The 66,460-nt window shown below is 48.2% G+C and overlaps 3 protein-coding genes across 8 annotated transcripts; 2 read left to right on the top strand and 1 right to left on the bottom strand.

Annotated features, from left to right (window-relative positions):
* Positions 1 to 7,039: 7,039 nt before the first annotated feature.
* On the top strand, positions 7,040 to 33,013 carry ZNF692 (zinc finger protein 692). 4 transcript variants are annotated; one of them, XM_090030011.1, is made up of 12 exons: positions 7,040 to 7,109; positions 8,242 to 8,455; positions 9,362 to 9,393; positions 9,675 to 10,238; positions 15,513 to 15,561; positions 15,956 to 16,102; positions 17,555 to 17,683; positions 25,084 to 25,146; positions 26,300 to 26,378; positions 27,487 to 27,601; positions 28,148 to 28,247; positions 30,240 to 33,013. In XM_090030011.1, exons 2-12 carry the CDS (start codon positions 8,268 to 8,270, stop codon positions 30,649 to 30,651), a joined length of 1,878 nt encoding a protein of 625 aa, XP_089886137.1. In that variant the 5' UTR covers positions 7,040 to 7,109; positions 8,242 to 8,267; the 3' UTR covers positions 30,652 to 33,013. The 4 variants fall into 4 exon arrangements, with proteins under 4 accessions (XP_089886137.1, XP_089886138.1, XP_089886139.1 ...); XM_090030012.1 differs by lacking the exon at positions 7,040 to 7,109 and adding an exon at positions 7,183 to 7,325; XM_090030013.1 differs by lacking the exon at positions 7,040 to 7,109 and adding an exon at positions 7,517 to 7,879.
* Positions 33,014 to 34,999: 1,986 nt separating this feature from the next.
* LOC149852573 (uncharacterized) lies at positions 35,000 to 41,895 on the top strand. 2 transcript variants are annotated; one of them, XM_090029993.1, is made up of 6 exons: positions 35,000 to 35,169; positions 36,041 to 36,715; positions 37,920 to 38,046; positions 38,743 to 38,979; positions 39,571 to 39,687; positions 40,403 to 41,895. In XM_090029993.1, exons 2-6 carry the CDS (start codon positions 36,071 to 36,073, stop codon positions 41,617 to 41,619), a joined length of 2,343 nt encoding a protein of 780 aa, XP_089886119.1. In that variant the 5' UTR covers positions 35,000 to 35,169; positions 36,041 to 36,070; the 3' UTR covers positions 41,620 to 41,895. The 2 variants fall into 2 exon arrangements, with proteins under 2 accessions (XP_089886119.1, XP_089886120.1); XM_090029994.1 differs by having other exon boundaries at positions 35,000 to 36,715; positions 38,770 to 38,979.
* Positions 41,896 to 44,478: 2,583 nt separating this feature from the next.
* On the bottom strand, positions 44,479 to 58,378 carry LOC149852572 (E3 ubiquitin-protein ligase TRIM7-like). Of its 2 annotated transcripts, none has more exons than XM_090030046.1 (7): positions 57,787 to 58,378; positions 54,665 to 54,751; positions 54,352 to 54,579; positions 53,364 to 53,386; positions 48,016 to 48,128; positions 47,037 to 47,069; positions 44,479 to 46,374 (listed from the first exon to the last, which is right to left on the bottom strand). In XM_090030046.1, exons 1-7 carry the CDS (start codon positions 58,327 to 58,329, stop codon positions 45,848 to 45,850), a joined length of 1,554 nt encoding a protein of 517 aa, XP_089886172.1. In that variant the 5' UTR covers positions 58,330 to 58,378; the 3' UTR covers positions 44,479 to 45,847. The 2 variants fall into 2 exon arrangements, with proteins under 2 accessions (XP_089886172.1, XP_089886171.1); XM_090030045.1 differs by having other exon boundaries at positions 48,016 to 48,131; positions 57,787 to 58,376.
* Between the last annotated feature and the right edge of the window lie 8,082 nt (positions 58,379 to 66,460).

The following is a 66,460-nucleotide window of genomic DNA, read 5'->3' as shown; positions in this document are numbered from 1 at the left end:
GCCTGTCCCTCGTGCTGGCCAAATAAAGGAGCTGGCATGCAAATGAGGAGCTTGCTATGTGCCTGCTGATTGGGCAGCTGGGCTGTCACTCCAGGCAGCTGCATCTTGACCAGGGTCCCCATTGTGACACCATATGTGACTGTGGCCAGTTCCTTGTGTCATGCAAATGAGGGGAATAGCAAAAACTTGGGTGTCCATTGGCTATGGGTTGGATATTTAGTCCATTAGGTTTATTCTGGGTATTTAGAAAATTATATTTAAAACTACAATTAACCTATACAATTCTGAGGACATTACTGACATTCCCCTGTTCATATATTTTTATTTTTATGTACAATATTTGTTTTACTGGTCTCATTCCGATTCTCAGCAACGTATTGGTAGTATTTATTTGCTTAATGTTTTGATATACAGTATGTTATTACCAACATCTTTACTTTTTTATGGGCTGAAATATTCTCTCTCCTTTGTTGTCAGTCCAATATTTGCTCCTCTTGCCTTAGCAAATCCTTTATAACTCTGTTATATTTCAGGCCATGTAAATCCATTTTTGTGATGCATACAATATTCCCATTCTGCTATACCCAAGAAAGTATAAACAAACTAACAAATATATAATACTAGTCTTAGGAAGTCTCCCTCTCCGGAATAAAAGCAATTAAATGGCATTCTGAGAAAGGAGTTAATGATTTAGAAAAAAAACCTCCATGACAATATACTGAATGCATCTTTCTGTTTTAATTATATTCAATCGTGTTAGTACCTAGTTCTTCAAACACATTGTCTTCAAACTGCTACCAAAGCTGCCGACAACCATGAATCAAGTCAGAGCCTATTAACCTCTTGGGTTAGCATGGTTAAGATGTAGAGACACAGCTGCATTAGTCTGAAGCCAAGTAAAAGGGAGGGTAGATTTGCACCCTATAGACTAACCAAAGAGGAAACAGAGAAATACACACACACACACACACACACACACACACACATATATCTCACAAGCTTTCAAAGCTCATTTTAACAGATGCTGTGAAAGGAGGTGCAGAAAGCAAAGTGTAAGAAGGAAAAAGAAATTAGAATATAAAAGACAAGGGAGGGAAAGAGCAGTGCTGGGAGAAACAAGCAAACAAGCAGTAAAACCATAGGAACATGTCACAAAAGCCAATCTGGGTAACGAGATAAGAATCCACAGTCCGTTTAAACCATAGTTAACAGAATCCAGTTAACATAATGGTTAAGTTATGCCAGTTTCTATAGCCATTTGCACACCAGGGAATAACAATATCTAGCCACTCTTGACTCCTGAACATGAATGAACAGAAACCCATGTATAGCTGGGTCAGTCTTTGGCACAAATCAAGAGCAAGGCTCGCAGTCCTGCCTCTAGGACCTATCTTGGCCACTCTGCCACCACACCTCAGTTACAATCACGAATCCCAAATTAATCATGGGATTGCCTGTACAATCATGAGCTTTTCTGTGTGTACCACTAGCATTAGTAGGGTTGAAATATTTTTGGTCCAGATCTGGTCCAGGAAATGAGTGAGAGGCAAGGATTTTCTGGTGATATCCTTTATTGGATCAACTGTATACTTGGGAGAGATGTCACTTTATAGCAAGAAATATGATTCTGGCCACCCCATCATGGATATTATATCACCTTCACACCCCATCAACCCATTACTTTCAGGCCTCTCAAACCCAAGCCCATACATACAGCCATGAAGCAAGCTGACAGCTTCTGTTGGTCCCCAGCTCCAAACCTGCTTCTTGCCCTGAATGCAACTGTGTTGTAGCTGAAGCTCTTTGCTCATGCAGCTCTGCCTTCTTGTAGCCCTAGTGGAAGAGTGTCTTCAAGGGATCTTCAGGTGCCTTGAAGACATGGTTAACTGAAGGGGACCTCCCAAGCCTGTAGGATCTGTCTCCTCTTCCTCTTTCCATGCCTGGTGTTGATGTATTTAGCAGGGAAAAAAGAAGGCAGACTGCCTCATTTCTCACATCAGAGGAAAGAACAGAATCACTCTCTTCCCTCCCCTCTCTGCCTTTCCAGAGTGCCGTCAGCTGCTTGGACCCGATTACCCAATAAAGAAGGTGGTATTTTGCAGTCTACCTTGTATGCATCTTTCACAAATGCATGGGTGCTCGCCCCGTGGATCCTGACCACTCTGCAAAGAGAAACATTCTCTTGCTTTTATTTTATAACTACTTGTGGAGGGATCCCTCTTATTTTTTCACGTAACAGGGATTCAAAATATAGAAATGGTTTAAAAGTATTCAAGTGATGTAAGTGGCTGCTTAGGGTGAAAGTGAAATGATCTAGTTTCTCAGCAGCTGGATAAAATATGGAACACACAACCCACCCCTATGCCAGGCAAACCTGGGCTAGCACTGATAGAGAAGGGTATAACCACCCTACTTCAACTGTTGAAATCCCTGAGAGATATTAGTGACCTTTATCATCTTCTATCATCCTTGGATAGATTTTTTTTTAAATCTCTGACTAGGACAAGAGAATTGATAGAAAGGTTCGTAACATACCATACAGTAAAGCACAATTTACACCCTCCTCCCCGCTCCATCATTACTATACAAAATAAAGGAAACACTATTACAGTGAAAATGTTGCTTAAAATCTTGCTTTATTCAAGATGACAATTCTTCTCTCGGGCAAGCATTGCACAAGCAATGCTTTCATTCCTTTTGATAGCAAATCCTCATACTCAGTGTGTATTGTGTATTGTCTGCAAACTAGAGTAGTGGAAGGTCTTTATCTCATTCAGCCCTCCACATGATATCATCTTCCCTCCAAAGAAGAAGGATTTGTCACTGGTTCACTTTGCAACAGGAGGATCTTTTCTTTCCCAGGAGAAACAGAGTTCTTGCACTGATCTGACGCAAAGCTTATAATCTCATTAAAAATCTTTCTTTTATTCACGCAAGCTGCAAGATACTGGGTTGTCCTTGTCAGTGACAGATTCTTATCTCACTCATGTTTTTCCGTGGCTGAGTTTTTTGCCTGAAGAATCAATGCATGTGAGGTTGTTCTCTCCATAAGGAACAGTGGGCAGGTTTTCTTGGCATTTTGAAAGCAATTTCAATTCTTTACTTAGGGGGTGTTAAGATCTTCCTCTGGCTGGTATTTGCTGGTCTCCCTCCTCCCTTCTCTTCCAGCAACCCAGAGGGAAGAAGAGGCAGATGTTTCTTTAAGAATAGCTGGTTAAAGGAATTTCCAGCTGTCTGCCCATCTTCCTTGGTACCACGCGATGCAGGGCAGATTGTAGCTGTTTGGAGCCAATAACACAGTGGCTTGTGTTCTTTCTGTGGCACTCAGCTGCTGAGGATACCTTCTTGTAGATCCTCCTCACGTAGGAGATCATGACTCCCTTGGCTTTAGCAGAAATGGGCACTTTGTCGTGATGCAGCTGTTGCAGTAGCTTGGACACATACAAGTCATGGGGGCGTTTCAAACCTCGACCTCTTCTCACACGTCTCACTGCAGGTTTCTGCCTCTCCTTCCTCCCTCTTGTGACCTGCAGCTTCTTCCTTCTTAGCTGGGGCTTTCGAATCTTGGTCTTTCTTTGTGGGGGAGTTTGCCGCCTCCTTTTCCTCCTTGTCTGAGTAGCAGGCATTTTTCTTCCGTGCCCTGTTCCTCTCATCTACACTCTACCTCCACACATGCAAAATGCCACTGCTCTCCTTTCATTGTCACCTTTATATAACTGCAGGCATTCAAATGAGGAGGTCATCTCCAAGCCCAGTGATTGGCTGCTGGGACAATGCCCAGCTAGTCACCATGGCTAGGGACAGATGTTACACATAAACTGGTTTAAGTGATCAGAAACTGATTTAAACCTGTAACAGAACGGAAGTTCAGTGCACATAAACCAGTTTCAAAATGGGTGAAACTAGTTTTAAGATAAACTTGGTTGAATGTAGTACCAGGCTTAACTGATTTAGGTCAAACTAGTTTAGGAAACTTCTGTCCCAGACCAAAGTAATAGCATCTTCACAGTCTCCAGATCTTCATAGTATTCAGGAGGGTATTCCTTCCAGTGTGAAAATGAAGGGGATTGTAACACCCTAACCAGACCATTGATCACTGCCAGTACAAAGGGAAAAACTAGAATGCCACAGTGATTTTATAGGGTTACAACTGAACTCTGCTCTCCTTTATCAAATGATTAACTACATGTGGTGGCACGATTTAAAATTAAGCATTTCAGTGTATTCATGCATAATTTGTTTGACCTTAATTATTTTTTTCCATTGGCTCCAATTGTCTTAAACCAGGGGTTTTCAACCTTTTTTGGTCAGTGTACCCCTGGTGGCCAGTCAAGAAGTGGGGAGTCCCCCCCGATCAATGACAGGGTGGGGAGAGGGAGAGGGGGGGTGTCCCCTGCATAGCATGCAGCAGCAAAACTGGACATGCCAGCAGCATGTGGCGGCAAAAACAGAAGTGCAGATGGCACAGAGGTGGAAGCACCTGCAGCATGCAGTGCTGGCAAAAACTAAAGCCCCCTGATTCTCTGCACCGCTGAAGGCACCAGTATCCCCAGGGGTATGCGTACTCCCAGTTGACAACCCCTATCGTAAACCACCAAAGGACTCCATGAGCTTCTTAGGCTTCTTCTTAATTTTGTTGGATACTGTCAACGTGTTTTGGTCATTTCCCGTCAGATTGAGAGTGAATTTTCCCTTTGCCCCAAAGGCGTTAGTCTGAAGAATAGATTGGGACAGACTGCAAGGGTAACTTGAGAGTGGGGAAGACCACTGAGTCCCAGAGAATGAAGACTACATAAATACATACATGATGAATAATACGGAGCGCTCTCTTTGCATACAGGCATGCTTTTTGAAAGCAAAGAATATTTAAATTTTTAGACTTTGTGTTATTTGGGATTGCAGTGTGTGTGCTGAAAAGGCTTTGTTCAAATCCAGAACTTTATTTTCTCCATCTGGCCCTTTCAGAGTAACCCAGGAGTCAGGTACACAGATCGCACTGATTTTCTATGGGAACTTGGCACCTAATGCATTCATATAGATGCAGCTTCTAGTAACAAGACAGGATTATCATTAGAAACGCATTAGTAGTAGCAGTAATAGTACTTTGAGTATCGTTAGCATTATTATTGCAATATACAGCAGTCCCAACAAGGATCAGATCTTTTTAAGAATTATCTATTTCAAACTTCCTGTATAAAATTGTCCAATGTTTATGTCAAAGTCCCATATATGTAATAATGTTACAAGACCCAGCTCTGGTCTCATTATATGGGTAAGAATCAGTAACAACTCCAGTAAAAAAAATTGAGTTTCACCAAATTTTAGATGAGAAAGAAAAATTTCAAAATTTAAAAAGCACTGGAGAAGCAATATGAACACCAAAAGGTAGGGTGGCCACTCTAAGGCACTTGTGCTACAAGGTGCATGAGCAGCCTGTGTGTGTGGCAGACTGGGGGGAGTGGGGACAGGGGGAGGGAATGACAGGCAGCAGACCAGCAGATTTTTTAAAAAATATTTTTCATATCCCAGGTCAAATTAGTTCCAAATCCTATTGACTGAGGAAAAACTCAATTGTTCAAACACTACTTGGCACAACAACCGGCAAGTATCCGGGCTTCAGATACTCCCAAGTCCATTGGCAGGCATCCTAAGTGCAAGCTCAAGCCCGGAGGTCTTGGGGTTTAGATGCCTCCGAGTTTCACTTGCCCTTAGCCAACAGGCACAGAAGCAAGCTAGGGAGCAGTCCCCCATTTCCATAGTTGGCTTGTAGCTGAGATCCTCCCACTGGAAGGCTATATTAGACTCTTATAAGGTGTCCTATCCACAGTGCATTGGACAGGTCTGCACCCATTACCACACAATGCGTATTACTACACAATAAGGTGATCTCGGCTGGGGCAACAGACCAGTGCAGCAACATAGCCCACGAGTGGCCAAGCAGATTTTTTTTTGTTCGAAAATTTCTTGTATTCCAGGTCAAATTAACCAAATCAGTTCTGAATCCTCTCAATTCAGTAAGACTTAATTGTTCAAACACCGTATGTGGTGCTACAACCAGCAACTGTCCTCCACCCCACACTTTTCAGCCTGGGGCTTCAGATACTTCAGATACAAATCCATTGGCAGGCATCCTACATGCAGGCCCAAGGCTAGAGGCCTTGGAGTTCAGATGCCCCTGAGTCTCGCTTGCCCTTAGCCAACAGCCGCAGGAGCAAGCTAGGGAGGAGCCTGCCATTTCCATAAAGTGGGCTTCAGATACTTCCAAATCCGTTGGCGAGCAACCTATGTGCGGGCCAAGCCTGGAGGCCTGGGGTTCAGATGCCCCTGAGTTTCGCTTCCCTCAGCACAGGAGCAAGCTAGGCAGGAGTCTCACAAATCCAGAAAGATGGTGCGTAGCCGAGATCTTCCCGCTGGAAGCTGGCCAGCAGGAGGCTAACCAGGAGAATCTTGGAGGGAGTCCTGTCTGCAAGCAGACACAAATGCAACCCTCCACTGCACAGTACCATATTAATTGCATTAGCTCAGTCAGGGTATTTCCCCTGCCACCATCGTCATTAGGGTATTTCCCCAAAAGAGGCCAAGCACATTGGGCAGGAAGCAGAAGCAGGACATCAGAAGAAACAGGATGCACAGGTCAGGAAGGAGGTAGCAGAGGTGGGGGGAGTACAGGTAGGGATGTACAGTCCTTCCAGCTCACTGCCTGGCCCGCGTCTCCGCGGCCTACGTGTCAGGCCACGGGCGCTGGAGGGGAGCAGGCAGCACAGGCTGGGGCTGGGGAGGGTCCAGCCCCCCAGGCCCACAAGCTGGGGCGCACACCCTCGCACACAGGAACAGAGGAAGAGAAGTGCAGCTCCCGTCATGCACCTGGGGGAGGCAGGGACAGGGCTGCCTCTCCCTGGGCGCAGAACTACCGCTCCCATAAGGCACCAGGAGATAACTCCCCCCGCGGGGAAGTGAAACTACAGATCCCATCGTGCCCTGCACACCGGACTCCACTTCCCACAAGGCGCGGAGACCCCGCCTCCCTGTGGCAGGGAAACGGGGGCGCCGCGCATGCGCCTGTTCCGCGCGCCCGAGGGGTGACGCCATCTTGTCCCGAGCTCGGCGGTGTGAGCGCGGGGAGGGGCGGGGGTCCTCTCTTAAAGGGGACACGGCGCGGGTGGGGCCCCCGGCAGGGGCCTGGCCGGGGCAGCGGGGCTCGGGCTGGGCCGCCCGGGGCCCTGAGCGCGGGGCCGCCTCAGCCGGGCCCGCTTTAAGGCGTCGGGCAAAGCCAGGGAGCCCGAGGGGGCCAGAGGCACAGGGGCCCGGGGGGAGCGTCGCCGCTCGTGAGGGGCGGGGCTATGGCTGGGGGCGGGGTCATACCGTGGGCAGGGGGCTGGGGCGGGGCTAAAAAGTGATGAGGGGCATTAGGGGCGGGGCCTTTGGGCGACAGGGAGGGGCTTAATGGGAGGATTTGGGGGCTGAGACATAGTGGGTTGGGGGCGGGGTGATGGGGCTGAGGGGGCAGGTGGGGGGTTAGGGGGTGGTCCAGGGTCCCCTTCAGAGCGTGTTGCCTGAGGGACCCCCGGGTGCTGCTGGGGAGGGCAGGGCTGAGGTTCCGTAGGGACAGCGCCCTACTTGCCCAGCTTGTGGGAGCTTGGCTTGTAGCCTGTGGCCAGCAAAGGCTGGGCTTGGCGGGGGATGGGCATGGAGCCAGATGGGGGTCTTGGCCCAGTGGGGAGGGCAAGAAACCCAGGCTTTCGCCAGGATGCCCAGGTAGAAAGTTGCCAATGGCCACTAGGCAAACACGGGAGGTAGCAGCCAGTACTGGGATGTCAGTTGCTGGCCCTTTCAGGAGCTGGAGAGACTGGCAGTGTTTGGTCCTGGGGTGCGGGTGCAGGTGTGCCCTGGGAGCGGGGCACATGGGTTGGGTGGGGGCAGGACTGAGCAGAGGCCGTGCTCACTGTTCTGTGCTGGTGCAGGGAGAGGCGGCGCATTGCTGAAATGTGGCTGACTTGGAGACTGCAAATTCGCTCCCCTCTTGTGGGAGAGGAAAAAGGCCTGTGGGAATTTTCCAGGAAGGCCGCTTTCCACTCCCCTCATCCACTGGCAGCCTTCCCCTGGGAGATGATCTCTGTTCCCTTCTACCTCTTCTCTCCCTGCTCTGGCCTCTCTCTTCTTTTTTTTAGTCATGGCTTCATAGCCCAGTTTCTCCCCTTTCACTCATGGTGTGGTGTTTTTTTTTCCTCTCCCCACTGCCAGGTAGCTTTGGACCCCTTGGCAGGAGGATGGAGCAGGGGCGCCAGGGACGCCAGCGGGTTCCTGAGTGTGTCCGCAAACAGAAGCGCAAGGAGTTGGATGCTCGACGTAGCAAATGCCGCATCCGTATTGGGGGCCACTTGGAGCAGTGGTGCCGACTCAAGGAACAGCTGGGTTTCTCTTTGCATTCCCAGCTAGCCAAGTACCTTCTCGACAGGTAAAGATTGGAGGTTGGAAAAAAGGAGAGATGCGAGGTATTGCTAAAGAGCCCTAGACATGGAGGTTGGGCCCAAGGGAGATGGTGAAATGGGGAAAGGAAACCTGTTGAATGGGAAGGGAGGCAGGAGAAAAGGAGAAGCATCCTGATGGGGTCTGTGGAACGGTAGTAGGATAAACTTATTTCCATCACAGCCCACCCATGTATGTACGTTACCATATAGGCCTTGTCCTGTCACTCCTGTTTGCCCTGACAGTCCCCCTCCCTGCACATTCTTCCTTGTTCTTCTCATTGGCTTTCTCTTGCCCCATATATGCCCCCTTCCCAATTTTTCTCACTGGTAGCCATGCTTGATTGGGGGCCTTTGTTTCAGCCCAATATTAGGTAAGAAAGTCTTGATGGGGACTGTGGAGTGGGTCATGGAATATAGGCCAGGAGGCTGGGGCTTCCGTGGTCATTGAATTCAGTCTCCTACATTCCCAAGCAACCAGGATTCAAAGGCTGCACAAGATCATCCATTCTGACCTCTGTTACACACTGCACTCAACCAATGTGAAAAGTCTATCATACACCAAAGAAAGAAGAAGGGGAGAGAAGGGTGCTGCCAGTGCTTTGCTGCTGCAATGTCAGGGAATTTGTTAGATTAATATATGATCATTGGAAGATGCTCCCCTGCCCTTCCTGCACTTGGTTTGACCTTGAATATACATAAGGAAGATCTAGTCAGGTACCTGAGAAGTTTCAAAGTGCCAGTAGGAGCACCAGCACATGGAGCATTTGCCCTCCCACTCCCCTGACCCCAACTTTCTCCAAGGGGGACCAGTTCAGTCACCCACCCTCTTCCCAGCCCCAGTCTCTCCATTCAGTTTCTCACTTGGTTCTGACCACCCTTGTTTTTTTTTGCAGATACAGTTCTCAGGGCTGTGGGCTGAGTGCAGGTAGGTACCACCTGTTCCCCATGCCTCTCCTGGTAGGAAGTGCTTTGACGTCAGAAGTCCCCTGGTCCCTGTTCAGGGACTGGTTTATCAAAAGTAAAGGATTGTGGAGGGTTGACTGTCCTGGAACTTGTGTGGAGGGTGGCAGGGGAATGCAGCTGTTGTCTCCAGAAGTTCTGGGTTACATTGCAAGATGATGCAGCTGTTTCTGGAAGTAGTCGGCATTAAGGAGGTAGGGGCTACCTGTCTCCCACATGTCTTCTTCCTCCTTCTCTTCCCCTCAGGACAGAGTGAGTCTGAACACAGCCTGCTGCACGCAGATGCCCTTCAGCGCCTGGTTGTCCTGTCCCATGATCATAGTCAGGAGTGCCGCTTTATCCCAGATGTGAAGCCCCTGCCCACTGGCCTCAAGGAGACACCAACGAACCTGGTGTGGGAGTGTGTAGCTGGACATACTTTCTCTTGGGGTCCCCCTCCATTGGACAAGGAGGTGTGCACACCAGCTGGAGGTGGTCAGCAGCCCCAGAAAGCCAACTCCCAGCACAGAGAGGAGAGAAGTGGAAGTTCAGGGCCCAGCCCCCCACCTTCTCCCATTGCTGGCCGCAGGCGCTCACTCCGCAGGGCAGCGCTTGCTCAAGACTCCTCTGGGACAGCACATGAGGAAGACCCAAGCCCCACCAGGGATGGAGCCAAGGCAGAGAGACTGGAAACTCCCAGAGCGACCAGGGAGCGAGCAGCCAGGAGCAGCAGACAGGGAAGCAGTTTGCAAGCAGTTCACTGTGAGCAGGAGGAGGAAAGGGAAGAGGAAGTGAAGAGAGGCACCAAGCACCAGATCCTCCTCTGGGAAGGTAAGTGAACCAGGGCTGCCTGTGTGTTTGGCTTGGTGAGTGTTTGCTGTGTGTGTTTTGGGTGTGTGCTCTGAACAGGTGTGAGTTCTGCCAGCCGAGTGATAAGTACTGGATGATTGCTGCTGCTTTCTGACAAGAGCCCTAATGAGGGGGCAGAGCCAGTCCAAGCTGAGCAAGGTATAAAAGGACACTCCCTGAGTAGCCAGCAGACAGAGAAGCAGTTTGCTGCCCACTTCTTTGAAGGAAAGCCTTTAAGCTTGGTGAGAGGAAGCAGGGAAAAAGGAATCTTTCAGGGACCCAGGAGCAATAAACAGGCTAGCTTACAGGTGAGTTGGCTAGGGAAAGTCTACTTGGAAGAAGGGCAACAAGAGAGGCAACAGATTATAAGACCCAGAGAAATGGCTGGAGGACATTGTAATGCCAGAGCCACTGCCAGTGCCTCTGCATCCATCTGTAAGGTGTCTGTCCAGGTAGGACCACTCACTGCTGAGGCTTCCACCCACTTCCTGGTTTGGTGCTGTGGAGACTGCAGATTCCTTCCAGTGACATCCAGATGGGAGAGTACTTGCGTTGTGAGCGGTGCCTTCTTGTGGTGTCCCTCAGGGAACAGGCAAAAGAGCTACAGGAGGAGGTAGCAAGGCTCTGAAATATCCTCCATCATGAGGACTTTATTGATTCAGTGCTGGAGGACACCTTTTGGTCTGTGAAGGAAGGGCTGCCAAAGGCAACCCTAGAGAAGGGAAAGGACATGGACTCCCAGGAGTGTGGAAGCTGAAAGCTTGGGACCTCTGGCAGTAAGCAAAAATGTTCATCTTCACCTACAGCAGTTTTCCTAGAGAACAGGTATGGAGCCATAGCAACAGAGGAGGAGGAGGAGCACTTTCCATTGATGGGGGAGGACAGGACAGGCTTCCCCAAGGTTGGAAGGGTCAAAATCCCTGCCACCAAGAAGTGATGGAGGGGAGGCTGGGGGGAGATTCCCTTATTGTGGTGGGGGAAGAGGCATTCATCTGCCTCCCTGACCTGGCATCCTGGGAGATCTGCTTGCCCAGATCCATGATGTCATGGAAGGATTACCGAAACTCACCTGGCCCTCTCACTGCTACCTCATGCTGCTCATCTATGTGGGTACCAGTGATACCACCAGGGGAGACCCTGAGCAGATCAAAAGGGACTGCAGGTCTCTGGGTACAAGAGTGAAGTGGACAGGGGCTCAGGTAATGTGCTTCTTGATACTTCCAGTCAAAGGGAAGGGGCTGGGCAGGAGCGGATGCATCTTGCAGATCAGTACATGGCTACGCAAATGATGTCACCAGAAGGGGTTTTTGGCTTTGACCGCAGGACATTGTGCCAAGGAGAAGGATTGCTAGGAAGAGACAGGATCCGCTTGACAAGAAAGAAGAGCATCTTGGCAGGAGAAGTGGTATTTTATGTAAAAGAGCTCTGTGGTTGCTCAGATCTCCAGTATAAAACTGGATACCAGCCTGTTTGAAAGTCTCTGGGTTAGGGTGTGTGCTGTAGACTACCAGACCAGGAGGAAGTGGTGGATGAGGTTTTCTTCAAACAGCAGCAGAAGTTTCCCAATCACAGGCCGTGGTTCTCATGGGGGACTTCAGTCACCCTGATTGCTGTATTCTCCTCCCTGCAGAAGTATGCAGGCAATCCAGGAAGTTTTTGGAGTGTTGAAACAATTTCCTAGTGCAAGTGCTGGAGAAGCCAACTAGGAGCCATGCTCTTCTTGACTTGGTGCTCACAAACAGAAGAATTGGAGAGGACTGCAGTAGTGGATGGCAACTCGGGCAGCAGCCACCACGAGATGATTTAGTTTAGGATCCTGAGGAAAGAAAAGGAAGGAGGAGAGCAGCAGGGTATGGACCCTGGACTTCAGAAAAGTAGACTGACTTGCTGATGGAACTGATGGGCAGAATCCCCTGCGTGACCAGTCTGAGGGGGAGAGGAGTCCAGGAGAGTTAGCTGTACTTTAAAGAAACCAATCGGTCAGGAAGGAACCATCCCAATGTGCAGACAGACTACCAAGTGTGGCAGAAGACCAGCTGGGCTTAGCTGGGAACTTTTCAGTAAGCTAAAACACAAAAAGGAAGTTTACAAGTGGAAACTTGGACAAATAGCAAGGGAGGAGTATAAAAGTATTGCTTAGAAATGCAGGGATGAAGTCAGGAAGGCCAAAGCACGGTTGGAGTTGCAGCTAGCAAGGGATGGAAAGATAACAAGAAGGGTTTCTACAAGTATGTCAACAACAACAGGAGGATCAGGGAAAGTGTGGGTCCTCTACTAAATGGGGGAAGCAACCTTGTGATGCAGAAAAGGCTGCAGTGCTCAATGCCTTGTTCACCTCAGTCTTCACAGACAGGGTCAGCTGCCAGACTACTGCACCTGTTATACAGTTTTGGGAGGACGTTAGTAGCCAACTGTGGTGAAAGAATGGGTTAGGAACCATTTAGAAAAGCTGGATGTGTACAAATCTATGGGGCCACCTAGGATGCACCTGAGGGTTCTGAGAGAGTTGTCTGATTTGCAGAGCTGCTGGCCATCATACCTGAAAACTCATGGCGATGTGAGAGGTCCTGGACGATTGGAAAAGGGCAAATACAAAATGCCCATCTTTAAGAAAGGGAAGAAAGAGGATCCGAGGAACTACAGACTAGTCATCCTTGCCTCAGTCCCTGGAAAAATCATGGAGCCAGTCTTCAAAGAATCTATTTTGAAGCACTTGGGGGAGAAAAGGGTGATTAGGAACAGATGGCATGGATTCACTAAGGGCAAGTCATGCCTAACCAACCTGATTGCCTTCTGTGACGAGATGACTGGTTCTGTGGATCTGGAGAGATCAGTGGATGTAGTGTAACTTGACTTTTAGTGAGGCTGTTGATATGGTCTCCCACAACATTCCTGCAGGCCAGCTAAGGAAGTACAGGTAGGATGAATAGACTGTTAGGTGGATAGAAATCTGCTGGATCATGGGGTCAGTGTAGTAGCCAATGGCTCAATGTCTAGTTGGCAGCTGGTATCAAGTGGAGTGCCTCAGGGGTCAGTTCTTGGGCCAGTATTGTCTAATGTCTTCATCAAGGACCTGGAAGATGTCACAGAGTGCACCCTCATTAAGTTTTCAGGTGATACCAGGCTGGGTGGAGTAGTAGATACGCTGGAGGGTAGGGCTAGGATTCAGTGAAACCTTGACAAATTGGAGGATTGAACCAAAAGAAATCTCATGAGGGTCCATAAGGAGGAGTGCAAAGTCCTGCAGTTAGGATGGAACAGTTCCATGCACTGCTACTAGCTGGGGACTGACTGACTAAGCAGTAGCTCTGCAGAAAAGGACCTGGGGGGTTACAGTGGACAATAAGCTAAATATGAGCTAGCAGTGTGCCGTTGTTGCAAAGAAGGCTAACGATGTACTGGACTGCATCAGTAGGAGCATTGCTAGCAGATCAAGGGAAGTGATTATTCCCTCTATTGAGCATTGGTGAGGCCACATCTGGAGTACTGTGTCCAGTTTTGGCCCCCCACTACAGAAAGGATGTGGACAAATTGGAGGTAGTCTAGTGGAGGGCAACAAAAATGGCTGGGGGGCTGAGGCATATGACTTCTGAGGGAACTGGGCTTATTTTGTGTGAAAAAGAGAAGACTGAGAAGGGATTTAATAGGAGTCTTCAGCTGTCTGAAGGGTGATTCCAAAAAGGATGGAGCTGGACCATTCTCAGTGGTGGCAGATAACAGAACAAGGAGCAGTGGTCTCAAGTGGCAGCAGGGGAAACTTAGGTTAGATATTAGGAAACACATTCTCACTAGGAGGGTGGTAAAACACAGGTTACCCAGAGAGGTTGTGTCATCTCCATCCTCGGAGGTTAGATGATCTAGTTGGGGATGGTCCCAGTTTGAGCAGGTTGTTGGACTACATGACTTCCTGAGGTCCCTTCCAACCCTAATTTTCTATGGTTCTATGAATGGCAGCTTCATTGCCCACCTGCAGTACAGAGCAGAAAAAAGAACCAGGAAAAGGAAGCAGTGACTCCAATGTAAGTGAAGGACTGAACTGCATCCTTGTTCATATTCCCTGCCTCCCTTTTGCAGGCTTGGGATTGAAAGTGAGTGCAAAGGGGAGAACCAGCTGGCCTCTGTCCCACTGGAATTTAGATTCTGTTTCTGCTTGCCCTTGACATTTTTTTTACCATGGGTGTTGCTCTGCTGATACTAACCCAAATCCTTAGTCAGTCTAGAGTGTGGGCCAGCTGACTTTCCCCTCCTGGAAACACAAATTCAGAGCTTTTTTTCAGCCCTACCCTATCCTCTCTTCTGTACCACAGTAATAATCTTGGCCCTGGTCTACTTGAACCTTATTGTGATCTGCAGTGACAAAGGGGAGCCGTAAATATAACTGCTTATTTTTCAAATAAAACCATGTAATCCTTACACTTGCTCCCACCCTGGGAAGCAGGCCACCCCCTCCCCTGCTTCAGGTGACAAGACCGATTTCCATCTCCCCCAGGTGTTCCTGGCTTGGATGTCTCTGTCTCAGTAAATAGTCAAAATTACTCATCCATCCTGTAACCTAGCTAAAGCCTTGGACTGTACAAGGTCTTCACTGTGGTATAGGAGCAAAGACAGGACATTAAATCCACAACCATCCAAGACATTAGCTCAGCTTTGGACAGGTGAGTGGGTACCAAGACTTGTAAGCAGCATTATAGGCTGTTGGGTCCCCCAACTTAGTGATTTTTTTTGTGAGGATGTGGTGTTAGTGAAAACACTCCATCTGATGTCTGCTACTCCTGCTATTCATGGCGAGGAGAGGGCAGGTCTGTTGAGTGGCTAAGACCCAAACCCTGAATAGGACTTTTTAGATCCAAACTGCCATTCAGCTAAGGAAAAGCATTTATGTTGCTAAACTACAGAAATTGCCAGGCCAGGGTCTCTCAAGGTTTCTTTCTTGCATTGTTTATTGCTAACTGTTTCATAGGAAGGACAAGAATTTTCCGAAGGGGACAGTATTAAGAACAACTTACCCATAACTTCTTTCTAGTCTTCCACCTGCTCAGTTAGTGTTGGCTTTATGCGTTAAAGCAGAAGAATTTAAATTCAGTCTGGAACTCTGGAATCACTCACCCTAACTTTTCTTCTCCCCCCCAAATCCTGTGTTGTCCTCCCTCAGAGTTGTGGTTATTTCATCAGTACCCCAACCTTCTGTGTAAATCGCAACCAAATGGTTCTGTGTCCTGCCTCCATCAGTTGCAGCTTGTTTTCTTGTCTTTGCAGCTCCCCAAGAAGAGGCAGAGATTGGCACTGATGCAGCAGGGTCAGAGAGGTGAGTGTTGGCTCTTATTCTCATTTGATCATTCATCCCTGACACTTGCCAATTCCCTATGCAAGTTTTCAGGGTAGGGAGTAGTGCTGTCTAATCCCTAAGCTCACAGTGACTCTCAGTCACTCCCATCAGATTGTTCCCTGTGTGAAGGAAGGTGGTGGGTTCAGTCCTGTCCTAGCACAAACTTCTTTCACTGCTGTTCATACTTATCAGCCCCTTTGCAAGCAGCCTCAGGAGAAAGCAGCCAACAACCCCCAGGGACATATGGATGAGGTGGGCAGCTGGCTGCTAGGGGAGGCAGTGGGATCAGTAACCACAAAGATCACTTCTCAAGAAGTGCAGATGAGGGACTTGTGCTTTTTTTAACTTCTTCTCTTACGTTGAATTCCTGCAGCCCATCAGCATTGAAAGAGAAGCCAGAGCAAGCTTCTGATGCACAGGAGGAGGAAGAAGAGGATGACGATGAGGACTTCACTGAGGAGGATGATCTCGCGTACACAGATGATTTGCGAGATGAGAATTATCACCCCTCATTAGACAGGTAAATAATGGTGATAAGTATAGTCTGTAGAATCTGTGCAAAGGTTGTGCTGGAAAGGAAAGGGAGATCAGGCTAGAATAGAGCCTAGCTACTTCTAATCCTATCTGTGGGCTTTGTTACACATTGTACTTTGAGCCGCACAGGTGTTGATCCAATTTGTGCTAGCTTGGAGTTTTGAAGCACCCGTATCTTTTAGTCTAGAAACCTGACTGTCCCATCGTCATCATCATGTCATGTGTGTCATCCCCATCCCCCCACCCCACCCCAGCTGTGACTTGCCACTAGAGGCCTGGTGAGCAGGGAGGTCCCTTCCAGCCCTGCTTTCTGCTTAGTCTGTGCCTCGCCCATGGCAGCAGCAGTGTTTTTTAGATTTTGGGGAGGGGAGGGAGGCAGTGGGATTCCTCGAGATCGAGGCTAAGGGACTCGGTGGCTGCTTGCCCAGCAGCCATGTGCTCCAGGATTACTATCACAGGCTTCTGGGCATGTGTCCCAGTCAAGGCCAGGGCTGAACCAGGGGCAGTGGCGACAGCTGTGGCTGGTACAGCCAGCTTCCCCCCTCCCCCCAGTTGGCTTCACTCCACAGCTGACAGCGGAGTACTCCCACAACTGGCTCCCATGTCCACACAGGCAGTGGCAGAGCCCCACGTCCACAGCCTGGACCCACCCACAGCCACCCCACCCCAGAGCAGCAGCTTTCCCAGTTCTATTCATAACCTTCCTGATATAGCACCACAATCCTGCTCCATGTTTACTTCACCTTCCATGACCTACTTTCACAATTAATCCAGCAAGCAAGAGAGCAGTATAAAACCAGAGAAGTCTGCCCTCTTTTCCAGTAACTCGGATCTTTCTTGCTTTTTTCCCTCCTTTGTTGTTGCCAACCCTTTTTGACCTAATGTAATGCCTTGCTCTAATTTAACATGTAGCAGTGTTACAACAGTATACTTCCATTTAATTACTTGGTCATGATCTTAATGATGAGTTTATGCTTCTGATTCATGCTGGTGTGAGTGAGATCTGATTCAGTGAGGCCCTTTTTTTTTGAGGCTGCTGGCTCAGATCAGATGCAGAGGAGGGAAAGGAGCTTGTCCACACAGGTATTCATAGCTGGAATGCTTAGCTGAACCCAGGCATCCTGCTTTCTAATCTTGTCCTTTTCATGTCTGCTGCTGTGTGACTTTGTTTAGTATCAGGTGAAGGACAAGGGAATAATGGGCCCGTTCCCTGGAGAGAGTTGGAAGAGAGCCTAACTAAAATTGCTCTAGCAGATCTAATGCTGAATTTTTGTGTTATAACTCTTATTCGTTTTCTGTTGGCTCAGAGAAGGTATTTTGTCTCACATCCCATTCGCATTGGGATCTGTTCCTTTATTTCCTGTACCAAGCTTCTTCTGTCAGTAGAGCTTTCTCATGTTGGGGAAAAAAAAACCCTGTGTCTTTCTTGTCCGTGTAGTGATTCTGATCTACAAAGACGACAAAGCCAGGCTAAAGGCCGCAAGAGACCTGGAAAGGAGGAGCAGCCACCTAACGAGACAAGTACAGCCAACTGTAGCCCCACTGAGGAGAAAGGGGCACGATCCAGGTAAGAGGGGAAGGCAGACAGAAAGGGCCAGGTGAGGAGGACAGTCCTAGCTTGTGGGGTGATGAGGAGAACAGAAACATGTGAACCAAGCTCAATGAGTTGACAGGAGAAGGGGCTGCAATGCCTGACTATCAGATATTTGTCTTTGTGAGTCTGCCCACTGAATTGGTTTTGAGCAGTAATGGGCATTGGCTGCATTATTTCCTCTAGAGTGTTCTGACAAAGAGGCCTTAGGATGTGCTTGGGGCTGTCCTGATAGCTACAGTTGTTGACTCTTGGCAATAGCAGCTAGATGCTGCTGCATGGATTTGGCTTTGGCTGCACATACCGTCCCTTAGCCCACATGGAAGGTATCGCTGAACTATTGTGTTGTCTGTGGCTTAAAATGCAGGGGTGGCATGAGATCCTTGTGTTATGGGATATGGTAACTAGGCCATTGCAGTATGGACCACATGAGGATCTGACTCATTGTTGACTTCAATGGGAATCTGGATGTAATGATTTAGAATAATTCTTCTAGGGAAGCTCAAGATGTGTGGGTCCAGAAAGGGGGAAAAAGGCAAAGTCTTAATAAGATGTAAGAAATATACTAGGATTTAATTTCTTCCCAGTGTCCCAGCTGTTCTGTTGTACAACCAGTGGCAACTCCCTGACCTTTCAACACACCCCCAACATCAGGTAGAGCACTGGAGAAGCTACTCTATTTATGACATAAGTACAAGTGACCCAATGAGATGTAATATCGATGGAGGATTGGTGTGCCAATCCTCACACTCTGCACCCAGTACTTGGGGGCGTGAGGCTGCTATAGGAGTCATGTCCACCAGTGATGAGTTTCCTGACACAAGGATTTCAGTAATGGTCATTGTCAGCCAGAACATGGCCACTTTGCCTGAGCTGTACAAAGCAGTGAACTGAAATCCTACCTACCTCATAAAGAGAAGAATGGCTAGGTAGGGCTCTGATGTGTAGCTGGCCCTCTAGCATTAATACATGTATTTATTTTAGAAGAGTGATTCTTAACAAGGGTCCTCTGGTATCTTTTTAAGGGTACCATGGGATGCTGCACAACTTTAGGACTTTTTAGATGGACAAACATCTACATATGATTCACAAGATAAACCCAGGATTTCAGATGGGTATTCATAGTGTCAAAAATATTCTGACCTGTTATGGTCTATTTGAGGAGTTTGCAACAGAAGAATTCCTTTCTGTTACTTTTCTACAGTCGAGATACAAGTGGAAGCTAAGAGTTAGCATTTTCAAAGGTGCTGCTTTTGTTTTAAAAAGGTCAAGAACTGCTGTTCTGGAATGATAAACTAGGAAAAGGCAAAGTTATTTGTGTCTGAATACAACTTATAGATTCATAGAAGTAGGGTCAGAAGTGACCTTGTAGATCATCAGGTCCAACCCCCTACCCTGAACAGGAGAGAAAACCAGGCTCAAATGACCCCAGCCAGGTAGACATCAAGCCTCCTCTTAAAGACTCCCAGGGTAGGAGCCAGCACCACTTCCCTTGGAAGTTGGTTCCAGATCTTAGCCACCCTGACAGTAAGTAGTGCCTTCAGCTGTCTCATCTAAACCTACTCTCTTAACAACTTGTGGCTGTTATTCCTTGTCACCCCAGGGGTGCTAGAGAGAACAAGGTCTCTCCCAAACCCTGCTGGTCTCCCCTAGTGAGTTTATAGATGGCCACCAGGTCCCCCCTCAACCTGTTCAGCCTTCGCAAGAGAAGGCTAAGGTCCTGTAGCCTCTCCTCATAGGGTCTGCCCTACTGTCCCCAGGTGGCCCTCTCTGGACCCTCTCAATGCTGTCCACATCCCTTCTGAGGTGTGGCGCCCAGAACTGGACACAGTACTCCAGCTGTGGCCTGACCAAGGTCATATAGAGGGAGAGGATCACCTGCTTGGCCCTGCTTGAGATGCATCTGTGGATGCATGACAAGGTACGGTTAGCCCTACTGACCGTGACCTCGCATTGTCGGCCCATGTTCATCTTGGAGTCAGTAATGACTTGAAGATCTCTTTCTGCCACTGTGCTCTCAAGAAGGGAGTTTCCCAGCTTGTAAGTGTGCTGCTGGTTCCCACTGCCCAAATGCAGCACCCTGCACTTGTCGGTATTGAAACCCATCCTATTTTCGTTAGCCCACCCCTGTAACTTGTCCAGGTCCTGCTATAATCTGTCCTTCCCTACTAGCATGCTCACCTCACCCCAAATCTTGATATCATCAGCAAATTTAAACAGGCTGCTTTTTACCCCGTCGTCCAAGTAACTAATAAAGAAATTGAACAGTGCAGGCCCAAGGACCGAGTCCTGGGGGACTCCACTGGCCACTTCCCCAGATTGAAAAAGACACATCCACCACTACCCCCTGAGTACGACCCTTCAGCCAATTTGCAATCCATCTGACTGTAGACAACAATGCCACAGTCACCTAGTTTCTTAATGAGAATGCAGTGGGAGATGGTGTCAAAGGCCTTGGTGAAGCCCAGAAAGACTTGTCTGTGCCATGCCTTTTTTGCTGTAATAAATATTTCAACTGTGATATCTGGGACTTTGGAGCAGTGTAAGTGTGAATTTCTAAACATTTTGTGTAGTAAATGAGCTATTAGTGTGTACTTGATGAACAGTGCTAAGGATTTACTCATTAAGAAAATGCATATTGGTTTCAGTACAAGCTTCTAATGTTAGCATTTGAGTTGGTATCTGAAGATTCAAGGAAGCAAAGTTAAGCTTGGGTGTGGTGATTGGACCCAGTTCCACCTTTATTGAAACGAATAAGAAGAAACCATAATAAATGGTCCCTTAGTGCAGTGGTCTCCAAACTGTTTTGATCGCGCACCCCTGTCAGTAAAAAAATTTTGAGCACGCACCCCCAATATATGTATATTTATTTAGTTATTTATAAACTATAAACACGTGACCATCTGACATACAGACCGAGTGAGGGCGCCAGTGTCAATCCGTATATTCAATATTAGTAAAGCTTAATTTCTTCCTTATTTTTTTGGATAAAAAATAAATATAAATAGAAGTTTGAATATATTCTTCCTGCACCCCAGTGGATCATCTTGCACACCGCACTTTGGAGACAACTGCCTTAGTGTATTATTAAGATCCATTTTAACAACATGCTTAAATGTTGCTGTGTCAGTGTCTCCGCGTTTAGACAGATGAATAATCCCATTGAAGTCAATAGGATAGCTCACCTGCTTAAGTCCCTTGCTTACTGGGACCATACACAGCAACAGTACAAGAGTTATAGTTTCCACACTTTCATTAAAACGATGAGAGAAACCATTTTTCTTTGGAGCTAGTTAACATTTATTAATGTTTTGGTTTCTTTTTTTTTTTTTGTTTTGTTTTGGTTTACCCTCAACTGTCTCTTAAAGTTTGTTTTTTTTTATGTGAGCTATGGGAAAAGAGGAGCAACACCAAAATATACACCCAAATACATTTCAAGGTAAGTATGAACCATGCAAGGCTTGCTGTCTACTTTTTATTTTTAGATGCTTTGTGCAGTTTCAGTTTTGTATTGAAGGTCTATTCATTTTTTTTACACAGTTTTTGAAACGGTTTGCTAGCAGAAGAGAACAAGAGCTAAGGAAGCCAGTCCAAGCACAGCAGAGAATGATGGTAAATTATACATTTTCATTTCTGTTTTTGTTGCCCTATTGTTTTAGTTATATTAGTAGAGGGACACTGTCCACCCTAAAATCATGCTTGAAGGCAGAAGATTTTCAGGCACAAGTTGCTCCTACAGTATCTGAAAACTGAAAGAGATTATTTTTTTCCTGTCTTCTTTTTTTTCTATTTATTATTTATTTTGTGCATTTGGCTGCACTTTGGCTATAATAATTTAAGCCCATATTTACAAAAGTAGCTAGGTACCTAATGATGCACTTGCAGCAAGGCACCTTGTGAACTTTCAGAAGTGCTTAAGGTAGACAATAACCTTCGATTGATAAGCACAGGAGCATGTGCAATGCCGAAGCATCTGCTTCCTTTAGTCTTTTTTAACTTCAAGTTGATGGTGTCCCTTTAAAGGAAATGATATTTTTGATCCAATAAGCTACATGCTGACCTCTAACTGTAATGGTATTTTTTGTGGTAGAAATTACTGTTACAGCAGCTAGAGAGATGTTGACAGTATTATTGGTATTTTATGCCTATTTATGCACAAAATCATTCACTATTTTCCTAACATCTGTGTGTTTGTTCCCTTTTTTTCTTTTTTTTTGAAGGACATCCACAACAGAACAGCAGCAAAAAGTGACTACAAAAAGTACATGGGAAGATAGAAAATGCAGACAGAAAATATGTTAATCCAGATCAACATAATAATGACTGAATTTTATCCTATGTGTTAGAATTTTTTGCAAAATTTTATACTAATGTCTTTATTTTTAATAAATATGTTTTTGTTTGTGCTCATGTAAACAGCTGTGACTTTTAGGTATTGTTTACGGTGGGAAGTAATTTGTTTTAAGATGACTCTCAAACAGTTTTAAAAAAAAATCTTTTCTGCTCTGATTATCTAGTGTTGACTTAAGGGTGAAGGGTTTTTAATTTCTATCGTGCAATTATGAACAAGTCAACAGAACACCTTGGATCTGGGGGTCTCCTCAAGGGTGGCAGCATTCTGAAAGTTTCTGATAGTTCCATTTTGCATGGAAATCTTAAGCTTTCTGGCTACATCCTTATTACATATCATGTTTATTCCTTAAGGGATGTGGTCACAAGATTCATAGATTGGAAGGGACTTCGCAAGGTCATTGGGTCGAGCCCCCCTGCACTAGGCAGACAGCTGGGGTTAGGTGAACCCAGCGAGGTGACTGTCCAGTCTCCTCTTGAAGATTTCCAAGGTAGGTGATTGCACCACCTCTGGAGGGAGTTTATTCCACAGTCTGGACACTAACTGTGAAAAAGTTTTTCCTAAGGTTAAGCCTGAAACAGTCTTCCAGGAGTTCGTGGCAGTAGTCCTGGTTTTCCCCAAAGATGCCCTGGTTGAACAGTTGTTCACTGAGCCTTTGCTGTTTTCCTCTGATAATCTGCCACCAAGCGCCCTCTCAGCCTTCTCTTTTTTTAGGCTGAAGAGGCCCAAGTCCCTCAGCTCTTCTCTGGACTCTCATGCTTTTCCATGTCCTTGTTGAAATGCAGCACCTGGAACTGGATGTAGTACTCCAGCTGTGGTCTCACCAAGGCTGAGTAAATCTGAAGAATCACTTTCTTGGTGTTGCTCAAGATCTGTCAGTTAATGCATGCCAGAGTATTGTTTGCCTTGCTGGTTACAGCATTGCACTGACGGCTCATGTTCATACTATGGTCTATTATTACCCGTAGGTCCTTTTTAATCATGGTGCCTAGTCAGTTTGGTGCCACCGAGCCTGTAAGTCTGATGGAGAACCTCAATCTAGGGCTTCGTGCCTCTGTAGCAGGCAGTCTGCAGGCTCTGTGCCTTCACTGGGTAAATCAACATGTGAAATTAATGTGACCAAATATACTGTGGCTCAGCTAGAGTAAATTAATCCTGACTTCACCATCTACAGGTGCATTTAAGCACAGTAATTTACTGTGCTGTCCGATACCACTTGTATCTGACAAGACTATCTGACAGTGCAGTAAATTAGTCTGATGCCCAGTAAAGCATCTCATGTAGACGTGCCCACTGTTGCCAGGTTCCTAGCTCTGAGGCAGGCAGGCAGGCAGCAAGCTAGGAAGTCCCTTACTCTTGAGTAGTCAGAATTTGGGCGGTACCAAAAACTGCAATCTTAATTCCTTCAGTATCTGCTTTCCAGTGTAGTTTCCCAACTAGGCAGTTGTTTGCTATTTCTAATAGTATTTTTTTTTCCCTGACATCTTAGACACGTGTAGGATCTTGTACTATGAAGTACTGTCTGTATGACAGACAAATTTCTGGGTTTCATGCAGTTACTTGTGTGGAGACATAGGGTGCCTATACATGAGCAGCAAGGCTGCTATAACACTGTAATTACAGTGCATTGGAGCAGGCTCAATTAATTGAGTCTGCTGGAGTGTGATAATTACGGGGCTCGAGCAGACTCCAGTGCCTTGCGTATCAGCATCCCTGCACTTAAAGCTCCCCCACTGCCATTATTAAGTGTGGAGATAGTGATACACAAGACACTTCAGGCATTTTAATTGGAGCAGCTCTTGGAGTAGCTCTAATTAACCCCACCACCACCACCACCACCACCCTTGCTCCTGGAGCACATGTATAAATACCCATCACTAAGAACAAAGATACACTACCATTTGTACCTGGTCTGAGTTGTCCTCCTACAACTGGTGATATTTTGGTCTCTGTCATGGGGCAGGGAGGCTTCTAGTGAGTCTTATCTAGCAAACTTTCAGTGTTGTCTGTGGGTGACACTGAGGAGCTTACATGAAACATTATCTACTCCAGTAACCAGTGGCTGTTTGGATTGAGTTCTGTACCCTTTCTGCAATGGTTATGTTTATCACAATGACAGAGTTTGCCCTTGTCCTACAACATGTAGGCAGCTCCTCCATGGAACACCCAGCATTCATAGCAAGCAAGACCCAACATTGGTGAGGTTACTTCAGACATGAGCCCTTTCCAGTGATTCGGAAGAAACACTGTTCATATGACAGCCAGCAAGATTTGGAAGTCAAGGAAAACAGAACTGATTTCACTGACTACCTGAACTTTTGACCAAAGATTGTTTTGGGTCCTGAGTCCCAGAATTGATCAGAGCAGACTTAAATGCTCCTGGGCTTGGAAGTATTTGGAATGAAACTCCATCCTCTTTCACTTGGTGTTTCAGTGTCAATGATGGACTTCGCCTACATAGATTAGATTTCCCAGGGTGTCTATGGGTTACCTTGTTTACAGCAGTGTAAAGAGTTTATTGGAGCCTTCATATTGTATTGACTCTGGTGTCTGAGCTGAGCAGAGAGAAACAGTCTTCTTGTCTCCTGGCAAGCTAGGGACAACTCAAGCTGGCTCCTCAGCTCTTTCAAAACCTCTTTTATTGTTTCCTGGAAAAGAAACATTGGCTCCTTCATTTTTCTATAGTGAGTCTTGAGAGCAGGCCACCTGTGTGCCTTTTAGCAAAAGTAAACCTGATCTTGAAACCCCTTCCTGTAGGAGGGGGCTGGGAGCTGAGATCCTGCCCCCAAGGATTGCTCAGCATCCTCAGTCTTCTTTGCCAATTTGCAAACACTCTGCATTTGGGGCCAGCAAAGTGAGAGGTGGTTATAGCAAATAAAGAGGGAGAGGGCTTGTGTACAGAAAAGGAAGATGCAGGCAGATAGAAACAGTTTGGAGAGAAAGGGATACAGCACTGACTGGGAAAGGAGAGAATTCCAACCTACTGAAGAGAGTTTTCAGCCGGTTTCTTTTTTTCCTGTTGTAGTTGCAAGAAGCGGGCACAACGCAGTGATGAGGATGTGGCGCAGATTGGCCCCAAAAGAATCAGGTGAGGACTCAGTCCTGTGACAGTGGGACTGACACTTAGCAGGTTGTCTAACCTGAGAACACTTCTGATAATACAGCTGGACCAAGAATTGCTCTTTTTTTTACGCATGCTCCCTGCATCTTAACACTTTGTTTCCAATTCTACTAAGCATTTGCGCTACTTCCTGTGATGGGTGGAAGATTTGTCTGTACGACCTCAGTGGATCAGCAGACTGATTTCAGTCCCCACATATGGTCATTGTACACAGCAACTTCTCCCCCTTCCCCAGTCTCCAGGACTTTGCCTGACTTGATTTTTAGTGACTCAAGCAATGGGTTTTTCACTCCAATCAGCCTCTCAGATTCCAAAATATTGGCCTGCCCTTTGTTCTTTTCCCCCTCCCTCCTGTTTATCTTGCCTCTTCAGCATCACTTCTTGTAGTGCTCCTAAACTTTTCTCACATCCCTGTATGCCAGGGGTGGGCAATTATTTCAGGTGGAGGGCCACTTACTGAGTTTTGGCAAGCCATCAAGGGCCATTTAACAGTCAGCCAGGGGCAGATAAATATTAATTTTCTAAATTTTTTTAGGGGCCCCGCAGGCCGGAAAGAAAGGCCTGGTGGGTCCGGCCGCATTTTGCCCACCCCTGCTGTATGGTTATGATTTGGCATCTTCCATGAGGGGGGTGACTAACTCCCATTTGCCCACTGCAGGTCCCCAAACACACGCACACATTCACACCTTCAACATTACTACTGGTGTATTTTGTGCAAACCCTATCCCCAAATACTTTATACAGCTGAACAAGATGAAGTCAGAGAAAGGAACAGACAGGAGGAAAGAGGCCTTTTCAGCTGAGGTTGAAAAAAGATGGAGAGCTGTTAAGTCAGGGAGATGAAGGGAACTTTTGCCAGATGTCAGAAGCCACTGAGGAAAGGTGACAAAAGCAGCTGGTGAGCAGGGGAAGAACCAGGGAGGGGTGGCAGAAAAGGAGATGGATTGGAAGGGGCCTGAAGGAAGGTCCATAGGATGGGGCAAAAAAAAGATGGGTTTAAGAACCCAGGTGCATTTGAACGAGATCCTAGTTCTTAAATATCCTGCAGTCATTACTGCAAGTAGGAAACATTGCTTCTTTCTTTCCACTAGCAGCTCTTCACCCACGTTTCTCTCTGCAGGAAAGCAGCCAAACGTGAGATCCTCCTCTGTGACTATGAGGGCTGTGGCAAGATCTTCTCCAACCGCCAGTACCTGAACGTAAGTGACACATTGGCTATGTCTACATTCTCTGCACAGAGTGGCACTGCTATCAAGAAGCATGCCCTGCCAGTCCACTCCTGTTCAGCATGTGCCAGCATCGATATTTAAGCAGTATAGGCTGTTTAGCAAGGCCTTGAGCAGATGCCCAGAGCCCTGCTCCGTCTGTATTGTGTGCGCTTCATGGAGCATTATCAGGGCAGTTGTAAGCTATCTGCACTGGTTAATTTCTGATGCATGCTATGTAGAAATGAGTGGGTGGGGGTGCTACATGGCAGCAGTTTTATACTCAGCACAGATGTAGTGTAGACAAGCTAGTTAATTCAGGGGGTGGGGAGAATACCCAGTTACAGCGACTATCCTGTCCTCACTGAGATATGGGATGTACTGTGCGTAGGGTACTAGCATCAGCCCAGCCACAGGGCTTAAGAACTCTTCCAGGCTGACTATGCTTTCAGTTGTATCAAGACACCCCATATGTTAGTATCTATATTAAATGTTTCATGCAGTCTTGATCTACCAAGTATTTGTGTCTGTTATTGTCCCAGTAAGATAACCTTGACTTTTCAGATCAAACTGCATTAGCTCATGCTTTTAGTTCTGCAGGTCTCTGGTTCAGTCCCCAGCATATTAGCCACAGCAGGGTGGGGGAGCTCAGTTCTCACATAAGCCTGTGTTCCTCCTGACTGGTTGCTCAGTGAAATGAGTCCATATGTTCTTAGCCTAATTCTGAGCAGAACTGGAGCATGTACAGCCTAACTTCAATGGAGAGGTTCCCTCTGACTGCAGCAGACTTTGGAATAAGGTCTAGTGGGCCTTCTTTGCTGGCAGCCTCAGGAGAAAGGGTAAATAAGCTGCGGAGGCTGGACTACTCCCCACCATCCTGTTGGAGAATCTGAGCTGTATGGATGGGTGATGGTGGCAGCCAGGTTCCCTCCTGTACTGGGGGTGCCAGCATAGTTCAGCATGCCAGTAAAGCATTCCCACTGAACCCTCACTGTGGTGGGACACCTGATTAGATAAAAACTATGGATGGACCTGTGGGATATGTAGGATTTTAGGTAACCCTGCCCTTTGCTTTTCCCCACCCCTTCCCCCAAAATGGCAGCACCACAAAAAATATCAACACGTACACCAGAAAACCTTCACTTGTTCTGAACCCAGCTGTGGCAAGTCCTTCAACTTCAAGAAGCACCTGAAAGAGCATGAGAAACTGCACAGCGGTGAGTCTGCCTAAGTCCAGGGGTTGAAGCTTCAAGTCACATCGTACCTATATCAGTGCTATGCTCCCCACATATACAGTACCCCCAGTACTCCGTGACCCACTGGTCCCTTACTGTTGCAGCTCAGGACTACCCGGCCCTGTCACCCATTCTGCCAGTGCTTCTCCGTCCAAATCTGTAGGCCCCAGCCCTCAGCTCCCCCTCACATCTCACTGGTATTCTGTCATCTGCATCCTAACACAGCTCTGCAAATGCACCTCAGTCCTCAAGACTCAGAGGACAGAGTCCTCTGTCTTTCTGGGGTCAGGTTTCCTCAAACCAGTGCCCCCACGTTCTGACCTATAGCCCCTCTCTGCCCTTCCCTCTCCCTGCCCCTTTACCACCCCAGATTCCTCATATGTATTGTTATGTGCTTTTCACTCTGCTTTTCACCCCCAGGAACCCTGTCTCCTGTCACGTCCTGTTATTTTATTCTTTATTTTTCTCTGGGTAAAATACCCACTTTGGGCTTGAGCACCCAGTAACCTGCTCTCCTTTCTCCTGCAGACAAACGGGATTATATCTGTGAATTCTGTGCCCGTTCTTTCCGCACCAGCAGCAACTTGATCATCCATAGACGCATCCACACAGGAGAAAAACCCCTTCAGTAAGTAGCACCACCTGGACCTACCTGCTACACTGGAGTCTTCCTTTGTCTTTCCCCAGAAGTCACAATACTGAGAGACTAAAGATGGAAACAGCCAATTAGATCCTACTGATCTATCTTATGAGCCCTTAGGGCTGTCAATGACACAGGGAGGCTTCCACCATTCTTCCACACTGATACTTATGCTAAATTGATGCTTCTAACCAAGCCTCCAATAAGCAATCAGGCATCTGGTTCTTCCAATAATAACCTGCCCGTAAGTGACACACTTCATCCTACAAAAGTTGCATTCCTTCCTGATAAACCTGTGCTGAAGTAAAACTCTCCGGATTTAGGGCATCCTGTGGCTTTCAGTATGCTCATAGTTGGCCTAGAAACTTTCTCCCTTTTTCCCAATACCATGGATTTGAGAATACGCTTGGTGGTGTTCAAAACATAGCTACAAGCCCAAAAGATTTAGAGTTGATACACAAGCGTTCTGCTTTTGTCTGTGTTCTCAAAACACCATCTTTCACTGCATCTCCCTACCTCAGTGTATTCTGCTGCCCTGTGCCCACTGGAGTCTTTTACTCCAGTGCAGTATGGATGAAAGTGCTACTGTATCAAACCCAGGAGTACTTTATACTCACTGTGAAGTAGCATTTGACATCCACTTTGCAATGGTCTCATGGATGGAATGAGGTGCAGGACAGAAATCAGGCTGCAGGTTTTCTCAGTGTGGAGATGTGCTCACAAAAAGCAAAAATGTTTAGGTGGGTCAGGAATGGGGTGAAAAATCATTTGGAAAACATTATAATCTCAATAAATCAGTAATGTGGATATGGTAAATGAGGAAGGAGTTCAGAGATAGTTGACAAAAACGAACAAGATCTGAAATAGAGATTGGGATTGAGAGGAGGTGGGATAAATGCCTATGACTCTACAATAATGAATAGTCCAGGGAAGGTAGATTGGGAATGTATCTTGCCTTGTAACAAAAGAACAAGGCGGTATTCAATTTAATGAAAAGGTAGAAAGTTTAAGAGACTCACCTTTCCTCACCACATGTATCTAGTCTTTGAAACTCTTTACCATGAGAAGTCTTTGATAGCAAGAACTAAGCAATATCCCAGACAGCAATGCAGCATTTAGATGGATATCAAGTATGTCTGGGATTTCCAGTATTAACAGTAATGTACTTTGGGACGGAAATTCAAATATATGTATAAAAATTCCTGCTGATCTCTGAATCTTAAAAGATCAGGATGAGACCTGGACTTAGGGCTGATTATCCCATATCAGCTACCGTGGGCGTCTTCCTGTGAAATATCTGTTGCTGGACACTGTCATAGGATGCAGAACTAGATGAACCCAAAGTCTGACCCACTGTGGCAGTGCCTGTGTCCCTATCTCCTGTAGCCTATTTCATCAGACAGACTGTTAATCTTAATCAGTTATTTAACATGTGGGTATTTGATGGGGTTACCTAAAGACAAAGGTGAAAAAGAGTGATATAATTTCATGTACAAGTTCAAATAAACAACATAACTGCAACCCAGGCAAAGAGAGAAAAGGAATGCAAAACAACCAGTGTTAAAATTACTCACACTGTTCTTTCGGGACAAAGACCAGAAGCAAGTGAGATAGTAGAGACCTGATGTTCCTTTCTCCCCATGGCAGTATCACAGGAAGCATTATATATAGGATCTGCACTAACGCCCATTTCATCTTCTACTGAGAACCAGAGTGTGGCCTGCAAGGGTGTGAAAGCGAGGCACTCACAGCTGCTCTAGGTGTCAGCAAGTGGACAGAGCCTATTTTCCTAAGCAGCAGACCCAAAGTCAGGAAACAGTGGTATAGACATAGCTTAAGAGCTTTGCATCTTGGGGTACTTGGCATGGCTGCACTCTGTGCTGCTGTTCTGTAGACTACGCACACTACACAGCCTGCTTTGGATGTTCCTGTCTGGCCTTTCTCTTGCTGTACACTCTTGCTGATCTCTTGTCCCTCCAGGTGTGAGATCTGTGGCTTCACCTGCCGCCAGAAGGCCTCCCTGAACTGGCACATGAAGAAGCATGATGCTGACTCCTTCTACCAGTTCTCCTGCGACATCTGTGGCAAAAAGTTTGAGAAGAAGGACAACGTTACTGCACACAAAAGCAAGAGCCACCCCGAGGCAGCCACTGGTCCTCCCCAACCTGTGACAGAGGCATTAGTGTCTGGCCACCAAGATCCACCATCTCCACTCCCCACCTTTGCTTCAGGAACAGCAGCCCTGGAGAATCCAGATGCACCATGTCCTCTCAGCACAGAACAGTTGGACATTCCTGTATTGAGCCATACTGAGGGTGTCACCCTGCTGGGACAGTGTGAAACAGAAAAGGCAGAAGGGCCTGTGCCTCCTATTGTAGCTTCTGCTGAGTAGTGGGCCACACCAATGGGATCCAAGCCTAACTGTGCTCAGGGGTTGGGAGGATTTTGTCAGAACAACCTTCCCCTTCCCTCTAATTCTCACCAGCAGAACAGGACAGGATTCTCCTGAGAGAAGCATAAAGCACTAGCAGAGGGGTAGAGGTTATGATGCTGAATTGCAGGTTTGATTTGGTGGCTGTAGTTGAAGATTTAAAGCCCTGTTGAAGGCACGGAGTATGTTGGGGGGGGAGCGGCCCTTGAAGTGGGAAAACTGACAGCCTAAGCACTTATATAGGACAGTTTAGATGGGAATGATCCTGCCTTGAGCAGGAAGTTGGACTGGATATGACTTCCTGAAGTCTCTTCAAGCCCTGCTTCTCGATGATTCTGTCATTAACAAATAGCTTCCCAACGTAGGAATTAGAGCACAGACTCAGTGAGCAAGCAGGAGTATTTCACCAGACAAAGTATTTCTGGATTTGACCTCTTTACTGGGGGCCTCTCAAGAGAGACTCTGAGGTTGACTCACTCTAAGGAAGGGGCTCTTGTTGCTTGCACACTGCAAAGCCCCAGATTTGCAGCTTTCAGCTTCCAGGTTTTGGCAAAATCCTCAATAAAGAATTATTTTGCATAATGCAGGAGGTTGAGTTGCATTCTTCGGCATCAGCTGTAATAGGCGATTGGCAGGAGGGGTCTATGAAGCATTTCTTTACTTCATTCCCAAGAGGTGCAGATAACATGGTAACTCCACTCACCATTCCTCTATTCAATTGCTCCCTCACATGAGGTTGGTATAGCTCTCTTGATCGGAGAATCAGCAACAGTGGAGAAGCCTGCCAGTTATTAGGAATCAATTGCCATGTTAGTTGTTTCATAATAGAAGCTAGGAAGCTGTAACTGAGATCAAGATCCCCATTGTGTTAGATGGACATAAGGAAGAAACCTTGAGAAACTTACAGTGTGAATGGCACACCTTACAATTTAAGCTTACAGAAAATGGCCATAAAAGGAGAAATTAAAGGTTATCTCAAATTTATACAAGGGGAATCAATGCACAGAGAGGTTATGGCTCAATTTAAATTTTTTAAAGTCGCATTGCAAATCACTTCTGAAAAGCTGTCCCAGATGATATCCCCAGAGACTTAGGGAAGTCTGGCAGAGCCAAAAATTGAATGCATGTTTCCCTAGTCTCAGTCTGTCAGCCGCAACCCTATTTACTTTCTTCCTGGATATTTTTGTGCAGGCTCTGGCTCTCAAGTGACAGCATCGCTGCATCAATCAGCAAAGCTTCCGTGCTCTTTGGCTCTGCCAGGTTGTCTGATGGTATCTAGCTTTATCAGGAGAAAGTGGATGAGAGCCTCTTAGACTCATGCACAAGCCCTTAGGGTAGCTGGCAACACTGAATGGATTGCTGCAACTGGTGCGAAGTTCGCTGGAGTGCAGTTAGGAACCAGATACTCCTGTTTCAGAAATAGGTGACTATGGAAATGATATGGGAATTGGGAAGGAATGTTACAGGAAGGGACAGAGCATGTGTCCCTGAAGAAAGAGTTGCAGCAGCACTTGAAATGTAAAGGTTAGTTGTGCCTTTAGAGACACTCCTACAACTCCGTCCAAGAAGCTGTATTCTAAGGATAGGCATTTAGCTCATCCTGCATCTCAAAATATCTTGGTTTATTTTCCTCTTGCCATTGAACATGCATGTTGTGATGATGAAAAATAGAAACCACTGAGTGGCAATGAAGCTCACAGTGTTTTTTATGGAATTTCTAAATTTAAGAAAAAAACATGAGTAAGGCAGATAAAGTGACATTCAACCCTCAGTTATGTCCAGTAAACTCAGCTTGGTTACCATTTATTGCATCGCAATTATTTTGGAGAGGAAGAAGCAGAGGAAGCTCAGATATAATGAGGAGTCTTGCATCGTCTTTGCTGTCTCAAAGGGTGCCAGACTGGATAGATCATAGTTGGGAGCCCACATGACGGAGATACTAGATTGAAAGGCTCAAAAAGTCACTACATTATCAGCAATAGGCTCTCAATTATTTCTTACTTGTGAAAATTGTCTAATAATTCTATTTCTGTTTGTATTGCCATAGGTTGGATCTGCAGCTAGAGAGAGAGAGACTCCCTAATTTAGGGAGTTTATATCCAAATACACAGACAGACGGCAGAACAAAAAGATTAAATGGTTTGTCCAAGGTCACACAAGGAGTATGTAACAGCTGAGACCATAATACAGATCTGCATCTTCATGTTGTGCCTTCCCCACATCATCCTTCCTCTCTGTCTGGGGATCTTCTGTCTATTAGGTATCCAGGTATCCATGCCATAAAGATCCCCTTAACATCAGTACCTCTTGGAAAATGATGCATGCCCTCAGCACATATATAGTCACCTTGAAAGAAGAGTTCCTCAGGGAAAATTTGAGGTAAACTATTGCATAATAAAAGGATTTCATTATTTCAGTGAAAGCTCTCACTGATTACCATAGAAGCCGAGCACATTATTACATTAAACATTCAGGTCTTGCTGGTTACGGTCAGCTGGCGAGCTGTTTCTAGTGCATACTGGCACCAGTGCTACCACTATCATATTCAAGTGCCCCCCAGTTAAGAGTCAAGTGACCTTATCTCTGTTTCTTTTTGGATGAGGGTACTGTTTTGCTTTGGTGATTTGCATGCACTCGCACACGCACCCCCTCCACTATATGTATACCTGCATACTCATACTAGGAAAGGTGAAGCAGCGCACATTGCATGTGGGGCAAAGTGTGCACAGGTTTGTAATGTGTGGGCACCCAGGAAAGATTTGTCTCTGGCATAGATGGACTTTACTGTTGTGGAAATCTCCTTTGTGCCAGAGCAACAGAGTAACTAAGCAGGCTACGTAGGAGTTAATAAGGGCTACCTGATTAACAGAGAGGAATTGGAAGCACTTTGCAGGTTTTGTTGATACAATCCCCAATGAGTGTTAGGAGAGAGAGCTCACACACCTCCCATCTACTTCACTGAAGGCTTTCAGGAAAGACTGTGATTTAGCAGGACTTATGCACCCCTTGGCAACGATGCACATCATGCATGCTTGTTTTTGGCTTATTTGCTCTGGTGTTCTCAGTTCCTTTTCAGGAAGGTGAGGAAAGATCCTGGCCAGATCCCTTTTGTTGCCTCAATTCAGAGCATAGCTCTGGGATCTGGCTGCTCATTGAGAGTCATTCTCCTGCTGGGGTTTTCACTATCCAGGGCAGACCCTGTCTTTAGGGTTGCAGTAATGCCAAGTCTAATGAAAAAATCTTGAGGCTCCCGATTTCCAGGTCAAATTAACTGACTCGTGATCAAATCTCAGGATTTTTTCTTCTAGCACATGTGGAGAATGCCAAGCTGCTAAGTCTGTGAAGGGGGAGGCGGGGTGGGAGGAGGGAAAGGGAAGGGGCAGGTAGGGGGACAGGTTGAGGCCTCCACGGTGAGGGAGGGGGTGGGCCAGGGGCAGGGGTGAATGGGGCCCCTGGACCAGGGGAGGCATGGGGGGTCCATGCCCCCACCCGGATTTATGCAAGGGGCAGAGGTGGGCTGCAGGCTGGAGCTCTGCACCCTACTACCTTTGGCCTGGGAACCGCGCGCACACACTTCAAAAATAGCATCTCGTGATTTCTATTCCAAATCTCTTGATTTTTTTTAGAGTTTGTCTCATGATTTTCAGCACGGTGGGGTTGGCAATACTGGGGTTGCCCACTCTGAATCTATTCCGGGAGGTTTCATCACATGATATAATGCCACACAATATGAATGTGCCCGCATGCTTGCATTTATCAGTTACTGATTACAGTGCATAGACTTCAGGTCAGGAAGGCAAATGCACATTACTATTACATATGAAAAGCCCACTGAATTACTGTATAAATCAGCTTCAACATTTCAGATTTATTTAAATGAATGCCTATCATTTCTCTCCCGGTGACTCTCAGCAGTCTCCTGGAGACTCCAGGGCAATCCTAGAGGGTTGGCAACCCTGCCTGTCTTCAACTGGGGATCCTCTGTCTACCCTGGGAACATGTCTGACAGAGGACAAGCCAACCTAGGCTACAAAAAGGGAAGCTAGACTGATCTTCTGTGCAGATGTGAAAGGGAGGGAGGAAATCAGGCTTCTTAGTGCAGCTTCATGGAACAAGGCCCCTCTAATTTAATTGATTAATGGCTGCATTAAAAGAAAGCCCCCCCTGCCACCAGCCTTTAACACAAGGACAGGCCGGTTTAAGGAGCTTTTTAAAGAGCTCCCCGGCAGGGGGCTCTGGTGGTTGCTACAGGGGAGCTGGCTGCTCTGGTTTCCCTTTTGCTCATATACCAGGGTTGAGCTTCCTGGGTCAGATGCTGCTGCTGCCTCCACTGGGCTGGGCAGCAGCTGCTCCCCCAGCAGGGTCTGCGCTGGGCAGAGGCCTGCATTGCACCCCCCAGTGCCCAGGCCAGGGGAACTGGTTTGCACCAGCCCCTAGGGCAACCCCGGGCCCTGCCGAAACCAACTCCAGAGACTCCAGGTAATGGGGAGAGACCTCTGGGAAGTGCTGGGACAGGCAGCCCAGAGGCTGTGCATCCCAGTAGCTCTGGCTGAAGCAGGAGCAATGAGCAGGGAAGTCTCCCAGGCAGGGGGAGAGTCACCCTGCAACAGGGCAGCCCGTGCAGGTGACTGCAGTGGCTCTGCCCCTTCCCTGGGCTGAGCCACTGGCCTGTGACCAAGGCAGGGAGCAGAGAGGAAAAGCCGGTCCCTGCCCCTGCCTGGTCCTTGGGATGCTGAGGGGTGGGTTGCCCTCAGGGCACAGGTTCAGGGGGATCCCTGGCGACTGCTGTGCTTCGGTGTCTGGGTCCATGTGGAACGACACAGGTGTAGCCCTGCTGGGAAGGGCTGGGGCTGAGCTGCAGCTGTGAGCAAGCATTTTCCCAGCACGGGGGTGGGACGACAGCTTTGTCACTGGGATGTGGACCAAAGCCCTCTCCGAATTGTCCCTTGCTCCCCCCCCACTCTGCAAGCTGGACAACAGTGTCCACCTTAAGGTTGGCATTGCCCTGCAGAGCTGGCTCCAGGAAGGGATGCTGGGAGAGCAGAAAAGGGCAGAGATGCACAGGGGAAAGCAAGGGACAGGAAGACACGGGTGTTAACAGCTTCCTAGGACTATTTAGCCAGGTGTGCAGGCTCGCTGGGGAGGCTGGGAGCTTCCTAAAGTCTGGATCAGGGGAGCGATGGATGGCCGCCATCACTAAGCCTGTTTTCCCTCTGCCTACTGGGATTCCTGCTGCAGTGGCTACAGAGAACCTGTGGTGCTAGATGGCAGCTCTGATAGCTCAGCTGCATGGCCTGATGCACTGATAGAGTTGGTTGAAATGTCTCATCCACAGCCTTTCTCCCAGCAGGGCCAGACGTGACGGGGGACCCGGGAAGTGATGGCCGGGATACAGCGAGAGCGCCGGGCCCAGGGGGGAGGTTGCCGCGGGACTCCCGTCCTTCCCTCCAGCAGGGAGCTGGGTGAGGCTGAGGAGCAGAGCTTTCCCTGGCCCCTCTTGTGTAGGATGCGCTCTCCGTCCCTGGGGACGGCACCGATGCCTTCCCAGGCTCAGGTGCAGGAAGACGGTTTAGAGCTGGTGACCCTGCCCTGCGACCGTCCTCACGGGGACAGAAATCCCTCTGCACTGCCCTTGCTCCCCAGAGAAGGGCCTGAGGCCTGTCACCCGCTGAGGGAAGGCCCTGCAGCTAAGAGCGCTGAAGCCGAGGCGGCCGTGTCGGGATGGGCTGGTGAGGCGGCCGGTCGCCAGCGGTTCCGCGCAGGAGCCGCGCAGCTGGGAGAGGCTCCCCAGAAGGCGCTGGCCCGCCTCAGCCAGGCAGCTTGGCAGTGGCTGCAGCCAGAGGAGCACACGAAGGACCAGATCATGGACGCCATCATCCTGGAGCAGTTCCTAGGGGAGCTCCAAGCAGACGCACAGGCCTGGGTGATGGCGAAGGAGCCTTGCAGCAGCAAGGAGGCGGCCCGACTGGCTGAGGTCTACCTGGGGGAGCAAAAGCCAACCCAGAGTCCTCAGGGCGTTGATAAGGTGCGGCATTGGGAAATGGACGGAGGAGCACTGACGAGAGATTGGTCGTAGATTATTGCCGAGTGTAGAGGGCGAGCAAAAGGGGCATTTATAATCAGCTAGTCCGAATGCCTTCATAGTAGAAGCCAGAGAATTTCCCCCACCAACGCCCACCTCAGACATATTAACTTGTGGTTCAGCTAGAGCAGCAGTTCCCAAATGAGGGTCATGGGCATAGGTGACTGGGGGGGGGCACATGCCCCCCCCCCCCCGACAGGGCCATCTCTGCAACCGCCGCTGGCTTTTGTGATTGCCAGCCCCATCTCTGACCCCGATGCCAATGGCAACGCCAGCTTCTGCGGGTGCTTGCCAATCCCATCCCCACCACCAGCTTTTGCAGGTGTTCACCAGCCCCATCCCCGCTGCCGACATCACTGGTGGCTTCTGCAGGTGCTTGCCAGCCCCATCCCTGCCAGCATCAGCAGCTTCTTCAGGTGCCCCCTCAGACTCAGTTGCCCATGGTTGCGGAAGCGATGCCGGCAGCACCGCATACGATGGGCGAGCTGTGCTGCCTGCCAGGAGCTCCCCTGCCCCTGCCCCTGCCCAGACCGCCACTGCCACCGCACTCCACTCCCAGCAGCAGGTCACATCAAAGAAAGGTTGGGAACCACTGAGTTACAGCCTGTCTTTACCGCGAGGCCTCTAGCCATGATTCAGAGGTCTCAAGTGATTGAAAAACAATCAGGGAGCTGCTCCAGGACCTCTTGCCCCCACACTTAAAAATTTGACCCCCATTTCCAGTTTCAGTGTACCATGATGTGCGAAACAAATGTCAAACACCTGCGCAAAGGCTATGAGAGATTTTTCTATGAAAAATTTCCTGGATGCATAATGTTCTTTTTTGACCCACATGGGAAAAATGCTGTTGCCCTGTGTTTTTCTAAAGTAAAGCTTGCTTGATTTTGCTAAGAAACCGTGCCACCCCCATCCCCACCCTCACCCTCCCTTTTTTCCCCTCCTTTGGCAAACAGTAGGTGTGAGAGAAAAGTAGGGAGTTTTCCACTGGAAGGAGGCAACGTTTCTTGATAGGAAGCAGAGGCTGTCCTGGGAAATGAGGGGACAAGCTGGGAGGTCTGTGGGTGTGTGAGATGCCAGCCTAGGACACACTAAGTTGCTGGGATTTTAGCTGGGGCAGCAGGCACTGAGAGGACTTTTGCTATTTCAGGGGCTGGTGAGCTTCAAGGACGTGGCTGTGTATTTCACCAAAGAGCAGTGGGCTCTGCTGGATCCCGGTCAGAGAGCCCTCTACAGGGACGTCATGCAGGAGAATTATGAGACTGTGACCTCACTGGGTAAGGATCCCTGTCCTGGCTGGGTATGGGATCATAGAAAAACAGGTCTGGGAGGGACCTCAGGAGGTCCATCTAGTCCTCAAGGCAGGATCGTCTCTGACTAAGCCATCCCAGTCCAGTGTCTGTCCAACCTGCTCGTGAAATTTCCAGGGATGAAGTTTACAATCGCTCTTCGGGATCCTGTTCTTAATCACCCCCCAGTGAGCAAGTTCTTCCTAATCTCCATCCTACCTTTGCTCTGCTGCAATTTGACATCCTTGTTCCTGGTCCTGTCCCTTACAGCCATAGAGACTGGTCTCCTTTTTATAATATTCCTTCAGGTATTTGAAGACGGTTACCAAATCCTCCCTTCAGTTTTCTCTTCTCCAGACTAACTTACCTGTGTTTGTTCAGTCTTTTCTCGTAAGTCAGGTTCCCCAGGCCTAGCATCATTTTTGTTGCTCTCTGCCAGACTCTTTCTAAATTGTCCACATCTTTCTTGAAGCATAGATACCAAAACTGGGCACTGCACTTAGAGCAGACGAATCACTTCCATGGGTTTGAGTGACATGGCTTTTAAAACATCCCGCTACGTTATTGGCCTTTCTTTGCAGCAGGAGCATATGGTTGGCCTATAGTCACCCTATGGTCCACTGCAACTCCCCAGGTCCTTTTCTGATGCAGCCTAACCCATCATTCCCTGGTCTGTATTTGCAGGTGTTCCATGTTTTCCTCCCTCTGCAGGACTTCTCATTCCTAAATACAACATGATTTCCCAGCTGGAAGAGGGCACCAAGCCCTGGAGTCCAGATCTCCAAGGAGAGATCCCAAGGGATGCTGACACACGTGAAGCATTGGTAAAATTAATACAGGCACCATCCCCCAGCAAAGAAAATATCTGGAGCTCCCACTATGGTTGCAGCAGCTTGTCCAGTCCTCCCGCATCTTATTCAGGTCAGCAGGTTCATAGTAGACATCTCTCGTGCCTTCCCATCCATCCAGGCAGCAGGTGGTAGTGCCCTCCCAAATGACTTACCTCTCCCACCCCTCCATGCGTGTGGGTGGGCCGAGGAGGATAAGTCTCTCCCCTTTTTGCTGATAAGAGCTTTGGTTTGTGATCCCTGAGTAAGTTCAGCTGGCCTCTGCTATCCTGATCTGCATCCAGCAACATCTCCCCTCCCTTTCTCCATTTGCTTTCTATGCTGAATCCCACTAGCCTATGCTCACTAGTCTCAGTTACCCCATGACTGTCACTGGGCTGCTGCCTGTCAGCAAGAAGCAGATGGAGGGTGGCTACCCCTCCAATTGAGTTCTCACTTTCAGGGCCACAGAGCCACTTTTTCTGTTATAGGCATGCCTTTGATAGCGAGCTGGACTGTGCCTTGCCAGCAGATAGAGGATAAACCCCTCATTAACGGAGGCTCGGGGGGAGCTGGCCCTGGGTCGTTACTGCTTTAAAATGAGCTAAGGGCAAAACCGTGGATTTTTTTTTCATGAGAAATTTCCAAAAATATCCCCTGGTCTCTCGTTTTCTTCTCTGAGCAGGGTTTCCAGACTCAGAGCCTCATGATGAGATCTCCCAGCTGGAACAGGAGGAAGGGTCTCAGGTCCCATGTCTTGTAGGCTCTAAGGAAAGGAAAACTGCAAAAGGAGCCTGCACAGGTAAGGACTCAGCTCAGAAGTGCTCAATCCACCACCTTCAGCCTGCAGCGCTGTGACGCTGGGCCTGTGGTGCTGTCATCTGATCCACAGGGTGCTCCACGGGTCAGGAAACTTGGCAGCGGGGGAGCGGTGCCACTGCGTCCCTGCTGCTGAATTTCCAGACCCATGCGGAGCACCAGGTCCTGTGTGCTAGGCTGAGCAGGAGTGATGCTCAGGGTGTGAAGGGCTGGGAGAAGCATGGTGCCAGGCTCTTGGGGCCCAATTCTGGTGGGGGGGCAGTGCCAGGCCCTGGGGCCTGATGCTGGCACACAGGACTTGATCCAGCCTGCAAACTGGCCCTGCTCCACTCACCTGGCACATGGGGCCTAAGGGGTTGAACACCCCAGAACTGCATTGAGACCAACCACTAGCGAGTCAAGGGGACTGCTGGGATTCCCAAAAAGGCTTTGGCTCCTGCCACTTGAGGTGACCCCCTGAAAGGGGCTGTCCTTATGTCATCACCCTTGATGTCCCACCCAGTCTGGCAGCTGTCTCTCCCCTCCGAGTGACTGAGTGGGATGTAGGGGTAGGATTGGTCCTTCCAGTCTCCTTTATGGGGAAGGATTTGATGGGGATGGGACTCTGGATCTTTGATCCCCTCCCCCATTATTTTGGTTTGCTTTTTGTCACCTTTCCTTGTTCCCCCCCTCTGAGGTTCCCTTTTCACCCCCCACAGGAAACAACTCTTGTCTGGATTCTCCTGCTGGCCCCGCCGGGGCTGGCACAGCGCGTGACCACACGGAGGAGAGCTCTCAGCACACACAGCCATGTGGGACAATACCAGAAACAGCTGAAGGGGGCATGGCAGGGACCCTTCCGCTGGTGCTGCTGCAAGGGGCAGCATCAGCACCCTCTGAGGACAAATCCGCCACAACATTGGGGACGGTTGCACCAGCTCAGGAGTTATCAATCAAATCGAAAAGGGAAGTGCCTTGGAGTCCTGCGCCTGGAGCAACCGTGGAAAATCAGGGCGAGACACGGCAGCCCCTGGGAAGCCACCCAGCTAAGCAGCAAGGCAGCCCTGGTCCCCCCGGCGGCAGCAGCAGTGGCGAAGGCAGCCAGTACATCCAAGTAGTGCTGAAGCTCGAGACAGGGGAGAAGCAGTGGTCATGCCCCGAGTGCGGAAAAACCTTCATCGACAGTGCTCGCCTCCTGCAACACCAGCGGGCCCACACGCGGGAGAAGCCCTTTCCCTGTCCCGACTGCTGGAGGGGGTTCCTGAGGCGCCGCGACCTGGTGATCCACCAGCGCTCCCATACAGGCGAGGTGCCTTTCTCCTGCCCCGACTGCGGGGAGGGCTTCCTGCGCCACTGCGACCTGGCTGCCCACCGCAAGAGCCACATGGAAACCTGGCCCCACCAGTGCCCCAAATGCGAGCGGCGCTTCCGCAAGCGCTCCCTCCTGGTCAACCACCAGCGCACCCACCTCCAGGATGACCGCTACAAGTGCCCTGAGTGCGGGGAAGGCTTCAAGCGGCCTGGGCAGCTGGAAATGCATCGCTACAGCCACATGGAGGAGAAGCCCCACACCTGCTTTCGCTGTGGGGAGAGCTTCAGCCACCGCTCCCTCCTCATGGCTCACCAGAGCAGCCACCCAGGAGATGCCCCCTTCCACTGTGCTGAGTGCGGGAAGAGCTTCATACGGCACCTAGACCTCCTGGTCCACCGGCGGATCCACACTGGTGAGAGACCCTTCCCCTGCCACGAGTGCGGCATTGGTTTCAGCCGCAGCTCAGACCTGGAGAACCATCAGAGCATCCACATTGGACAGCAGCCCCACAAGTGTCCTGACTGTGGGAAGGGTTTCCGGGAGAGCATGCACCTCCTGGCACACTGCAAGAGCCACGCTGGGGAGGATTTCTACCAAGACCTTGCTGCTGCCTGGATGGGGTGAGCAGTGCAGCACCAGGAATCCAGATGTGCCAGCCATGGGTTGGTCGAGACTGGATACCAGCAGCTGGTTGCAGACTATTTGAATACCCCGAGTTTTCCTGGTCAAAACAGGAGCAGATGTCTGGCCTGGGGGCCATTAGGATGTGAAGTGGGCCCTGGAGGCCAGTTGTCTTATGAAAATGTCTGGAGGCCCCAGGCTAGGATTTGAGATTCCTCCACCCCCTGACCCCCTTGTGCTGGGCACCTTGTGTACATTTAATAAAAGGTTCTTGCTTAAAATAAATACTTAGACTGGCTATTCTATCACAAAAGCCACAGGTTTGATCAGAGTCTGCGACTCTTAAGCAGGGGCAAGCAATTATTTTGGGCAGGGGGCTGCTGACTGAGTTCGACAAGCTACCAAGAGCTCCATGACAGGCAGCCCACAGCAGATTTTTTTTTTTTTTTTTTTTTTTTTAGGGGCTCTGCAGGCTGGATAGAATGGTTTGGCTGGCTGCATCTGGCCCGGGGGCCTTATTTTGCCCATCCCTGCTCTTAAGGCACCCAGCAATGCAGCCAGAGCATTTGGGAAGGGAGCATTAGCCCTACGCATTACAACTCCCACTTGACTCTCCTTGAGAGTTTGTTGTGTAGGAAAGACTGGCAAGGGTATTGACGCTCTTTCAATTCTCAAGAGGCATTGCCTCTCAGGAAACCCACATGGTAGGCTGTTGTTTTGCTGCTTTTTTCCTTGCATCTGTACTGGTTTATTACAAGTGACCAGAATAAAGCTTGTTTTACTTATTAGATTTAGGGCAGGTATAAACATTGGAGCAGATACTTCCCCTTGATAAACTATTGTTTAAATCTGGCAGGCATCAACCGTTCAGGCTGATGTTTCATCTGCCATAAGTTCCAGCTAGAACAACTTCCTGTATTTTTTGGAGAACTGGGGCATTTATATACATACTGCTTCATCCCACACCACACTAGAGATCTGCTGCCTTTCTGCTTTGCACGCAAAGGGACGTGCACTGTGTTGCATTGTGTACAGGTGTATAAGCAAAATGTGTGTCAGCACGCCAAAAAATGACAGCAGTGCACTTTTGAACTAAAGCACTTTCTGTGTTTTTAGTTCAAAAGCGCACCCCTGCCATTTTCTCAGTGCCGACGCACACTTCTCTGCTTATACAACTGCAAGCGCCACAGTGCTAGGTGCTTTCCAAAACACCTGGCACCTGCATGTGGAAAAATGCCATAAGTTAAGGAAAGGCATGTCCTTGGGGTGGGGTGGCAGGGAGAGAACCGAGTCTTGAGCTGCATGCCCCCTAGCCCCAGTGGCTGAGAGTTGGGAGCTTTTTTTCTTAGCAGTATTTATCTACCCTGTGGTTTGAAACTGCTACTGTTCACAACTGGGCCAGCCCTGCTGTGTTTGTGACACTCGCACAAACCCCTTTTAGACTTGGGACTCTGCACTAGTCCACTTCAGGACTTACCTGGAGCACATCAGTTTCCTGAGCGGTGAGAAGATGGCAAGGATTACTAGATGGGCTAGAGCAGTGTTTCCCAAGCTTTTCCCTCAGTGTGACCTCATTTCTTCTACATGGCCCTTGCCCCCACAGTGCCACAGGGCCCACAGCCCCATCCAAGCCCCAGCTGCCCCCCACCTTCCCCTCCCCCACAAGGCAGCACTGCTGAACCTGGTGCTAGACAGACAGAGCACCGTGCCATGCCGCTATGGCTACCAAGCTGAAGTGCCCCCTGCATACCTGGCAGTGTGGGCACAGCTCCACACAGCTGCCACTGCCATGCTTCACCTTGGTGGTACAGCACTCCCTCCCACAACAGATCCCACTTCCTGGGCCACAAAAGGTGGCTCTTGCCTGGACCCAGTACAGCCTAGTTGCAGCCCCACATCCTGCTGTGGGCACAGAAATCTCAGAGGGCATATTTATTGCAACCCCATCCACTGATGTTATGACCCCATTTGGAGTCACAACCCACAGTTTAAGAACTGCTGTGCTAGAGGAAGCAGTCAGACTATGGCCCGGTCCATCAGATGGGAGGGCCAGGTTCCATGCCCAGATTCAGACTTCCACATGGTCAGCGACTATAAACAAAGTACAGAAAGAAGAGCACCCCAGATTTCTGAATAGGCACGGCTCTACTGCTGCTCTGCCAGATATGTTCTTCTTCACCAAGTCACAGGAAGCGAGGGTTGGAAAGGACCTCAGGAGGCCATCTAGTCCAGTGATTCTCAACCTTTTTTGGACTAGGACCCATTTATAAACAATGGCCAGTATCAAAGCCAGGCCATCCCAGCCAAGGCTTTGTCTAGCCAGGTCTTAAAAGCCTCCAAGGATGGAGAATCCACAACTTCTCTGGGTAACCTGTTCCAATGCTTTACTCACTTCATATTTAACCTAAAAACTTCCCTTGCTACAGCTTGAAACCATTGCTCCTTCTGTCACCTGCCACCACTCAGAAGTCTACATCTATCCTTTGTAACCATCCTCCAGGTAGTTGAGGCTGCTATTAAATTTGTCAGTCTTCTCTTCTCCAAATTAAGCAAGCCCAGTTCCTTCAGAAGTCATGTCCCCCAGGCCCCCTCACTGTATTTATTGCCCTCCACTGAACTCTCTCCAATTTGTCCACATCCTTCCTTTAGTACCATGTCTAGTTTTGCTCCACCCCCACACCTCCCCAAACTCAAGATGTAGCCTCACCACCGCAAAAGGAGCCCACCCAAAGGAGTGGATTCATCCTCTCTTGAATCAGATCCGTCGAGCAGTGTCCTCTCCCCCCTCCCCCAAAAAGCAACAACCAAACAGGGAAAAAAGCCCCCACAAAAAAACAAGACAACACACGCACAGACCCAACATTAGACTTTGCTATTCGCACAGCAAGTTTTATTTTTCCTACTAAACAGCAATAGTGGAAACAGCCTGAATGCATGGCACTGAAGGAATTACAGGGCTAAAGGCAATTCAACACTAAAGGAGGATCACAAAACAGATGAAAGTCACCTTCCGGCTGCTTTAACAAGGACACTTTCTGCTCCCTGTTACAGGCCAACCTTGAACAGCTACCAAAAGCCACAGGGCAAGGACTGGAACGATTGCTAGTTCTGCTCTCTGCCAGTCTGGAGATTCTGATACCAAGTAAAATCAGCACCCAACCCTCTGGGTTCAAATCCAACCTCCTGGATTTAAAGCCTCATGTAGCCCCAGAATATGACCTATATTCCTCATTTACCTGTCTCAACAGGTAATAAATAGATCCTACCATTCTTCCTAAACCCAGGAATTTGGCCTACCGCTCAAATGCAACAAGCCTGATCCTCAGAGAGGGTGACAGACCTCAGTTCCCACCAACTTCTGTGGCCCAGATACAGAGGGCAAGCCTAGTCCTCACTAGGTATTCAGCAACATGGGAAAAGCAATAGCAGAGGCTATTTTTCTGGGGGGGGTTTTGTTTTGTTTTTTTAAACTGAGTGCTGGTGGCCAAGAAACTTGACACCCTGGTCCATTAAGAGAAAGCATTAATCTCCATACAGTGGCTGGAACAGAAAGGGAACTGAAGCAACTACATTCTCTAAAAAGGTGACCTGCAAAGTGAAAGTTAAGAGGCCTGATATCCATATACCTCCAATCTTCATGCAGCATGGTTTTCCAGATCAACAACCATTAAGAATGCCAAGTCTGGCTCTGCCAGCTGGCTTCTTTTTTTGCTCCTAATCAACCTTGAAAACAGGCAGGAAGGACTGATCAGTCACTACTGCAGCTCTTCTTGCTGGTGCACGTACCATAGGTGTCTGAGTTAACCTTTCTGAGTGAAGAGATAGAAATTCCTCAGCATCATTGCGGTCATAAGGCTGCTAATTCCTGAACAGAACAAAAGTGGACAAAACACTTTGGAAATCTCACCCTTTATGTCACTCGGGCAATAGAACTGGTCTACCCTGCAACACCCTACAGCTCACTCAAGGTCTCTATGTGCAAATCTTTAGCCACCTAGACTATGCAAAGGGTCACATGTCCCGTTGATTATCTCTGGTTTTAAAGATTTCCATGAACAGATCACTAGTGGGCCACTGAATCTTGCAGAACAGATGAGACCCGAGACTAGCACAGAAACAAAAACACCAAGATTTTAGGCCTGGCTCAAAAAGTAACCAAAAATACCCTAATTCCCCCCACCCTCCACCCCCCTTTGCAGGTCACCTCTAGCTGTAAAGTAAGTTGGGAAGGTCAATTACACAGCGAGAGAGAGGAACCAACATAGAAGAGCCAGAAGAAAGGGAAGATCTTCTCAGTGAAAGCAGCTGTGAAGGTGAAGATGGGGGCCATATTATCAGCATTGTAGAATGCCACCCATCCTCCTTCATAGTCCAGGTAGACCCCAATCTTTCTGGGCCTCTCACACAGGGACAGGGGTGTCTCAGGAGAGGTGAAAGCTTGGTACTGGTCCCAGTTCTTGCCCTTCCAATTCAGCCCTACTGCCCAGATCCCCTCCTCAGGCGCAAAGTCAATTTTCTCCTTCCTTCTCACCGACTCCCTAGCAGCTCCCACAGCCCAGCTGTCCCCATCCCCAACCTCCACCTCCCAGTAATGCCTGCCAGAGAAAAAACCTTCAGCCCCCAGGACACAGAAAGCATAATCGAATCTCTTGGGGTTCGCAGGAAGGTCCTGTGGGGCACTTCTCAGCCGCACACTCCGTTTATCCTCCGACAGCATCAGGTAGGGATTTGCACTCTCTGGGTCCAGAGTGATATCACCTAAGCAGAGACAGGGATGGATTAGACCAGACAGAGTGTGAAGGGGTGCCTGCTAGCATTGGCTTTCTGTAATAGATCTTTTCACACTCTTGTAAAAGGGATGACCTATTCTGTATCTATTCAGTGCTGCCCTCTTAAGGGTTTCATGAGGTCCGTATTAAAAAGACAGACATCTGGAGATGTTCTCGAGACAGGATTGTATGGCTGCAAGATCTAGCTAAGCTGCAAGTGCAAACAAGCAGTGCAAGGACCTTCAAGATGCCCATGACATGTTTTTGCTGCTGGACAATAGCTTGAGAATCTACATACATAAAAAAGGGTCAAGAGGCCAAAAGGTTCTGTACGGTCAGTGCCAGCACTGACTGGTTGTATTAACAATGAAAGAAGGTCAGGAGAGTGCAAATAGAGAGCTAGGCTAGAACTACCACGGGAAGTTGAACAGGTATTTGCATATCATTCTGCTTTGCAGAATTCAGGACTTAGGTACACCTACTGCATAAGATGCTGGGAGGGAGCCTGCCCTGAATAAGTCACAACAAAAACAAAGAAAACCACTTTCACTCTGTTGCTGTGGCAATAAATCCAGCATGTCAAGATGCTTTAGACGCATACCTTCCACCAGTCCCTCTGCCCCACAAGTGGCCCAGAGGTTGAAAACGTACCCGTGTCATTTTCCAGCTCAAACCGCAGGTTCTCTGCAGGGAAGAAAGAAAGAAGAGTTGGAGCCTCACAGCATGACGATTATCATGCATGAACAAATAATTCCTACCTCTCTCCCCTTTTGCACTTTTCACTGTTCAGTGGCAAACAAATCCTCCTTTTTCTAGAGTTAAATTGCAAGACCTCTACTTTTCAAAACCACTGTTTAAAGCCTTTGAAATATGCTCAGCACTGAACTCTGTGTCCACTTGGCAGCTCTAGCTACAACAGACAGTGGCTGATGCTAGGCATTTCTCAGTGTTTAGTAAATAAACACTGAAGACTTAAGTGGCTGTGGATTCCACATGGTTTCCAAACTCAAGTGAGATTTGTGGACAAATAGGACAGAGTCCAACGGAGGGCAACAAAAGTGGTTAGGGGGCTGGGGTACATGACTTGGCTTATTTAGTTTAAGAGACAGAGGGGATTTAATAGCAGCTTTCAGCTACCAGAAAGGGGGGTGGGGTTCAAAAGAGGATGGAGCTGGACCTTAAATTTTCTGATTCTATGATTCGAAGACAGAGAGCCTGGTCATTCCTTGTGGATATATATACACCTCTGCATATATATCATCAGAACCTCAGCATCCTACCTCAGAGCAGTTCCTTCCACTTCAGGCAGGAAGTAATGAGACAGACAGCATGTTCCAACTCATGCTGCAGTAACCTTCTTAACAATTCCCCTCTGCACACATAGCATGTATGCATTTCCTTTAATAACCTCAACAACAGTGCTTTGAGACCATCATGCCACAAATCCCAGACAGGTTTTGTTACTGCTCCATGGTAAAATGTCTTAACTACAAGGTGACAAGACATTCAGAGCCCACCTCCAAGGTATGCTCTCAAGCAGAAAAAAATCATTACAGTAATTTAATCCTCTCTTGCAACTACGGTAAAACAGAGAAAGAGGGAACGGGAAACTCGTAACAATGATTCTTACCTTTGAATTCCAGCAACACCTCCTTCAAGACAGCACTTTTCTGGGAGAAGCTCTTAAGCTTTTTCTCCACCTCTGAAAAGCCAGGTTCTTGCTTCTGAAACACCCAGTTCCTGCTGCTGGAAGTAGGAAAGAGAACAGTAAGAATTACAGACCCAGCTCTGACCTCTGTCATGGTGAGTGAGGCTCAGCACTGTAGCTTGGGACAATCTGTACTAGGAATCACATGACTACAGCCCTGCAGTTTCAGCCTGACAGGACATGGGAAAACACCTAGGAGCAGAAAAGAGAGCTTAGCAACTTTTTCTGGGGGTGCGCTAGTGTCTCAGGGTACTAGGATAAGACACCTGGAGATATGCCCCAGGAATCCATGCACTGGAGCTTTGTACAAATAGGGAAATCTGCATCAGAAAGCACTATACCACAAGTGTACACATAGCACACTGTGATCACACACAGCCTGAGCCTTTTAACACTAAGTGCCCTAGTACACATAAACGGCATTTAGTCTCTCAAGGCTGCATTTTTATGCCTCCTAAATTGAAACAGTGCGTTTTATTTTTCTGTCACTGTTTATACATCATTGCTCTTAAATCTCATGAAATGCAATAATTTAGTGTAAATAGCGCACCGAGTAAGGGGTGCTGCATAACAACCCACCCTGCTGATCTATTCAGACCAAGTTACAGCAGGGGGCACCGCACACCACCTATCCCTGCCACAGACCTGCAAGGTCTATAGCTCAGTTTTGCTGATTATATACAGATGACCAAAAGTGGTATAACTTCATTTCAGCATCTTTTTTAAAAACACATTTATGTTTTTTTAAATTTTCCCCCCCCACACACCTATATACTTAAATTTACACTTTTATTTTATTTTTTCATCCCCATCTTTATTTTTATTCTTATTTTACTTTACCTAGAAATAAGAAACTTTACATTTCATGTGTAAATACAACTACCTCTACAAACAGGGTGCTGAAGTTCTCCAAATACATGCACAAATCCGCACCCTGTGAATTTCACATATGGATGAGATCTCTCTCCACGCGCTTACTGGAGTGTTGTGGTGCACTACTTGGAACTCGGATAATGCGTTCCCTGCACTCTTTCACAGGAAGTCCCAAACTTGGAAGATACCTGGAACCCATCCCCCTTTCTGCATCCACACTTCTGTTTTCACATTCCTGCACTGTTGGCAGGGTCTTTGCTTTAAGTTTTCCCTTCCATCCCCAGACACTGTTCAACACTGCTTGGCCCTCCTCCCCTACAAGTTCTAGTTTCATTGGGCTGTCCCCCCCAAACACTCTGCCAGCCAAAATTCAAATCTACATACCAGTCATCCAAGCTCCCCCTACCAAGCTAACATAAGACCCTGGCCTTCTGACGGGACATACCCACATCCCCCACCAAGACAGGAGCAGAGAACCATTTCTTTAAATCACCTCCCCTCTCTCCAAACAGGGCACTGAAATGCTTCAAGCATTTAATATGCACAAGAAATCAGCACTCTGTGAATTTCTTATTTCTTCACACACATATTGGGCATCCAAGTTAACATGACCAGCAGTAGGTAATGCATTTTAATGTCCTTGCCACATTTCACCCCCAAACACACAAAGGAAAACCTATAGGCTTCAGTCCTCTTAGGCTTCCCCTCCCTCCCACACCATCACTGCAACCTGTGCTCTCCCTCCCCAGCCACCCTACAGACAATACACTTATGAGATGGACAAGGGTATTGCAACGAACTTCTTTATTTATAGAAACACTCAACTATACCTGCTGAATAGTTTAGGTTTAGCGTTCAGTGCTGATCAACTGGTGGCCTACAGCATGCCATCTCTATCTGCAGCAACCAGAACGTGCACGGCCAGGCAGTTCTGCACAGTGACTCCTTGACCAGTGTTTGCAGGCTGATCATAGGGGGCATCATACCTTGCCTGCCCACATCTCTGCATGGCTGTTGCCTCCCTCACACCAGGACTCCCTGAATACCTTCCCTAGTCTCACAAATATTGTGGAGTACATAGGCTGCTACAATGAATGCCATAACATTGCCTGGCTCCACCTGGAGCTCATTGTTCAGTGACCTCCACCATGCTTTCAGATGGCCAAAGGCACATTCAACAGCCATCCTGCATTTGCTGAGGTTGTGGCTGAATAGTGTCTTTTCCCAGTCAGTAACTTCTCCTCCATACAGCTTCACAAGCCAGGGCAGGACGGCATAAGCTGCATCCACCACGATAAGCGGGGGCACAGCAACACCCCGGATCACTCTATTGGGGACCCCAGGTGCATATTGTCCTTTCTTCACCACACTAGGCAGCCGTGAGTTTCTGAAGACACGCACATCATGTGTGCTGCCTGCCCAGCCTGTATAAATGTTAGTGAACAGTCCTTGGTGATCAACTACAGCCTGGAGGATCACCCTTCCCATTGGTGAATGACCGACTGACCTGCGATACAGATAACATTGGGATGAGTGTGCTGCCCAATGCACCCATGCAGTTAGGGAACCCCATGGCCTTGAAGCCTTTAACAACTTCCCTGGGGTTATGGAGACAGATCAAGTCATTTGCCACAACATCCTGCAGCAGTTGGCATACCTCACATATTGCCAGGCCAGCCGTGCAGGGAACCAAGCCGAACTGGTTCCCAATGAAGCGGAGGCTGGTGGGGGTGGCCAGTTTCATGATGGCCATGGCCACCCTCTTTTCTGGTATAATGGCGTGATGCATAAGTGTCCTGGCACAATGTGCGGCAACAGTAGCAAGTCTACATGCAGAAGTGTGTCCCTACTCATGCAGAAGCTCTCCAGCCATTGCTGAACATCTCAAGTAGACAGCACAATGCACTCCCACCAGTCAGGGCTGCTCGCGTGGGCCCAGACCTTGCGATCATTACTCTGTAGGTTGACGCACAGAGCCATCAGCCTCAACATCCACAGCTGCATCTCAGATCTCCAACTCCAGCTCAAGTCCCATCGAGTGGTACATAACAAGGCATGAGAAGCTGTTACCCTGCACTGGTGCCACTGCAGAAGGCTCATCATAGCCTGCAGTGCATTCACTAGCAGCATCTCTGCATTATCGAGTGCCTCCACTCTGGTCAGACATCTCCAGGGCATCCAACAGCATCTGGCTCTCTTCACCGATTCCATCAGGATTTGTTGAAGCCATGTTGTTATGCAGGACAGAACAGTTATTGTTTTGCTCCGAGCATGACCTGCTTGTGCTAAGGGGGGTTGAATAGGTAGGGCTGTTAAATGGGGTCAGTAGCCATTATAAAACAGCCCTGCTCTTTACATTTCAATTCCTACCCACCTCAGGTTTCAGTGACAGCCTCCCTCTAAAACCTGGGGTATCCAATGACCTCAGAATCCCATGATCTGCCTAGGGCTGCACATAACAGCACTTGGAGTAATGATGAATAGACCTGCCACAAAGTATCACCCCAGCAAACAGTCCTAACCTGGCAGGAGCTGGAGAATAAGTGTGGGCAAGGTCCCCAAGCTCTTTTTGAATAGATCCCATTTGCATGTTAAGAGCTATGCTGGAGAGAGGTGCCAGAGCCAAAGTCGCAGTCGCAAGTGTCCGAAAATCTCCCTACATACAGTTTTCAATGAACTGTGTGCTCAGAAGAAAGAAGGCAAGCGCCGAGCAGAACACCAAGATTGCCAAACCCCAAAATTAAAGGTAGTTGAATAGGGACATTAGCACTAATTGCCCTGCTCTTCACATTTCAATTTCTACATACTCTAGGTTCCTGTAACCACCCCTCTTCTAAAAACTTGGGGGTTTAGATTTTTGGGGCATTACCCCTGGAATATCAACAGAAGTGCTCAGTATAAAAAAAGGCAGGTGCCAAGCAGAAGACTGAATGGATGAACCCCAATTTTTTCCCCCTTCAGACCAAAATAGAGCCCCAGGACCACAGTTGAGCAAGCAATAGGTCAGACAGTGTTGAGGGGGGTGAAGGGGTGCTTGAATAGGACAGTTGCAGTCCCTTCTAGCTGCATCTCAAGCTGCCAGGCAAAGAGTTTTGGAATAACTATCTTTCTGGACAAATGGGATATTTGGGGGACAATTTGAGGCAGCCTATGGATGTCACAGGTGCTCTCTTAGGAAAGGTCACATGAGCAGATTTCTATGGCGTGCCAGTCCCAAAGCAGTTCACACTTGCATAGTTCAGACATTGCCAGTGAAGGAATGAATGCTGGCAGAACTCACCCACTCTTCTTAAAGCAGGTGCGCTTAATGCTCATGCAGGGTCACAGAACTCTGCTTGTCAGGTTTATGTAAAACTGGCAAGTGAAATAATGATATTAGGGGACAATTATGCTGCAGCTAGCCAAAAAGGAACGTTTTAGAACTGCAGGGCGGAAGGGAGCAGGGGGTTCCTCACAGCTGTTGCTGGGACAAATTTGGAGATTTTTGCTGGGCAGGCAAAAGTTATGCTCTGCAACTATTGCAAGTTTTGGTACTAGTCAGTGAGGCTCACCAGGGCTCCCCCCAGCCTGCCAAGGGTGTCCTAAAAAAAATAAAACACTAGTTACATAAAAATACCTGCAAACTGTATCAACACCCAAGATGCGAAGGGGCTCACTATAGGTCATTCAGTGAATTATCATCATGTACATGAAATGGATTAATGGCTGCACCATTCCAAGTTGCAGTGTCGCAAACTAAACTTCACTGGGATGAGGATTAGTTTACGACAATGAAAATAGGTTTAAACTGCCAAAAGACTGTGTGTGTGTGTGTGTGTGTGTGTGTGTGTGTGTGTGTGTGTGTGTGTGTGTGTGTGTGTGTGTGTGTGTGTGTGTGTGTGTGTGTGTGTGTGTGTGTGTGTGTGTGTGTGTGTGTGTGTGTGTGTGTGTGTGTGTGTGTGTGTGTGTGTGTGTGTGTGTGTGTGTGTGTGTGTGTGTGTGTGTGTGTGTGTGTGTGTGTGTGTGTGTGTGTGTGTGTGTGTGTGTGTGTGTGTGTGTGTGTGTGTGTGTGTGTGTGTGTGTGTGTGTGTGTGTGTGTGTGTGTGTGTGTGTGTGTGTGTGTGTGTGTGTGTGTGTGTGTGTGTGTGTGTGTGTGTGTGTGTGTGTGTGTGTGTGTGTGTGTGTGTGTGTGTGTGTGTGTGTGTGTGTGTGTGTGTGTGTGTGTGTGTGTGTGTGTGACATCATTAACCCACACAAGGGCAATTTACATCAAGTCCCCAACGCATTCATGCAATAACTTCTCATCGCCCCCTGATGTAGTAGACAGGAAAGAGTCATATTACACAAGCAGGGAGAAGCTACACATTGGGTTTGGAAAAATACATGCAACGAATCTGGAGTCAAAGGACAGGACTCACCTGCTCACAGTGCTGGCGACACTCTAGAAAGGGAGAGAAAAAGATGCAGTCAGTGGGGGTCTCCCGCAGACTGTAGTATTAAAGAGGAAGAACGTCAGGTACTCAGATTCATGCTCTGAGCAGCTGTTGTTTATTACTTCCAACCAGGACTTGAGCTCTCCACAGCTCCAGGATTCCCTATCAGGGGAAATTACCTCTCTGCCATACACCTGTCCTTAAAAAAGGCCTCCAAAGAATCTCTACAGTAGCATGCCCTCTTCTCTGCTGCTGAAGAGAGCCAACGGTGCATAAGGATTAGCCCAGACAACACAAGTGACTGGAAACTCAGGAGTCCCAACTGAATTTTGTTGGTCACAAGCTTCCTGAAAGTCCAGTTACAGCCTGGTTCCCTGTACCTCAGTTGCCCTGTTCGTAAAGCAGGAAAGGATTTCCTCAGCCAACTCTGAAGCTTAGCCCAGTTAAAAAGGGGAGACCACCAGGAGAAAAGGTGTTCTAGAAAGACAGAGGCCCACATTCTAGATCTCATTCAAGAAGCCAGTGTCTACTCAGAATGACAGTGGGTTCACAGGACTCTAAAGAGAAAGACCCACTTTTATACTGTTGCCATAGGTACTAAAACAAAAAAAGAAAAAAAAAAAATCCCGATTTAGATTTTGGCAAGGAAAGTGCTCTTTCCAATTCTCTGCCCCCTCCCCACAGTTTAAATTATTCAGAGAATGAGATCTCTTGAGAAATAAGTCGAGCACCAGGTACACAAAGCTGACTAAACAAGTTTGGATACATTTCTTACTAGTAAAAATAAGAAGTTATGGATAGAAGGTACCTTAGGAGCTGGATTCAATGACCTCTTATTTCCAAGGCAGGATCATATATACCCAACAACTGAAAACCAATTTGAAGTTTAAGGATCTCTCCACCACCTTTCCTCCCTACTTCCCTGACTGTAAGTAGAAGTGTTTAATGATACTGACCCTGCAATAAGTCTCACCTGGTCGGTTTGGTCCATTGGCTCACTCTCACCTCCTTTTTCACTGAGTAGTTTATCAATATGGCAAATTTCTTCAGACAGCTTGAAGACACTTTCATCCTTTCTCTTGACAATGTCTCTGTCTAGCTCTTCCAGCCTGGAAAGCAGGAACTGCTCCTTCTCTTCCAGGAACCCACGCAGCTCCTTGCATTCTGCTATGATCTTCTGCCTCTCAGTTTCTGTTTGCTTCTACAATTGGAAGGAGAAGACAAGTTAGTAACAGACCCACCTCCCAACAAACCTAAAGCTAGGCAAACCTGAGCAAGGGACTTACCAGCAGCTCCTCGCCTTGCCTCTCACGCTGAACTTTGGATTCTTCTCTCCCTTTTCTCAAACAGGCCAGGTGCTCTTGCGGTGCCTCCTGGAAAGAACAAGAAAGATCTTTGTTGAGATGCCACAAAAATTTCCAGATTTTGGAAATGCAAGAAGCCATCACATGGACTCATGAGAGGGGCCTCTCTTACACATTGCCTGGTCTCCTGTAATGACCAGCTCCAGCTACCTCACTGTAGCATAAACCCCCTGCAGCTGGGTTCCCTCACAACTCTGCATGCCATAATAGCTAGAGATTGGCTTAAGCTATAAACAAGCCCTTCCAGAGGCTCCTGGATATATTTTTTGAGAGTGCAACTAGCAATTCTGAGTGCCAACGTTAGTGCCCCATTTGAGAAGATTACAGATGCCTAGTTTTCAGGATAGGCAAGTACCCACCCCTCCTGGGAAAGGAACAAATCCTGCCTGTCAAAATGGAGTCAATTAATATGGACTTGAGAACTGGGTGTTGGACTTAATCCTTATTACAGCTCTGAACTTTTTGTCATGCACATAATTACCTATATTGAAGTGAAGTGACACTTAAGAACCCTAGCTCTGAACTAGGCTCCCATTACATTAGATGGCGTATAGACAGAACTCAGCATTCCTGATGTCAAAAAGTAGAAGAAAATCATAAAAACCTCAAGTCAAAAGGCATCTTTAGACAGACTGTCTAAAGAGGCAGTTACCAAGAACTGTTAAAATTCGTATTAAATTTTGTATTTTGTCACTAGAAACCCCCAGGTTTCTACATATAGCCACTACATACATTGACAAACTTGTTAACTTAGCAATGCTGCATAGTAGTATGGCCCCTCCTTCAAAAAGTCTACTATCTAGTACATGACTAGTTCTGTTTTGAATTCTGCTCAGCCTTTAGTCTCAGTTATCTGGTGCCACCAGTTAACCAGTCAGAGTGAGAGGGTTGGAAGGGACTCCCCACACCATGCTCTTCCTAACCCATCCTAGACAAGAGACCTCTCCAGTTTCTTGGAAGCCTCCAATAAAGGAGATGCCACGACTTCCCTGAGGCAGCTTGTTCCCCATCTACAAGAGCAATGGAAGTCACCCCCCACCCCATAGTTAATCTAAAATATGCAAGTTATGGTTTAAAGGATGTGCCAGTTCACATTTTTTTAGTATACCCCCTTACTTTATGTAATGCAATAGGTCCATAAAATTTCATGACTCTCCTTCTTGGGACACCCACTGCTTCCCCCCCCCCAGCCCTTTTTTTTTTTTTTTTAAATCGTCTCCCCTCCTGTAGGGTCTTCATCCTAACCCACAAGTCCCAGCTCTCCTGTATTTGCCAGAGTTCAGACTGTGTTCTTTGTTCATCTCTAAACCCTTTGAATTCCATTATAACCTTTCTCTAGATAAGGGAGTGGTGGCAACTAGAACCAGACACACTATCCTAAGATGAGACCTCATCTACCTACCATATTTGCTTGCAAACAAGAGGCACCTGCCCCCACCCCCAAAATACCCTTCCAAAACTGGGGTGCATGCCTTAAGCTGGGAAGCTAACTTTTCTGCCTAAAAGAGGAGTAGTGGCTTTTCTATTCAGGAACTGCTAGGGCTCATTAAACTCCATTCTTGCCAATTCTTCACACAAGTGTTAGAAGTCTACCAGTCAAGCTAGCCTTTCTTCAACAAAATTGATATTCATCTACTGCTGGTTTCTTATCCTATTTTTAGGTCTTTTCAAAATCCTAGATCTGTTCATGGAGTCTAGTCTTCAGCAGCAGTTAGTTTCAGCTTTTGGCAGAGCAGCCCAAACCTGCTGAGAATTCAGTTATGGTATGAGAGGGTTAAAACTGTAGTTTTTGTTACAGCAGGAAAAGGAAAGGGAGCAAGCTGAAGATTATGCTTGGTCTCTGTCCCTGCAGCCTACAGCCATGAATCCGGAGAAGAAAAGTAGTAAGTGAAGCCTTCCTTCATTCTGCTTTCCTCAGGATGCAGTGAGCATGGGGGGGGGGGGGGGGGGGGGGAGCAGAAGAGGTAGAAGCGGGAATTGCAAACTGCAGACTACTCACCACAGCCTCAAGAAGCAATCTAAGTCACCTTAGTCACCGTTTCACGTGCCCAACACACTCAACTACACTTATACACATGCAACAATTCTAGAAGCTTCTGGGATTCACTTATCCGTCTCAGAGGGCAAGATGCAGCCTCCTTAGCTGCAACTCAGTGGCAATGATGCAGGCACGAGACAGGACGGCAATCAGTCAACTAAAATTCAGAAGCCCGTGGAAACACAATGGATGCAGCCCAGCTCCCAATAACTCCAGACCCCAAGTTCCTCCAAGCCCATCATAACCCACCACCGTACCTTAGCTCCCTACAGCTCCAGCTGCAACATTGCGTTAGCGCACCCCAGCACAGCCTGAATTGCACACATCACCCCACACCCCTCAACTCTGAACAACCGAAGCCACTGCATTTCCAAATGCACATCCTCAAGTTCCCAGCTCCCCAACCCTCACGAACCTGCCCTGGTCAGCAAGACCTTGCCGCCTCTGCTTAACATCCCCTCACCAATGGGCCCCAAGTTGCCCTTTGCTCATCTCCCACAGCAAGGCTTTGCAGGAGCCCAGGCCTGGGGTTTTAAGCTTTAAGCCTCATGTGTCCCAAACTCTGAAAACAGATGAGGCTGATGTTCATTTCCAATTTCCAGCTCTTTTTTTCCCCCAAAAGCTAGATCTTCACACAACTGAAGACTGAGGAATGAATCAGACTTGCTAAAGAGACATTACTAACAGGCTTTAGTGTGTGAAGATTATTCTAAAAGGTCACATAAAGCAAGGGCTGGAAGGGACCTCGGGAGGTCACATCTAGTCCAACCCCCTGCTCAAAGCAGGACCAGCCCCAACTAGACCATCCCCACCCAGGCTTTGTCCAGCCAGGTCCCAAAAAACCCCTGAGGATGAAGTAGGCAATTTTAGCCTCGCTTGACATCAGGAGGGGGCCGCTCCGAAGGGCCGAGCCTACACCGAGGAGGGGAGAAAAACCCAGTGTCGCGTCAATAGGAGAGGCGGCGGCAGGAACCGCGGAGCCCGGTGCAGGCACGCCGCCCCGCACCTGGAAGCCGAGCGCCGCCTCCTCCACGGGCACGACGCGGTGGCCGCGGTGGTCCCAGGCCAGGTAGCAGACGAGGCAGACAGCGCGCTGGTCCTGCTGGCAGAACAGCTTGAGCGGCTCCCCGTGGCGCTCGCACAGGTCGGGGCCGGGGCCGGCGGCGGCCGGACCCGGGGGGGCGCCGAAGCAGGCGGGGGCCGGGGCCGGCGCGGGGGCCGGGACGGCGTCGAGCTGGCGCACGATGTCCACGATGTTGGCGAGCTGGCGGTTGGGCCGGAAGAGGCGCTGCGGGACGGGCTCGCGGCACTGCGGGCAGCACAGCCCGCGGCCCGCCTCCTCCCAGCACTGCGTCACGCAGGCGCGGCAGAAGTTGTGGCCGCAGTCGGACACCATCACCGGGTCCCTGAAGTACTCCAGGCACACGGCGCACGTCAGCTCGTCCTGCAGGCCGCGGCCCGGCGCGGGGGCTGGCGCAGGCGTGGGCGACGGGGCCGGCGCGGGGGCCGGGGCTGGGATGGGCGCCCCGCCGCAGCCGTCCTCCTCCATGGCCGCTCGCTCCGCGTACTGCCAGCTATGCCAAGACTCACCGCGGGGAGGGAGGAGGGTCTTGCTGGCGGCGGCCAATGAGGAGGCCGCTGCGGCAGGAGGGGGCGGGGTCTCGCCCCCAGCGGCCAATGGGAGGGCGGAAGGGAGTCAGGCCGCCGTGGGCCCTGCTCCCCCCCCCCGGGCGGGGCAGTTGAAGCCAGACGCCCCCGCGGCCGGGTGGGGGAGGGGCGGTGCTGGCCACTTGGAGATCTGCTTCACCCGGTCCGAGCCTGTGCCCTTGACGGCCCGACCCGGGGCAAGGCCCCTGCAGCCCGCGCTGCGCTTCCCACAGGCTGCTTAGTCCTCAGGTGTTGGGTCCTAATGGGCTAGGGGCTGGTAGGGGGCAGCACGGCCGTGGCTGCCGGCCCCAAGGGGTTCGGTCCTGCCTGGCTGCTCCCCGCCTCGCGCCAACACGGCTCCCCTCCGCTCACGCTAACCCCAGCCCTGCCCCCACTTCCCTCCCCTTCCCCAGTGACCTCCTGGCCCGGTGCATCACCTTCCGCAGACAGTCCTGCGCGTGGCCAGCTCCGTCCAGCCGGCCCTGACACCTCGGAAAGCCTGTCCCTTCCTCGCACCAGCCCGGCCCACCTCGGCCAAGCCGCCGGCTGCTGCCAGCCCTGCTCTCTCCTCTGCCCTTGTGCCCAGCCCTGGCCTGGGCTCCCTCCCCTTGTGTCTTCCTCCCACCTCCACTGTGCCCATCTCTGCCTGCCACTGTCCCCAGATCTGGCCCAGCTCCCGGCCCTAAATGCCAATTCAAGGCTTAGTTTCTTTTCTTTCTGGTTTTGTGCCTTTAGGTCACCCTTGGGGCCTATTTGTAAATTTTTCTTCGTAACAGTGAAGGTCAGAAATGTTCGGTTAAAGCTGAGATTCTTACATCACCGCTGATATTTTGGGAATGGGAGCTGTATGCTTTCCAATAAGCAGATGGATGGATGAGGAAGGGAAGGAAAGACCAAGTTGTCTAAACACCACTTTTGGTACCATCCAAGATCAGGGCTGCCAACCCTCCAGGATTGCCCTGAAGTCTCCAGGAATTAGATATAAATCTCCAGGAGACTGAGAATCATCCAGGAGATAAACGACTGGGCATTCATTAAAATAAATATTAAATGCTGAATCTGATTTGTACCGTAGTCCAGTGGGCTTTTAAAATGCAACAGTAATGTGCATTTGCCTTCTTGACGTAAAATCTCTGCATTGTACGAACTGATATACCCAAGCACGTGGGCACCTTTGTGTTGTGTCGCAGGCACATTAGTGTTCCAGAAACCTCCTAGAATAGATTCAAACAGAGTTGGCAACCCTACCTGAGACTTTTTTCTTGTTTTTTAAAGAACATATTTCATGTCCCAGGTCAAATTAGCCAGATCAGGTCCAAATATGTGTGAATCATTCAAGAGCCATATGTGGCCCTGCTACTGGCAAGTATCCTCCACCCTAGCCTGGGGCATCAGATACTTCCAAATCCTTTGGCAGACATCCTACGTGGAGGCCCAAGCCCAGAGACTTGAGGTTCAGATGCCCCCAATTTTTGTTTGCCCTCAGCTGTACAGCTGCAGGAGCAAGCTAAGGAGGAATCTCCCATTTCTGAGATGCTTCAGACAACCCTCAGATCTCTCCTGGCATGCTCTCTGCCACTTCCCCCTCTTTGGTTCCTCTTCCACCTCTTCAGATATGCTCAAGATTTATCAGCAACACTTCCCGCTTCTCACTTAGCAACATCAGCTGTATGTATTGGCCCCCTTGATTTTTTACCAAGCCTCTCATGCTTCCTCTCAAAAATACCTTCTTTCAAAGATACATTTTATTAAACAAGGAACATTTTCTTACAGATAAAAAACCGGACAAGTAAAGATTATTTATGGAACTAGCATGGGGAGATATTTTAGGAAACCCTGGAAAAATATTACATTGCAACAAAGGATGTGTAATGATGTTGGCATTATTTCTTTGCCCTTGTCTTCACTGGGAAAAAACAAGTGTGTCACAAGCACATGTTAAATTCTTAGTATAGACAAAGCAAGTAGCAATTTTAACATTACCCAACACCTCTTTTCCCTCTGGTGTATGCAGGGCCTTTTATCTTGTGGCAGAAACTTAAATGGGAGCTTTCTTACTAGAGAAAGCAGTGAAGCAGAGGGATCATCATCAGTAACACTGTCTGCCTTCTTTTAATAGGGTGAATTTTCCTAATAGGGTCCTTGTTCAGTGTCTGATGAAAGTAATCTTTCTGGGATTCTTTGCCAATGTCACATGGGTGTGGGTGGGAGGGTTGTTCTGTGAACACTACACCAAAATAATCACACAAACTACGTTTTACATTAAAACAAAAAGACTTTATTCTAGGTTGATCCTCTGGAAATCAAGTAATCCAGGGTGAAACAGAGGATGTGTACAGATGCCTCCGTGGATGTAGACATCCCATTTACAGATGCATCTGGTGCAGGGTCTCTTAGCAGCTGCTGGTGATAGGTATCACTGGAATACTGGAGGGCAACCATTGTGATAATCTGAGCTCGTTCATAATTTAAGACAAATCTTATTTAGGGCTTCCCACACTGAGTGGAATAACTTCTTGTTGAATACCTATCCCTTAGAAAAACACCCATCTTCAATTTAAAGTCTCCAGAGATGGAAGCTGCACTTTATCCTTTGGAAAGTTGTTCCAATGGCCCAATAACCCTCACTTTAAAACACACACTTTTTAGTTCTAACTTCTTACAACAGCCTTTGAATCTTGTGTCTGTCATTGAAGAGCCTCCATTAGTTAAGAAGCTTAAAACACATGTTCTTTTGTGTCTATATTCTCTCTACTTATATACTCTGTGTTGAATGTTTCACAATATTTGCTGAGCTTTTCAGCAAAGGCAGAGTTTTTTTGCAATTTGAAGCAGCAGCTTCCATCTCAATGCTAATGAACACGTTGTCTCTGAGCTGCTGCTAACTTTGCTATGATACTCAGATCCCAGTATGATGGGAAGTAGTATAAAACCTCAAGGCACATAGGAGAGTAACTTGCAAAGTATGTGCCAAAAGACCAGGCTTTCTTTTTGGTGTTACTTGCATTTTTTGGAGTTACTGATAGTTTGAAGTTTTCCTTGGTGCATTCATCCTGCTTGCACGATGTCCTGCACAGAGACACAGAGGCTGAACATGTGCCGAAGTGCTAGTCACCAGCAATCAATAATACCCAATAGGTTTCTTTTATCTGTATAGGCAGGTAACTATTGGTATGTCAAGGAAAACCACATAAAGGTGTGGGGGGGGAGGAGGGAAACACACTACAATTATTTCATTTTTTTAATCGCCTTAATTCAATTCATCTCATTATTCCTTGGGGACCTGACTGCTTTTTGCACGACAAAGGTTAGCAATGCTGTTTACATGTAAGAAGTAAGTGGGTGGAGTCTCTGCTATTCTTATTTAATGACAAAGTATAAATGACAATAAAAGCCCAAGGAATTACCTGAAAAGGGTCATAAAGTGCCCAAAAGTTGGTCTAGCATCTCTCCCACCTATTCAATTGATCCAACAAACAAGATTACTTAACAAATCTTGTTTCTCAAACAAAATGTCCAAGACTGGTGAGAAGCAGGTCCTTCATCTGTTTTGATGTTCCACTGGAAATTTAAATTGTGCTTTAGGGAGAAGCATGTTTATTCCCAGATTAGAAAGGAAGGTTTGTAGGAACAGACAAATTTAAATATTCCTAGAATGTGAGGATCAACACAGCCTTATTTATGCAGACCTTACAGATCTTGGCCTGATATAAGAGTGATAATAATAGACAGTCTGTTTCTTAACGGAAATAGTAACTCCAGTAGGATACAAAAGACATAAGGTTCTCATCTCAGCTCTGCCATTGGCTTGTTGAGTTACCTTAGATAAACCAATTTATCTCTGAGTCTCAGTTTCCCTATCTGTAAAATGAGGATAATACTCCCAAACTCCTTTGTGAAGTGCTTTAAGATTTGGTTGAAAAGAATCCTTATTAATATTATTATTTATCTGTTTCTTAACTCCCCTCCAAACTTTCTGGTTTCTGTTAACTCTCCTTCTTGAAAGATGGTCCTCTTTAGCAAGGACCCATTTTCCCCAGTATACCATTTTGCCTTTGCTTCATTAAATTTGGCAAAGACCATCTAAAGTATTCATTAATCAGTGGATAACCTCTGGTAATCTTTTTACAACCGATGCTGTTGCATCTCTTCACTAGCTGGTAGATGTGTGCATTATTTCCTATATCTATTCTGGTATGAAGCTCCATTGTGTTTTTTAAAACTAGACTTAAAGGCACATTAACCAGGAATAATAACCAGGAATAACAGTCAGTGACCAGGAATAACAGTCACAAGCTGGCGGAGGGTAGATTTAGGCTGGATATCAGGAGGCGCTACTTCACGGTCAGGGTGGCTAGGGTCTGGAACCAACTTCCAAGAGAAGTGGTGCTGGCTCCTACCCTGGGGGTTTTTAAGAGGAGGCTAGACAAACACCTTGCTGGGGTCGTTTGACCCCAGCACTCTTTCCTGCCATGGCTGGGGGTTGGACTAGATGATCTACTCAGGTCCCTTCTGACCCTAGAAACTATGAAAACTATGAAACTATGAAATTATAAAGGCATATGTAAAGTTAGCATCCCCCCCTTTATAGCTAAAGAAAACTCAGGCACAGGAAGGCAAAGTAGGAAGGGGAGGCACACCTGGGCCACGGGTTAGCGAGGATTTAGTTAGGGAGCTTCTGGAGGGGTTGGACGTATTCAAGTCAGCCGGCCCGGATGATCTCCACAGTAGAGTTCTAAAGGACCTGGCCGAGGTCATTGCAGGTCCCCTGGCACGGCTGTACGAGCACTCCTGGTGCTCTGGTGAGGTACCGGATGACTGGAAGAGGGCCAATGTGGTCCCCATCTTCAAAAAAGGCAGGAAGGAGGACCCAGGAAACTATAGGTTGGTTAGTCTTACCTCGATCCTAGACAAGCTGTTCGAGAAAATTATGCTGGCACACATCCAGGAGGGGCCAGCAGGGGACTGCATGCTTAGGGGCAACCAACACGGGTTCATCAGTGGCAGGTCCTGTCAGACCAACCTGGTGGCCTTTTACGATCAGATCACCAGATCATTAGATGCAGGGGTAGCAGTGGATATAGGTCTTCCTGGACTTCCGGAAGGCTTTCGACACTTCCTCACAGCCCATTCTCATTAAGAAACTGGGGGGCTGCGGCGTAGACACCCACACAGTCAGATGGGTGACCAGTTGCCTGGAGGGCCGTACCCAGAGGGTGGTAGTGGATGGGTCCTTCTCAGCCTGGAAGGACGTGGGCAGTGGGGTCCCCCAGGGCTCAGTCCTCGGGCCCGCACTGTTCAACATCTTCATCAGTGATTTGGACGAGGGGGTAAAAAGCACCCTGTTCAAATTTGCTGATGTGGAAGGACGTGGGCACACTAGAAGGAAGGAACAGGCTACAATCAGACCTAGACAGGTTACGAGGGTGGGCGGATGAGAATAGGATGGGTTTCAACACAGACAAGTGGAGGGTGATGCACCTCGGGAGGAACAACCGGCACCATACCTACAGGTTGGGGAACTCCCCTCTTGTCAGCACAGAGGCGGAAAAGGATCTTGGAGTCATCATTGACTCCAAGATGAACATGGGCTGGCAGTGTGGGGTCGCAGTCAGGAAGGCCAACCGCACCTTGTTGTGAATCCACAGATGCATCTCGAGCAAGTCAAAAGAGGTGATCCTCTCCCTCCATGTGGCACTGGTCAGGCCGCAGCTGGAGTACTGCGTATAGTTCTGGGTGCCGCACTTCAGGAGGGATGTCGACAGCATGGAGAGGGTCCAGAGGAGGCCACTCGTGTGATCAGGAGACAGCAGGGCAGGCCCTATGAGGAGAGGCTACGGGACCTGAACCTGTTCAGCCTCCAAAAGAGAAGGCTGAGGGGGGATCTTGTGGCCTGTTATAAACTAGTCAGGGGAGATCAGCAGGCATTGGGGGAGTCACTGTTCCCCCGAGCACTGCCAGGAGTGACCAGGAATAACGGTCACAAGCTGGCAGAGGGTAGGTTTTGGTTAGATATCAGGAGGCGCTACTTCACGGTCAGGGTGGCTAGGGTCTGGAACCAACTTCCAAGAGAAGTGGTGCAGGCTCCTACCCTCGGGGTGTTTAAGAGGAGGTTAGATGCACATCTTGCTGGGGTCATTTGACCCCAGTACTCTTTCCTGCCATGGCAGGGGGTCGGACTAGATGATCTCCCGAAAAACCTGCAGCACCCTTATAGGCTCGGCAGTGCTACGTTGGTTAGCACTACAGAAGAAAGAGACTTGGGGGTCATCATTGACCACAAGATGAACATGAGCCTGCAATGCGATGCTGCGGCTAGTAAAGCGACCAAAATGCTGGCGTGCATCCATAGATGCTTCTCAAGCAAATCCCGGGACGTCATTCTCCCCTTGTACTCGGCCTTGGTGAGGCCGCAGCTGGAGTACTGCGTCCAGTTTTGGGCTCCACAATTCAAAAAGGATGTGGAGAAGCTTGAGAGAGTCCAGAGGAGAGCCACGCGCATGATCAGAGGTCAGGAAAACAGATCTTACAATGACAGGCTGAGAGCCACGGGACTCTTTAGCCTGGAAAAGCGCAGGCTCAGGGGTGATCTGATGGCCACCTATAAGTTTATCAGGAGTGACCACCAGGATCTGGGGGAACGTCTGTTCACCAGAGCGCCCCAAGGGATGACGAGGTCGAACGGTCACAAACTCCTGCAAGACCGTTTCAGGCTGGACATAAGGAAGAATTTCTTTACTGTCCGAGCCCCCAAGGTCTGGAACAGTCTGCCAGCGGAGGTGGTTCAAGCACCTACATTGAACACCTTCAAGAGTAAATTGGATGCTTATCTTGCTGGGATCCTATGACCCCAGCTGACTTCCTGCCCTTTGGGCAGGGGGCTGGACTCGATGATCTCCCGAAATTTATGAAATCTGCTCAGGTCCCTTCCGACCCTAGAAACTATGAAACTAAGTGTCTTAATCAGAATTGTATGCTAATGCACTGACATAGCATGGCCCAGAACTTAGTCCTTTTGACATGTGGGACTATTCTCTAACTTCTGGTCTGCATTACCTCCTTTTATTTTGTTAGTGACTAATAAAAATTAATAAAAATTAACCTATGATTTGGGGTATAGATTTTGTTTTGCGGAAAATTTGAAAAAGTTCTCAGGGATCTGAAAGGCAGAGCAAAGGTTGTTTGTGTAACCTAATTGTGAATTTCCATAGTTTCGTGTGATTTAAACATATATGTATATATCCTTAATCTTGAATTTCCAGATAAAGTGTTACATTTTACAATAAATTCTTGATGCATCCTGTTGGTTTTAACTCCATCTGCTTGTAGTTTAAGGCTATGGATAGCTTTACATTTACTTTTAAATGAGCTGAAATAATTATTTTGTTTTGATTTTGAACACAAGACCAGAATCTCTCAAATAATGTTACCACTGCCACCTTTTTAAGGGCTACTCTTATTTTGTTCTGATTTATTTGTCTACATTACTGAGAAAACCCAAGCCGTTGTTCAGATTCTGTCCAAAGAAAGAACAAAAATAAGATCCCTTCCCCTAACAGCTGATACATTACTGGTCCTCTGCCTGCTTTATCATACACCTAGGAGCACTGCAGAGCCATCCGATTGAACTGGACAGCTCATCTGGGTTTATGGCTGCTTCATTTTGCCAGAGCAGCACAAAGCAAATGGAGCATAAAAATCCAGCGCTAGCTCCCACCTCCTCCAGCTCTGTTTCCATGCCTATATCCCAGTTTCCCCCTCCCTCGTGCTCTCTCTGCGACAGATTCTGGTGCAACAGGTGGCTTTGGAAAATAAATATTTATAATTCGTAGCAATTTCCCCCCTCTTGTTTTCCCCCATAACCTGTTTTTTCTGACTCTATCAGACAAGGCCAAAAAAGCGTAAAATTTCCTTTTTTACAGCACTTGCAGGAGGCCTGCCCTCTCTCAAAATGGCTGCCTTCTCCAGCTGTTTTCATGGCCAGTGAGGCAAAGCTGCCCTTAGGGAAGATGGTGTCCCCATCGGCTGTCAGG

The sequence above is a fragment of the Crocodylus siamensis genome, chromosome 15 (genome assembly GCF_052110815.1).
Source record: "Crocodylus siamensis isolate JL-2025a chromosome 15, ASM5211081v1, whole genome shotgun sequence".
In the NCBI taxonomy this organism is placed as follows: Eukaryota; Metazoa; Chordata; order Crocodylia; family Crocodylidae; genus Crocodylus; species Crocodylus siamensis.
Note: the sequence above shows the minus strand (reverse complement) of the source record. Positions and strands in the feature narration are given on the sequence as shown.

Bases quoted from the DNA above. Each gene is read 5' to 3' on its own strand.
- ZNF692 (XM_090030010.1), top strand. From the start codon at position 8,205: ATGGTGTGGTGTTTTTTTTTCCTCTCCCCACTGCCAGGTAGCTTTGGA. The intron at 16,103-17,554 runs GTAAATAATGGT...TTGTCCGTGTAG, and splicing joins TATCACCCCTCATTAGACAG to TGATTCTGATCTACAAAGAC. The intron at 25,147-26,299 runs GTGAGGACTCAG...TTCTCTCTGCAG, and splicing joins ATTGGCCCCAAAAGAATCAG to GAAAGCAGCCAAACGTGAGA.
- LOC149852573 (XM_090029993.1), top strand. From the start codon at position 36,071: ATGGCCGGGATACAGCGAGAGCGCCGGGCCCAGGGGGGAGGTTGCCGC. The intron at 36,716-37,919 runs GTGCGGCATTGG...TTGCTATTTCAG, and splicing joins GTCCTCAGGGCGTTGATAAG to GGGCTGGTGAGCTTCAAGGA. The intron at 38,980-39,570 runs GTCAGCAGGTTC...TTCTCTGAGCAG, and splicing joins TCCTCCCGCATCTTATTCAG to GGTTTCCAGACTCAGAGCCT.
- LOC149852572 (XM_090030045.1), bottom strand. From the start codon at position 58,329: ATGGAGGAGGACGGCTGCGGCGGGGCGCCCATCCCAGCCCCGGCCCCC. The intron at 54,752-57,786 runs GTGCGGGGCGGC...TGTTCTTTCCAG, and splicing joins AGGCGGCGCTCGGCTTCCAG to GAGGCACCGCAAGAGCACCT. The intron at 53,387-54,351 runs GTGAGACTTATT...CTCCCTTTCTAG, and splicing joins CAATGGACCAAACCGACCAG to AGTGTCGCCAGCACTGTGAG.